Consider the following 72,089-nt stretch of genomic DNA (forward strand, 5'->3'; position numbering starts at 1 on the left):
ATATAGTACTGTTTTTAAAGGCAATTCCATATTTTTAAAATTGTGTTTGTAACGATATGCACTGATTTTGTCCAATCAGCCCTGCACCAAAAGTTTCTTTTTCATTGACGCGCGTTAGGGGAGATGGAAGGCCTACGACGATATAAAACACTATATACCACAAGGAAGAATCGAGTTACGCTACAGTACTCATCTAGTAGGAACTTCCTTGGGCCTCTGGGTGTTGACTGGAGGCCAATCGTCCGGGACTTCCATCAGAGTATTGACTAACGGCCAACCGCTTCTGCTAGTGTGTTGATCTAGTGGAAAATCCGTACCCGGTCTTGAAGTATATATCTGAGACAGACCTATTCTTTCCCGTGACTAAGTATTGATTAGTCGTTGTCCGCTCCTCGTTGGACCGAGTGTTGATCGGCCCATTCCATCTCTATTCCATTAGCCCGTCCTTTCCGGTCTTCACCGTGTGTGTATTAACACACTGTAATCACCGTTTAGGTAATTTTATGGCAATAAGTATATTTTATATATTTTTATTCAAACTAAATCTAAGATTAACCTGAGCAAAAATAGATATGCCGCTTCGTACAGCAATAACAGACACAGGCTCAGTAACGGATACCACCACAGGTATGTCGTGGATATACCGCCTGTCTAAAGAGGTATTATAACACCAAACCGAAAAGTTCAGCTTGGAATCTGAAAAGAAACTAACCCGAACAAAACCCGAATAGGAATCGACTCCGAAGAGAACCGAAAAAGATCCTAATCCGTATATAAACCGAGTAAGACCCGCATAGAAACCAAACCGAAAAGAAACGGCATAGCAGCAGGCCATTTAAGAATTGTGACAACCGTTTGTAGAATAGCGCAAAAATTAAGGTCTGGGTATATTTAAGTGTCACGCTATGTTAGAAACTATAAATAAATGTCTTACGTGTAAACCGTCGCAGATACAGCCAGCAAGAAGATGTGACTATTTACTAAAGAAAAGCCTTGGAACAATGTCTCAATTGAGTTGGTGGGACCACGCCCAAGCATATTTTTAACAGTACTCCAAGACCAATTTACGAAGTAGGTTATCGCCTAACCGACAAAGGACTTACAAAAAAAATGTATGCTACATTTTTTTCCCAAAGAGAAGGGAGTCTAATTATGTGCATCGCCTCCGCTACGTTAGCGCACAGTACACAGGCATTCCCACCAAAAGTTCCTCTTCCATCAACTCGCGCCAGAGGATATGGAAGACCTACGACGATATAAAACAGCTTACGCTACAAGAGACAGAAATTAACAATTTAGTCTTCGACCATAAATGGAATAACAGTGGTATTATCGGGATGATACCAGTATCTTATAATTATTCTTGGTAGAAAAGTTACGCGATAAACATAAAAACTATTTAATATTAATGAGTATTTTATTTTATTCTATGCTTTAACAACGATTTTTCCTATTCCTTCACCTTTATTCATGCTTAGAAAAGCTTGGTACAAATTTTCAAATCCTTCAAACACCGTTTCTTTATATTTTAGCTTGCCTTCCTGTATTAATTTCAAATTGTTGGGTATTCCTTCATTCCATCGGTCTAGCCATCGATGAACATGAAAACCTTGTATGGATAATTCTTTCATTACAATCAGAAGAGCAAGATCTGGAACTGAAATTGAAAAAAAAAATTAAAAGAAAACTAAACCTAGAATTAAATATAAGACAAAATAATTTAAACAATATTATCATTCAATCTTCGCTTATCCACTGCTGGACATAGATCTCCCTCATAATTTTCCATCCATTCCGATCTTGTGCCTCTTGCATCCAATTCCTATGGCAACGTTTTAGATCGTCAGTCCAACGTGTTGGTGGACGACCTCTGCTTCGGTAGGCATCATCTCTTGGTCTCCATTCCAGTATCCGCTTTGTCCCTCTATTATCTGTCATTCGAGCCACGTGACCTGCCCAGTTCCATTTCAGTGTTGCTACTTTCTCTACTGCATCAGCCACTCATGTTCTTTGTCGTAGCTGGCGATTTGGGATCTTGTCTTGTAGTGAAACGCCGAACATACCAAGCTCCATCGCCCTTTGACACACACGGATCTTTTGAACTGTTCTCCTTGTCATGGTCAACGTTTCCGCACCGTAAGTTAACACTGGCAAAACACACTGATTAAACGTTTTTCTTTTAAGGCATATTGGTATATCAGACGATTTGAAAATATGGTTCAGCTTGCCGAAGGCTGCCCAAGTCAGTCTTATACGACGGAGAAGCTCAACGGTTTGGTTAACTTTTCCTATGAAAATCTCATGACCTAGGTATTTATAGGTCATTACCTGGTCTATGGATCTTGTTCCTACGCATATATCTTCGCTAACTACAAGATTTGTCATCATCTGGGTTTTAGATATATTTATTTTCAATCCTTCTTCTAGCGAGGAAAGGTAAAGCTGATTTAAAAGTTCTTTGGCCTCATCTATCCTTATCTATTATACAATATAAAGTTTATAAATTAAAAATCACCAATACGTTCTTTAGATATAGAAGACATAAAGATATTTATAATTTTACATGAAGTGCTCATCGATGGAAATGTAATGGCATGTCCTGCAAAAAAACAGGAAAACAAAAAACAAAATGGGTATATCGATGGAAGGCAACCTTATATACGTATTTCTAACAATTTGGTCATCATCAGTACGGTGCAGCCAAGTTTGAAAAGGAGCATGTTAATATGTTCCCAAGATAACATGCTCGTTTTTCAACTCAGCTTCAACCATGGTTGAGCCTATATGCATGTATATTGATAATTTGGTTTCCAGTTTAATTTTTGTCGACGCTGTTATTAAGTTTACTCTTCGAGTTACCGCTTTACATTTTGATATTCTTCTCTGTACCTATATCTATCAGACGTTCCTTCATGCTCCTTATATATGTATATTCCTGACATGTTCTGATTTTATAGTCTTCATGGCAACATACGTTAAAAATAAAATTACAAAACACATAACAGCTAAAAGTTATTTTTAAAACTTACTTTGGGGGTCTGTCTCATTGTATCCCGAAATTCCTCCGCATACAGCTGTATGTCCATAGTGGTTCATATGCTTTAGAACTGAGAATGTTATTTCACCTCCAACCTACAAATGTATTTATACTAAAATCATCCTAGTTCATCAAAATAGTGTCAAAATTGTCACAGATTAGTTATTGATAGCATTACGCCATTTTAAAAGTTATTAGAGGTACCACAAAAAAAAGTCTTTTGATTGAGGAAAATATAGTACAACCAATATCAGTTTTTATGTATTCAAAGTTATTTCATCGTTTTTAAAAATTTAAGTAATTTGAGATACCCAAAACCGATTGTTTCCAATCGCATTATTTTTTTGTAAGTGTACCCGAGTGCAGAGAAATAGAGAAACTCATATAGCTTTAATAGATTTGAAAAAAGCATATGACAGTGTACCGATCTCCCAACTATGGATAGCAATGGGTAACTTGAAAATAAACCCAATTCTTATTAACGCCACTCAAAAATATTACGAACAAAACTTTGCAAGAATTAAAATGGGACAAGAAATCACCTCTCCTTTTCAAACAACAAAGGGACTAAGACAAGGCTGCTGTCTGTCACCCACCTTATTTAAAATCTATTTGGACAGATCCTTAGTGAATATGACAAAATGTGAATATCTCTCAGTGGGAACAGATGAAGTATGTGACCTAGTCTTCGAAGACGACAAAATCAAAGGTGCAATACTGCAAACATTTGGGGGTCATTTTTCACAAGAAGGGAAATAGCGCAGAAAAAATCAGGGAAAGAATAAACAAGGGCAGAGCAGCGACCCGTGCGTTAAACTCTCTTCTCTGGCAAAAAACACTTCGACGAGAAACCAAAAAACACATTTACGGTAGTATAGTCCAAAGTATTACACTTTACGCTTCGGAAGTATATGACGTTACCAAAGCTAATAGAAACAAACTTATGACGATATAAATGGATTATCTAAGACAAAGCTGAGGTAGATCGAAACTGGAGAGAGTTAGAAACGAACAAATACGAAACGAAATGAAAATGGAGCGAAATATCAATGATGACATAAAAAGAAAACAATTAATCTGGTTCGGACATGTTAAAAGAATGCCAGAGTACAGATGGCCTAGAAGAGTACTGGAATGGATCCCTCCTAAAAGAAAAAATAAAGGACGACCACAGAGAAGTGGGCGCAACGATATTGATGAAGCAATGGCGGCAAGAGACTTGGAAGAGGCAACTGAATATGACAGAAAAAGATGAAAATTGGGTGAGTATTGTCTTTTGGATTTTTGTTCAAACGTATCAGCTAGTAAATTGGCGGAAGGAGTGTGTTTTTAGTGATGAAGTATATTCTCTCTATGAAATTTTCTTGTTTTCTTTTAGCACGTATTTTGCTCTGGCCTTTAGTTTTTTAAATTGCACAAAATCTTCGTTATTTCGAGTTCTTCGATATCTGTTTAATGCTTTTTTGCATGGACGAACTGCATATTCACAGTCCTTATTCCACCATGGTACTTTCTTCCGTGTATAGGCTGTAAAAGTTTTGCCAATATGTAAATCAGCTGCAGAGATAATGCAGTGGATAAGAAGGTTCAGAGATTCGTCTACGTCATCAGAAAGAGACAGAAGTGGAAGTTTTTTTTCGAGAAACGAGCAGAAGCCAATCCAATCTGCATTGGCGATTCGCCATTTGGGTACATTATAATTGCTAGATTTATTCTCGCTATTTGAAATCAGAACTGGAAAGTGATTGCTATCAAAGAGACTGTCGAGGATACGCCAGTTTAATAGAGATCGTGACTTTGGGTCAGAAAAGCTCAAATCAATTGCTGAAAATGTGCCAGAAGATATATTGCAGTATGTGCTTGATCCGGTATTTAATAGACAAGTGCTAGAACAATTTAATACATTTTCAATGACTTTTCCCCTTCCAAATGTTTTATCAGAGCCCCACATAATATTATGTGCATTGAAATCACCCACAAGAAGATAAGGAGTGGGGAGTTGATGGATTAAATCATACAGTTCCTCTTCTGAAAGTTTGTAATTAGGTGGTATGTAAATGCTACATACTGTAATTTTGCTGGGGCACCAGATGGAGACTGCGACTGCTTCAATGCCGGTAGTGAGTATGTGATGTGTAGAAAACAGATCTCTGGAAACAAATATTGAGGTGCCGCCACTGGCTCTCAGGAAGTCCTTTCGTAGACAATGGTAACCTTCGTAATTTTTAAGTTGTCCAATTTTGGTATCTTTAAAGTTTGTCTCTTGTAAACATATAAAATCTGCTTCTGTTTCTGCGATCAATTGTTGGATTCTTTCGTATCTCGGATAGAATCCGTCACAATTCGATTGAATTAATTTGAAAAGTAACTAAGTAATTAAAAGGTAGATTTTTGGGACTTTTGTGATGTATTTGAGAGATAATCGTCGTCAGTTAATGATTGTGATACTTCAGCATTGCTATTATGTGTGGTTAAATATTTATTTAATTTTTTCGTTGTTCTAGTAACTCTACCCTTAACGGATCTTTCTGTTAAAGAAGGATATATCTTATACATATCGTCCAACAGGACCTGTATTTCTGTAGTAATTTGCAGAGCTTCGATAATTGGGTTGCCGTTGCCAAATGAGTTCTTAAGGAATGCAATAATCTGATCAGCTGTTAACGAATAGTCATTCGGATTTGTGTTACAGAGATTTTATATAATTGTCTTTGTGTTGTCTGATAGAATAGCTTCGTTTGTGGACTGCATCCTAGGTTTCTTCTTAACTAATTTTGGTTTATCAGTGCTGGAGGAGTGCTCAGGAGGGGGCATTACATCAACGTCGGATGTCTGGTCTTCAAGAGAATTTGAGTCATTAGTTGATGAATGCAGTCGTTTGACACCTGGTGCTGGTAATACTGTAGTTGCTTGAAGATTTGTATCAACTATTGTAGTTGTTGACAATGTTGATGATAAATTATTTGATTGCGGCAATGAGGTTGTTTGTGTATTTGTGTTAGGACATTTGTTTGCTGTATGTCCAGGCTGTTTACAAAGAAAACACTCCATACGATCTGTAGACAAGAATATTCTATATGCGATATTCTCATGCGGTATTAAAAGTGACGTTTGAAGCTCGTAGTTCTCAGTAGCTGGAATAACGTAGACTTGACGTCTGAAACTATAATATGCGAGTACTAATCTCCTGGGATAACTGCCTTTAATAATGATATAGGCGACACCATTTGAAGTCCGAAATGTTTGAGTGCCCGTTCTATGACCTCGTTAGGTATGGATGGACAGACATTTGATATTAATATTCTCTTAGGTGCAGAAATTAGTCTTCTTATACTCAGCTCAACGGAATTTACAGTTACAGTGGAATGCTCTAATATAAGCTGGTCTACAAGTTCGGTTCTTGATAAGTAGATACACACTCGGTTGTTTGACATTTTCGATGCAAAACAAACATTTTTGGGATTAACGATGTTTCCAACTGCTTTAACGTAGTCCAATAACACAAGATTGGGATGAGAATGTATGATAATTGCTTGTTCTTTTTTTGGAAAAATAGGTTTAGGTCTTGTTTTGGGTGCAGCAACGTATGAAGTTGTAGGTGTATTGTTTTCTCCGTCATTCGTTAACATTATTGATTTAGTTACGTTTGAAGTAGTTTGTTCAATTTTGTTGCCCTTGTAGTCAAAAGCATTAGGTTTAGGATTATCCATAGTGGTTGTAATTATTGGTCAGTATCTAGATAACAACAACACACCAGTTCGTATTACTGGTTGCCTATAAAATTAATGTAAAGCGAAAGGCGATTTGAAATATATTGGTGTTTCACTAATGAGCACAAAAAAGTTCAAAGATAAACAAAATAAACAGTTCAATGCAACAATTATAGTCAGATATTAAATAATACCTTAACGCTTACTCGTAGGCAAGAGTTAACAGCAGTTTCCAATACACTACACCTTTATGTTTATATCTCCAAAATTTAGTAAATTTACAATCCAAATATTCACTTTAAAAACTTAAATAACGATTCTCAACATGAAATCGTCGATGTTATTATTGTCCAAGAAGTAACTATAGAAAAGGTTGTCATATTTGTGTTTATTGTGAAAAAAATATGTGTGCAGAACACTAATTTAGTATTTGTGGAGATTGTAAATAATATAAGAATAAACTATTCAATTCCTAACTTGTTTTTTAATCTACTTTTGACATCTTAAAAAGTATTTGTCAAATTATGTGCTTTTATATTTTGACTCACTCTCTATATTAGTTTTGCTTATTGTTATTTAACAATACATTTTCTGATTAGAAATCAAATCATTTAGAAAATTTTTTGACAAATAACTTTAAAAAACATTTAAATGTCTTTTATTTTGACAAATATTTTCGGGTCGCCTTTGACCCCACCTTGTGAAAATCGTTCCACTAATTTCCCCTTGCGATTCTAGGGTTAATTTTAATTAATAAACCAATCTTCCACTAAGAGACTTAAGCGAAGATGCCATTTAGATTTTTCTGAGGCTTTTTTCTTGTGGTACCTTAATACAGTTTTCTATTTTTATTGGGAATAAGCCACAATTTTACTTTAAAATAAGTTTATTTTGACGTTTATATAGCATCAATAAAATTTTTGTTAATGCCTTGTATGAGCGATGACAGCCTAGTATTATGTAAAATAAGAATCATTAAAAAATACTTCACACCTAAGAGAGCGACGTCAACACAAACAAAAATCAGAGTCGAAGGAGTAAATACGGAATCTTACTTCTACGGAACAGAAAAAAAAATATGTAGAATGATTAGAGGACAAAGAAAAGAGATGAACGAACTAATAAAAACGAAACACAACGAAAAACTTTCAGAAGTAAACATGGACAGACTTCTTTCGATCCCTATTTGCTACAGGTGACGATAATGAACCACCAACACCAGAGTTAACGGCAAACGAAAAAATAAATATTTAAGAGGAAGAGGTAAAGGAAGCATTAATGAAATTAAAAAACAAAAAATCACCAGAAGAAGGAGGACTAAATCTGTCGAACGAATTTCAAAGTACGGAGGACTAAATCTGACCAAACAACTACTAAAACTAATCTAAAAAATAATAGAACAAAACAGAATTTTTCAAGAATGAAGATTAAACATCCTAATACCTCTTTTCAAATTAAGAGACAAATCGGACCTGAAAAATTACAAAGAAATTAATTTATTAAACACAACAATACAATTAACAACCAAAGTGATAACAAATAAACTAAACGAAATTATAGCACTAGCAGAACAACAAGGTTTGAGGTAGGGAAGATCATGCACCGACGCTATATTTATAATGAATCAAGTGCAAAAGAAATCATTAGAATACAAAAAACCGGCATATCTCTGTTTCGTGGACCTTAAGACTGCAATTGACCGGGTTAAATTGAAGGACGGTATCCATTTATTGACGCAAAAGAGATACCTTTAGAAATAATCAAAACCATCGACTAAAATAACGCAATCAAAGTAAAAATAGAAAAAGAACTAACTGACAATATTAAAGCTGACAATGGGATAATATAGGGAGATTCCCTAAGCCTTCTATTGTTCAACCTGATTATGGATGAAATAAGGAAAAAAGTAAGAATTAAAAAAGGATACCAAATAGGAGAAAAACAACTGAAAATAGTCTGCTATGCAGACGTCGCAATACTACTTTCTCAAAGTGATGTTGATTTACAATGTAAGCTGTACCAATTTAATATAACTGCCAGAGAATTTAACATGTTAATTTCCCAAAAAAGACAATAGCAAATTTACTAAGATGTAAATTGGAGCTGGAAGGTCAGATAATAGAACAAGTGATGGAGTTTAAATATCTAGACATCACATTATCTAGCTACGGAAAGCTCGAAACAGAAGTGGAAGGTCAAGTGAACAGAGCCGCAGGATGCCTGAATGAAAGAATATAGAGAAATAAAAATATTGGGAAAGAAATGAAAGGCAGAGTTTAGAAAATAGTCATGACATACGCGGCAAAAACACGACTTTACATAGAGAGCACAAAAAAGATGTTACAAATAGCAGAGATGAAAACCCTTAAAAAAATTGATAATAAAAAACTATGAGAAATAGTCCAGTCAAGTCAAGTCAAATTTATTGATCACATGCGACATTATACAAAGTACATGTATGAGACAAGTCAAAGTTACAGAAATACATCTTAAAAGTATATAAATTAATTAACACGATAAAACATACTTAAACGTTATTTTTAGAATATGGCTCTAGCTCACAAATGTATTGATGTACACACCTCCGAAAGTTTGGCTGATGTAAATTCATTCGTATATCTATTGGTAATTTGTTAAAGAAACGGTAATCTGTTAAAGAAAATTTGTTAAAAAAATAGCTAGAAGTACATATATACGACGAAATGCAAGATGAAGAACATCAAGGACTAGGTAAGAAATAAAAGAGTATAATGGAACGACCATATAAGCCGAATGACAACAAATAGAGTAGTAAAGATGACAAGAGACGGTTTTTCAATAAAAATAAAATCAGTAGGGAGACCACAAAAACGATGAAACGACAGCTTATTGAAGGCACATTGAAAAACAGACAGTCATGTCTACATAAAAATCAAGAAGAAAAATAAATTTTTTTATAAATTTTTTGTATTTTGAATCTTAATTCCGAAGGACAAATCAAAACTTTAATATAAACTTATTTTAAAGTGAAATTGTGGCTTATTCTCAATAAAAATAGTAAGCTACCATCTAAATCAATTCGCCCAAATGTGATTGTCTTAGCACATTTCTCAAATGCTAAAATGACGACAGTTCAAATAAAAACATGATTGTTGATTTTCTGAATATATGGTTCTAGTTTTTCATAATTTCGTCGTAAACGTCACTGTCACCATATGGGACCAGTAGGCGTACTACGGACAATATGTATTAGCCTATAGTTTTATACGATAATTTTAGTTTTAGAGGAATAACTCTTGAAGAAGCGTTAGATATCACCTACGAATCTGATAACGAAGTCACTGATATACATACAGCCACCTGACTGTCAGGATCTGACCGATGAGGATTCAGGGGATGAAGATGAGGGAGGAACTGTTGAAAAGTTGAGTAGTCGTCAACTGTTAGCTCCAGCTGAAGTTGTATTTTCAAATGGTACGAGAGTGGAGGACACATCTGAAGATTTAGCAAATGAGCAATTACCTACTGTGGTACAAAATGACGTTAAAGCAAATTCAAGACTGATGGTATTCCATGGTATTCTTTATGTGAGGTTGATGGACAATAATGTGGTAGCAGTGGCCAGTACGTGTTTTGGGGTTACTCCAGTGAAATCTGTAGAGAGATTTTCAAGGAAAGATAAAAGAAACGTACCTATACCACGTCCGGATGTAATTTACAAATACAATAAAAACATGGGAGGCACCGATCTGATGGATGCAAATGTATCTTGTTATGTAAAGTATATTGATTATAATAATATAATAACATACATTGTTTTAGTTATCGTATTGGTGTAAGATCAAAAAAGTGGTACTGGTCGATATTCACATATCTTATTGATGTATCTATACAAAATGCTTGGATTTTCTACCGCAAAAGTGGCAGAAATATAAGCCAGTTGGAGTTTAGGCGAAGTATTGCTCAGGTAATGTTATAATTTACTACATATTTACGTAGTCTTACATGTTACTGTGATTTTTAGACATATTTGGCAAATTACAAAATGACAGCTAAAGGTCCAGGTCGAATGCCTAAAGCTGCTGGAAGTAACAGCCGTGTTGGAGACGATGTCAGATTTGATGGGCTAAACCATTACGTAGTAGTAGTGCCAGAAGGAAAAAGAAGAAGATGTGCCGGGTTCAATTGTATAAGCAAAGGGGGTACAATGTGTATCAAGTGCGATGTTGGTTTATGTTTAGAATGTTTTATGAAATTTCACACAAACTAGTATTTCACAGCATGTTTTTTGTATATTTTGAAATATAAATTTATTTTTTTCCAAACGTAGGTTAATTTTACACCTTTCTTTATGAAAGTTCAAAAAAAAATCGTAAATTCAAAAAAAACATTTTCTCGGCGTTAATGGGTTAAATTCTTTCGGGTACTGTTTACAGACGGATTTACATTCTGTTGTTTACTTATTACGAGTATTTTGGTTTTCTGTACGTTTATATCAAGACCTGCTTCTTTACAGTTTTTAACTAAACTGTCAACAAGTGTTTGGAGATTTGCTTGTCTAGAAGCTAGGAGTACTGTGTCGTCCACATATTGCAAATTATTGATGACTTCTCCGTTCCCAATTATTCCTTCTTGTTTATTATTTCGGAGTAAATGTTGATGGGTCGACGAAGTAAACATGGTCGACAAGAGGCATCGCTGCCTTACTACTCTTTTAGTATTAAATAATACTAAATACTAAAGTAATACTAAAGTAATTAGTATTAAGTGCCTGTGATTCCATTTCGTCTACTAGAACTGATGCTGTTTGATTCCAATACTTTGTAATTATGCGAACGTCTCTGCTATCCAAATCAATGCCTCTTAGAATTTCTATTAATATAGAGTGCTTAACATGATCAAATGCCTTTTAAAAGTCAACAAAAGAGTGCGCGACTACAAATATATCAAGACAGCTTTAAGAAAGTATGGTCATCAACAACAATGCCTCTCTAGTTCCAAACTCGGTATGAAAACCAAACTGTGTATCATTTAGGTATTTGTCGCAGTTGTTATATGGACGGCAATGTATTACCTTTAGAAAAAATTTTAGTAAATGCCTAAGCCAACTGACGCTTCTCTAAGTAGGTAGGTTTTTGCTGTTGTCTTTTTAATAAGAGCTATGAACCTGAATTGGACCAATCATTAGGTAGTTGTAAGATTGAATAAATTGTAATTAAAAATAAAATTATATCCTCTAAAACAATACTATCATTTAAAAGCTTATATATTTCATTCTTGAGATAAATATTTCTTTATAACTATGAAGTGGTCACCTCAAAGCCCTGAACTTAAAACTTAAGTTATAGCTTCTAAAACATTGCTATCATTTATTGGATAGTTGAAACTAAATATAAAGTATTTGAAATATGCTTAAAAAACTTTCACACAACAAACATCATTCTATTTAAGTTGATCTAAAACATTTAAAACTTATTTTTTAGTTACACTAGTACGTTTTTAATAATAATAGTCTCACGTTTTTCAAAAGAACAAAACTTCTGCACTAAACTACACCCTAAACAGTCTTCTTAAATTAATTTCCTGTCACGTGTGATCGTTTGTAATATAAACATTAAATTCTGCGTTTTTTATTCATATTTCAAATGCCTTATATTTGTTAAAATTGAAATATCATGTCATAGGTTTCAAAGATTGATCTTTAAAAATGGAAATTTAATACAACTGGTCAATTTTCAAAGTGATTAATTTTATTGATCTCACAAGAATCGTAAAAAATGGCAAATATCGCGCCACGTTAATTTATTTAACACCTCTATAAAAACTGAGTCTATGCAAAATACAAAACGGCAAAATACAAAAACTGCATACAAAAGCCTTGAAAGAGCATCTTGATTTTTGTCGATAGGACATTTAGATCAAAAGATATCGAATTTTTACCGTCCCGCTGATACAAATTTTATTGTGCATTGATTTCGCGCGCGTAACTCTTATGGAAAATCGACGGTCGCTTTAAGCGTTCTTTCTAAGAGAACGGTTCATGCTACACAACAAATGCTTATAAATATTTTTGTTTAACATTAACTCAGTTACATTTTTTAATTGAAACATTTTTTTCTACGGTGTGCAAATTCTTGGTAAATCGATTTTTTGCGTTTTTACCCCCCCCCTGTGAGGAGGGCTGTAGGGGAAGCCCAGGGGTAAATGTGGTAAACGTTTTTGCATCTTTTTTGGGATCTCAAAATTAAAATTTTATGCAAATTGGTCCAATTCACAGTTCATAGCTCTTATTAAAAGCACATCAAAAACCTGACCTAATTAGACAAGCGTCAGTTTGTTTAACCATGTATTGAAAATGTTTCTAAAGATAATACATGTTGTCCAGTCGTCAGAGAGTTGACCCCTTAAAATCATACGCAAGTTTGTTCGTTGTTTGCGAAAAAACACACATTGCGACATTACTAAGAGGGCATTACATCATATCTCTTTTGTTATTGGTCTGATTGAAACATGTGATACATTAAATGAAAGGGGAGGATATCACAAATATCTTAAGATAGAAAAAAAAACACACAATGAAGGTACAGATAAACATAGTTTAACTAAAAGACAAGTTTTGTTTTATTAACTTAAAGAAGGCCTCTGGCTGAATACGAAATAAACAACTGATCGGATACTAACAAGCGATAGAGCAAATTAAAGGGGAGGATATACCGAATATATTCATATAGAAAAAACATACAAAGAGACTACCGAAAGAGCACTACATATCGTCTTCGTTATAATTGAACTATAGATTAATGAATTATATACGACTTATCGCATGACACTATTGAGACATATTTGCTATATATATAAAGCCTAAAGTAAATTTGCTTTATTGGCCTGAAAAAGGCGTCTGACTGATTATAAAATAAACAACTAGTCTAATACTACCATATGACACATCAAATCAAACGAGAGAGAAGGGTATTACATATAATGTATATAGCGTGCCATTAATATAATAATATATACAGGGTATAGTAAAAAACATGTCAGATCAGAAGTACACCATATCATTATTGGAGATTTTTTAAAATAATATACTTTTTGCATATTACTTGAATTATACGCAAAACGTTTATTATTATTTAAAAAATTATTGACTGGCTGTAGATGACAATTGATGACAATTGATTGGATTTAACTTCGCATGCGACGGGTAAAGTTACTAATATAATATAATTTAATACAATATTATATCTTAAAGCTCAACTTCATTTTATTTTGTAAGACCTAAATCTAATTTTATATTAATTACAATCACCGTAAGTAAAATACATTTCAACTACTCACATTGTCAAAGTAGCGATCGATTCCTTCCGGTGCAACTTCTTTGAGAGCTTCATCCAAGTTACGCGATTTATAGTTTATATAAGTATCAAAACCTAAATCCTCAACTAACCATTTACCCTTCTCTTTTGATCCCGTAATCCCAACTACTTTACAACCCATTAACTTGCACAGCTGACCTGCGATGCTACCCACAGCACCAGCTGCTCCAGATATTACTACAGTGTCACCTTGTTTGGGTTTCAGTATTTCTGTTACACCAAAGTAAGCAGTATTTCTGTAAACAATAAAAATAAAATACCTTTAATACACCTAATAACAAAATAAATTTTTATAAAAATAGAAATCTTTGCTATTCAATATTGGTTGAAGTAGTCTAATGGGCCTTCTATCAGAGGTTTCTGGGCTTTTGAAAGGATGATCAGGATTTAAGATAGCCTAGGCTTTACTTAACCGTAAGATATGTCCCTTAAAATCGTAGTATAGCCATCGGCTAATTAAGACCTAGATATCTACTCGGAGTAATCAATTTAAACGATGTCGTGTATGTGATGAGTAGATCAAAAGCATCTCAAATGAACTCCCGTTAGTGTTTAACCTCACATGATCTTCTGCTAATGTCTATCCGGGTTTATATACAGTTCCTTTATGAAAATTTTTGATTTTAGGTATATGGGCCTATATCTTGGTCTTTATTTCTACTCCTATTAAACAAACTGGAGATTGGTGGAGATCGGTACTCTAATGCGTCGAAGACTAGGCTATCATCATAATATCGAATTTTTAGGAATAAAGCAGTAGATCCCCTAGGGGGTCTGAATATAGTAAGGACCCTGTTTTATAAGATATAATGTGTCTTAGGGATTTCATGTTTAGAGTCCAAGACACAAATGGTTTTGTCAATAGGAATGTTGGTGAATAAAGAAACAATGTCAAAATGAAATGAAAAGAATTTTCGACAAAGGACGATGCGTTTTCGGCTAATGGTTGTAAGTATAAGCCGAGATGTTCTGCCAAAGTGGAACAGTTGTATGCACTGACGATGGGTCTTAGAGGGACATTAAGCTTTTAGATTTTTGGCAGGCCGTACATTCTTGGAATTTGGGATGATTTTTCTCTGGATATAAGAGAATTTTTGACATCTGGAGGCTGAGTAGACTTATTTATATGGATTTGGTTGTTTTTTCTACATAGGTGGTGGAATCGTTTGGGACGTGCTTGTATTCTGTGGAATTGAGAAGTTCGAATATTTTGGCGATAGAGTGGCCCTTTCCTGAAGTAAACGGGAGTATTAAACTCTTAACCGTACATAATATTTCAATAACAAATACAAGTTTATCTTTGAAATCCGCAGAATAGTAACAAGATAAAGTGTTATCAAAACAGAAAATAATTAAAAACTTTTATTAATTATAATAATAAAAATAAGTATATATGAGTTATCTATAATCAAACGCTATATGTCATCCAATAGATGGCGCCAGGCTTCTACTGAGATAGTATTATGAGGTTTTTTCCTGGATTTTTCCTCAATATTTACTATGTGTAGTGTTTTTCATGTTAATCATCTCATTAGTATTGTAATAACGTAATGTAATAATGTAAAAATGTTTTATTTCTGAAAAATATACAAACGTGACCTTTTTATGAATCCTCTTCTCTTGACCATGATTTACAAAAGATAACTAAAAGTTAAGTGCTTAAAAATTCAATCTCGTAACAGGTTTTCTTACTCTAGTGGAACGCCTTAAAACGGGTTCTTCAGTTTCAGTTTGAGCTCTAGGTACAATATTAGAACTTTTCATATTATTTGAAATTGCCGATTCCTCGGTAGTCACTTCGATAGGTGGTAGTGAGACACTGTGCTCTGGAATAGATGCCTCCCTTGCAACCAAATTGTGAGTAATGGTATCCGGAATGTAACACGTTTGATTATTTTGAGATGGTGTATATTTCCCATTTTGCCGTATTTGGTCTACGTGACGTTTTCAGGTTCTACCATCATCTAACTGAATTAAATAATGTAATAACCCCAATCTGAGTACAATTTTGCCAAATTACCATTTAAACTGAAAATAACCTCTCACTGAAACCCTAGTTCTATATCAAAATTTCTTAGATTTTTGTCAGTATAGGTAAATCTATTACTACACTTAAGTAAATCTAATTTTTCCCTTATTTGTCTTCCTAATATAAGTTCTGAGGGACTTTTGCCTGCAACTGTATGTGGACTTCTGCGGTACTGCATAAGAAGCTTACATATTTCGAACTCCCTGTCATTTCCCTCACTTCTCATGGTCCTTAAACATTTTTTTAGTATTTGGACATATCTCTTCCAATGTCCATTAGTTGCTGGATGACAGTGTGCAGTAAATTTTTGTGTAATTCCATTATCTTTCATGAAACTTCTAAATGCATGAGAGTCGAATTGTCTACCATTGTCAGTAACAAAAGCTGTAGAAATACCAATAGTGGCAAAAATTTTTCGGCAAATTTCAGTAGTAGTATATTTTGTTAAATGAATTTCAGGCCATTTGCTGAAGGAATCTACTAATATAAAATAATAACCTTTATTGAAAGGTCCAGCGTAATCAGCATGCACTCTTTCAAAGTAAAATTTTGGTGGCTCCCATATATATGAAAGTTATCTTTAGTTGGGTTGTTCTTGTGCCTATTGCATTCAAACCAATTTTTACAAAGTGACTCAATATCCTGGTCTATGTGAGGCCACCAGCAATAACTACGAACTAAAGATTTCATTTTGACTATGCCAAAACGTGCAGTATTTAATTCTGTCAAAATTTTATTTCTCAATTTAGTAGGTATAACAATTACTCTTTGTCCTTTCATAATAACAATAGATTGTAATGAAATCATTTTGTATGATTTATCATGTATATTTGTTCATCTTCTCATGGCGCTGTCTCTTTTCGAAGATTGGCGATCCAAATGGCAATTGTAGTTATGGAAACTGCTGCGCGAAAGATTTCTGCGAATGAGCGGTCGAACCATCTCCTCAGGTCTCTCAGCCACGAGTTCTGGCATCTTCCTACTGATCTTTTGCCCTGTACTTTTCCTTCCAGTATAACTTGAAGTTCATATCGTTCGCCTCTCAACACATGAGCCAAATATTGCATTTTCCTCTCTTTGATTATTCTTAGTAATTCTTTTGATTTACACATGCGACGAAGTACCTCAACATTAGTAACTCTTTGTACCCATGGAATACTCAGCATTCGTCTTATATATACATCTCAAAGGCATCTATTCTTTTTTCTATTTCAGAGTCCATTGTCCAACTTTCAGAGCCATACAGTAAGACAGAAAAAACGTATTCGATAATCATCGCATTGTGAGGAATTCGATTTTTTTGGTAATGCTACGAATGTTGATTTTAGCCTGTCTGTTGGTATTTTACCTGTGTCATATATCTTTTTTAGTATTTCGACATTGATATTGTCTGGACCGGTGGCTTTTCCATCTTTCTAATATTTTACTGCATGAATCACTTCTTCTTTGGTTATTTTTGGGCCTTTTTCATTAATTCGATTATCTGTGGATGGTGGAGAACAAGGTCTATCGTCGTCAAAAAGAGTTTGTACGTATTCTTTCCATCTCTCTAGTTTGTCTGCTGTACCCATAATTATTTCGTTATTATCATTTTTTAATGTTGTTGCTTGTCTCTTTTTGTGTCTACCTGTCATTTCTTTTACTTTTTTATGAATATTAAAGGTGTCGTATTTTTCCTAAAGTTGTTCAATTTCTAGGCATTTTGTTGACATCCAGTTTTCTTTCGCCTCCCTGCACTTTTTTCAAATGATTTTGTTGATTCGCTTGTATTCTATTAGGCTTGTTTTATGTTTTCGCCTTACGTCCATAAGGTCCATGATCTCTTGCGTTATCCATTCTTGTTTCTTGTTGTGTTTTATGAACCTATTGTCTTCTTCCTGTATCTTTGTTATTTTTGTTTTTAGAGCAGTCCATGTTACTTCAATGTCTGTCTGTACCAAGTTTTCGATCGCTTTTATTTCTTCCTCAAACTTGATACCTATTTCTTTTTTCTGTTCAGGGTTCTTCAGTTGTGAGATGTCTATTTTTCTTGACACTGTTTTCTTATTGACTTTGAAAATCTTTTTAATCTAAAATCCATTATAACTGAATTGTGATCGCTATGTATATCAGCTCCAAGGTATGTCTTCGTAGATTGTAGGTATTTCTAAAAGGTGTTTTTGAGCAAAATGAAGTCAATTTGATTTCTAACAACTCTGTTTTTTTCTGTCTGCAGGTGATTTCCATGTGTATAGCCTTCTAGGATGTTGTTTGAAGAAGGTGTTGGCTATTAACAGATTGTTTTCTACGCAGAACTGTACAAGTCTATCTCCTCTACTATTTCTGGTAGCTAGACCGTATGCTCCTATGTGGTCTCCTTCAGCACCACGACCAATTTTAGCGTTAAAGTCACCCATGATCATCGTTATCTTACCTCTTTTTGTCAGTCTCATTATTTCATCTATGTTGTTATAAAATTTTTCGATTTCTTCGTCTAACTTGTCACTTGTTGGAGCATAGACCTGAATAATATTTAGTTTTCTGTGAGTTATTTGTAATTTCAACACTAATACTCTATCATTTAGAGGGATGAAGTCTATGACTGATTAAGAAATGTTCTTCGACACTAATATAGCAGTTCCATATTGATGTTCTGGGTCGGTTCCACCTGAATAGTATATGTATCCATGTTTTGTTTTTTGTACTCCTGATTCAGGCCATCTTACTTCACTCATCCCCAAGATGTCTATTTCCAGTCTTACCATCTCGGCTTCAGTGTTTGCCAGTTTCCCGGACATAAATAAGCTGCGTACATTCCAGGTGGCAATGCGTACTATTCGGTCGTATATTTGTATTCTTGTATGATCATTTTTTGTATGAAAAGCTGGATCTCTAATATTTATAGGCAAATTTTCAATTTGATTTAATTCGAAAATATCTGGTTCATCATGTGTGAAATTTGGTTCTGACTTTATATGTAGACGTGAAAGTGCATCAACATTGAAATGAGAATCTGTATTTTTGTAATCAATGTCATAATTCAAAGAAAATTGCATAATGTTGCGTTCTTGTTGCAATTAAAACTGGTAGGCTTTTATCAGGTGCAAAGATTTGAACTAAAGGTTTATGGTCAGTGAGCAAAATAAATTTACTAGCACATAAAAAATTGTAAAATTTTTTTACTCCAAAGATTATGCTGTATGCTTTTTTGTCTATTTGTGAGTATTTTTACTTTGCAGCAATAAGAGTTTTAGTAGCAAACTGTAAAGGTATCTGTACCGTCTGGAAAAATATGTAAAAGTACTGCACCTACACCATAGGGTGATGCATCAGTTGCTAGGACCAATGGTAAGTTTGGGTCATAGTGACAAAACATTTCTAGAACAAATGAGTTTTTTTGCTTTGTTAAACGCAGTTTGACAAGTATTTTACCATTTAAAATTGGCATTGTTTTTAAGTAAATTATTAAATGGTTGTAATATTGTAGAAGTGCCTTTAAGAAAACGCCTGTAATAATTAATTAGACCACAGAAACTCCGAATTTGAGTTCTATTTGTGGGTATTTGGGTATTTGCAATTGCAGTTACTTTATCTGCACTAGTAGATCCCCCCGCTTTATTCATTTTATACCCACAGTAGTCAATCTCGTCTTTGAAAAATTCACTTTTATCTAAATTTATATGTAAATTATGTTCAGATAATTTCTTTAAAACTTGTTCAAGTCTTTGTAAATGTAAGGTATTGTTTGGAGCTGTAATTATTATATCATCCTGAAATATCGAAATGCCATCTATTCCTTGTAGCATTTGCTCCATTAAATGTAGCCATTTGGCAGGAGCACTAGCAATTACAAACATTATTTAAGTTGGTTGAAATAAACCTTTATAGATGTTTAATGAATAGAATAGAATAGAATAGAATAGAAAAAAGCTTCATTCTCAGGATTCACAAGTTACACACAAATATAAATTGTCAATAGAGAGAATGGTGTCAATTATAATTTGTAATGGTTGCTGTAACAACCTACACTTAACATAAAAGTATTATTAAAATATAAGGATAATAACAGTGACATTTAGATTCAGATAAGAGCCCTCAGTATCCCTTCAGGTCAGCTTAAAGGTATTCCTCCACTTTGTACGGTTCAAGGTGTATGAGCAACTGTTGAACAGACTTTCTATATTTATTTATGTCAGTTTCTATTTTGATGCTATAAGGCAGTTTATTAAAGAATTTAATACGGGCATATTCTGTGGTTTTCTCAGATGCTGTTAGTCTGTGTATTGGTATATTATAGTTTATGAGATTGTTTCGTGTATTGGTATTATGGTTTGTTATGTGTTCCAAGAATTTATGTCTATTTTTAAAAATGAAAAGTAAGCATTCATATATGTATGTTCCAGCCATTGTTAGTATGTTTAGTTTTTTGAAATTACCTCTACATGAATCCCTGTATTTCAAGTTAAGTAGAGTTCTGATTGCTCTTTTTTGTAATATAAAAACCTGTTCAGTGTTACCACTTCCCCCCCAGAAAACTATTCCAAATCGCATTACAGAATGAAAATTTGAAAAATATACAACTCCTTTACATTTTTCGTCCAAATAATATGCTGTTGTTCTGAAAGAGTAGCAGATAGATGCTAACCTGTTACATATCTCATTTATATGCACCCCAAAATCTAAATTTTGGTCAATATGTACCCCCAGAAATTTTGTGCTTTGGTTTAGAGTAACCATTTCCGATTGAATTGAGACAGTTTCTGGTAAGGTACTATTATTTGTTTTAGTGACGAAACAGATATAATTTGTTTTTTCTCTGTTCAGTATGAGTTTATTCATATTGAGCCATCTCTGTGCTTTATCTAATCTATTATTAGCGATATTCAATAAATTATTCAAGGATGACCCTATAGTTAAAATGTTAGCGTCATCTGCAAATTTCACAATAAGAGTATTCTGATTGTTGTCTGTAATGTCGAAAGATAAATCATTTACATAAAAAACAAAGAGAAGAGGGCCCATAATACTTCCCTGAGGAATTCCCACCGAAATGAGTCCTTCATCAGAGAAGCAATTTCTTCCCTCGTACTCAAATTTTACTTTCTGTTTTCTGTTTGACAGGTATGATTTTATCCAATTATAACCTGGCCCTCTAATGCCATATCTGTAAAGCTTTTCCATTAGTATTTTGTGATTTAAAGTATCAAATGCCTTTGATAAATCTAAAAATATGCCCATATCTTTGTTTTCATAACCCTCATTTATCTTTGTTATAAAATCATTAATGGCAGTCTCTATAGATTTTCCCTTAAGGTACCCATGTTGTGCATGGCATAACAGTCCCTCACTATAGAAAAAACTGAGAAGCCTGACACACATGACTGTTTCAAAAACCTTAGAGAATGATGGTAAGAGGCTTATCGGACGATAATTTTCTAGTAAAGTGGCATCACCTTTTTTATACACTGGTTTTACTACAGCTATTTTTAAGTTGTCTGGAAATATCCCATTTATGAAGGTATTGTTTATTATATGACATAATGGTATAGCTAGCTCATATGCACACAGTTTTATTATATTTGTAGGTATTCCATCATATCCTGAAGTGAATTTATTTTTCAATTTTCTAATTAATTCAATTACTTCATTTATAGTTACTGGCGTTAGAAAAAATGAGTTTTTGTTAAACTCTATTTTGGTGCTGAATTCTATTTTTGGTATATTTTCTAAAAAATGTGTAGCAGAATTTAAAAAATATTCATTAAAATTATTACTTACCATGACTGGATCTCCTAGTATAGCTACATTATTATCAATACAATTTACCTGTGTGATTTCTTTAACGATTTTCCATAGACTTTTTGACTTATTTTGACTATTGTATATTTCTTGCCCATACTGAATTTTTCGTGAATCCACAAGCATTTTATTATACTGACGTTTTGTTTGTTTGTACTCATCTTTGTAATGGTCATCTACTCTACTTAACATTAGCAAAAGGTCTAAGCGACTTTTATATTGATTTATTTCATTTGTATTATGGTATTTGATATATTTTTTATGTTTATTTATATTTTTTTCTGGAAAGCATTGGTCAAATAACAAAGAAATGATTTTCATAAATACAACCCATTGCTTTTCTATATCCCAATTTGGTACTGAAAAAAGCTCCTCCCAGTCTTCATCTTGAAGCATTTGCCTAAAATTTTCTTTACTGTGGGAATCAAAAATTCTTTTCCTAATTTTTATATTTTCTTTTTTGTTTACATTAATACTGAAAGTTATTTTTTGACCAAGATGATCAGAAATATGAGTATCTAATACTTCTGCTACATAGAGTTCACAGTTTGTAAAAATGTTATCAATGCACGTCTGTGTAGCTCTACATATGCGAGTATATTCAGAAACTGATGGCAATATATTAAATGTTTGTAATAAATAGAGAAGGTCTGTTTTATCTTTAGTTTGACTCCTCAAATCTATATTAAAATCACCTGCAATAAAAACTAGAGAGCTCTCACCTGAAATATACATTAAAACATTTTCTAGAATATCTAAAAATTCCTGCACACAAGACTTTGGAGTACGATATATACAAAGAATTAAAATTTTGCAATTTAAAAAACACACTTCTACACATGAACATTCAAAAACATATGTTTTTGCCTTAGCATTTACATCTTTTCTTATCCTCCATGATAAGCTTTCTTTTATATAGATTGCTGTGCCCCCATGTTTGCCTTCATCTCTACAGAAGGCAGAGACTAATTTGAAACCCATAAAATTGTGATTTTGTAATTGGGTATTTGATTTCCAATGTTCACTTAAACAAACTGCGATGCACTCTTTATGTTGTAATATTTCTTTTTGGATTGTATCCATACAATTTCCCACTGATTGAACATTTTGATGGATGATACTGCTCTTTATAACTGAGGATCCTCCTATTTTGGTGGCATCCTCTTTTTCATGAAAAACCTCGAGACTACTGCTCCATTTGGCCAAGCCTCTCGTTTCCATGCTTCTCTACAATCGTCTTGTCTGATGGTAACTTTCATTGAGGTATAATGTTCCGGGTGGGATGATGAATGCTCTTCACACTTTACGCCTGGGAAATTTGGCTCCAAAAAGGCCTTTAGTTGCTCAGGTTTAGTTCCTGGAGTAAGCCTAGTGACATGAAATGATATAAATTTTGGAACTGCTTGAACCTGGGAAGTATTTTCATTTCGGCCCACCACAAAGCGACGGGTTCTGCGTTTGGTTACTTGCCACTCATTATTTTTATTAGGTGTGCGTACCTGATTCCCTAATTGTTGGATATCTTGCAAGTTATTTGTAATCTGTGCCTGTAAAACTGCACTGTTTACTTCTTGCTGAGTGAACAATTTATTTTGAGTGTTATGTTTATGCACTTTATGAGAAGAGGAAGACGAGGATGGTAAGGTTTTAGGTTGTTGTACTAACTTAGCTTTGTAACTATCATTTGCATCTATATTATCTGTAGCATTTACAACAATTAAAGACTCTTTTGAGTTTGCACTTACGATTCCGGCCATCGTGGCAGTATTCACTCCTTTGTTTACACTGTCATTTTTTTCCATAGTTTTAATCTTGTCTAGCAATAATTGATTATTTATGTGTAACACATTGTTTTTGTCTCTTACTTCACCTAACAATTCCTTTAAATACTTGTTTTCCAATTCTAGTGATTCAATTTTTTGATCGGCATTTCGTGGTAAACTAACCTCACTTTTACAGCAAATAATTTTATTTCCATTTTCTACGATAATTTTGCCTTTTGCCCGTTCAGCACAACTTTTATGATAAATAGAAAAACATATTTTACAGACATATACTGCACACGATTTTTTACAGCATTTCATTACTACATTTTCTTCATTTTCTTTCGGTAAAGATGACGAACCGTCATGATCGGCCGCCATATTTCAAAGAACAAGTAATGTAAGTAGATGTTTTATTTCATCTTTTATTGGCAAGTGTGATTAAGCTTCCGTAATATCTATTTTCGTACATTTATCCCCACCTGCTAATTGAGAAAGTAGATTATCTGTTGTAGGTAAAGGGTATTCATTAACTTCAATGTAAGGATTTATTGTGATTTAAAAATCACCACAAATGCGTATGGCCCCATTTGGCTTAACCACAGGAATATCCAGCTAATAATTCCTATGTATAAATTCACATGTACCGATAAACCTTCACCTCAAGGTCGAAAGAATTATTATGCTAAATTATTAAGAAACTTAAATATTAGAAAAGAATAGTATACCGGAAAGCAATCTACTATTTCATGCTAATTGCAAGGGAATGCCAATGCCATAAGTGTCTGAAACGTGTCTTTTTAGGGCCTGGTTCTGGCTCTTCTGAACAAATATATTTATTAAACGGATAATAGACGATTTTAAAAGTATAGATGTGTTCAATTAGATAGTTATCGAGATTAACTACCAGACCCAACGATACCTTTGAGATTTTAAACCAAAATTTAGTTGTTTTTTTATCACACCGCTTTTAAAAGATACTTTTACTACGTAAAGTATTTTAAAAAATTATGGATTCTGAAAGATAATTGATAATGTTGATATTCGGGATAATATTGGCGATGAAAATATTAGCGATATAATAATATGATTCTACAACGTAAATTATAACTTAATTGACATATAGATATTATATTCTAAGCACTTTTTATCATAAAATTTAAAGATAAAAAAGTTATATTTTCTGAAAATTTTACCCTGGCATTCCTAATACTCCAAGTCCTGTAGATACACGTATATTTCCTATATCTGGTAAAAGGTATGGATCCTGTGTAAAGACATGACCTTCAGGAGCTTTTCCATCTGATACTGTGTAAGTTTTCCAATCAAAGTTAGCAACCACATATTTTCCGACGGGAAAGTCTGGATTCTTGCTTTCGATTATTCTACAACAAAGTTCTATTAATAATATTGGATATTATAACAACAGTCTGTGGATTGATTAAACTCAAATTGGAATAATTAACACTGATAGTTGGTCGGAATTATACGAACCAGAGGGGAAATACATTGTAGTCAAAAGATAATCCTCTTAGTTGCCATTATCAAATCCATGCAATAAGCATAGTATTTTAAAATAATCGTTTAAATGCAAAAATTCTCCTTAAAAGTTGTCTCGTAAAATATCTAACGACATCAAAAATCTAAGGAACACAATTTTTTTTTCTTATATATACATCAATTTTGATAGGATTTTAAACAGTGACATACCGTTATATGACCGTTGACCTGATTAGTCAGCAATGAACTTATCTTAATTATTGTAGTGCAATATGAATGAAATAATCAAATAAAAGTTAAAAAGTGCAGTAGTTTAATGAACATTTGTAACATAAAAGTCTAAATAAAAAAATAATAAGGATGATTGGAGGCTTTTTATAGACTTTTTAAAAACAAGTATAAAAGCTGTACTTTTACACAATGGGAACACTTATGCACTTCCTATTGCTCATTAAGTCCATATGAAAGAGACATCTGACAATCTTTCAGGTCACAATTGAATAATCTGTGGAGATTTAAAAGTTGTTTGCATGCTAGTTGGTCAACAAAATGGATTTACAAAGTTTCCATGTTTTATTTGTTTCTAGACAGTAGAGCAAGAGATAAATACTTGTCAACAAAACAATGGCCAGTAAGAAATGGTGTAACACGTGGCGAGAAGAACATTTTGTACAAAACTTTAGTAGATTCAAAAAAGAACCTTTACACATCAAGTTAGTCTTAATGAAACAGTTTGTCAAGGCCCTACCTAAAGATGGAGAATGTTTTAAGTACTTGAGTGAAAGGTTTCCCCCTCTATCAGAAGCCAAATTGAAATAAGGTGTTCGACTCCACATTTGAAACCAAGATGACTACCAAGGAAAAAGAAGCTTGTATTTAATTTAAAAAAAATTTAACCAAGTTTTTAGGTAATGTGAGAGACTCTAAATACGAGCTTTTAGTAGCTAATTTATTAGATAAGTTTAAATATTTGAAATGTCTAATGAGCCTAAAAATCCACTTTTTGTATAATCATCTTGAGGTTTTCCCTGAAAATCTAGGTGATGTCAGTGAAGAACAAGACCAACGATTCCACCAGGATATCAAGGTGAAAGAGAAACGATACCAGGGACGTTGAAACACGTACATAATAGGTGATTACTGTTGATCACTTCATCGGGAATAACATAGTGCTTCGCATGAGAGAAAAAACTACTTGAGAAGTTTTACAGAAAAAAGAGAAAGAAAATACAAAAGCATTGACTCATGAAATGATTGTACAGACCTATAATATTACAAGATAACAATTAGATAAATTGTATTATTCTAATAATGTATCATTTTAATGTATTTCGGTATTATGTCTTTTTTAAATTATTATAATGTACAATAAACCAGTATCATATTGTGGAACAACTGTAGATAATATGTAAAATAAGGTTGTATATAAAGTTGTAAGAAAAGTTTTAAGAACCTGTTTTCTTTTACCTGTGTAATCTGTGTTTCCTCAGGCCGCCTTTTCATATAATCAATTTAGTTTTGAGGCAATAGGATCCATTCCTATGCAAGAATATCTTCAAGATCTTGTATAGTTTGAACATTGTGCAGATGAGGAGCAATCCGTTTCTGAAGCATATCCCATACATGGAATTAAAATCTTTAAATTTTGCTGGCCACGGTAAAAGTGTAATATTCTCATTATGAAACCAATCTCTTATTGTTGCTGCAGTATGTAGCCTTACATTGTTCTGCATGTAACCCAAATCAGGCCTGTAGCAGTGGCAAATGGAAAAAGAACATGTTCCAAGATGCGATCAATATAATGATATTTATTCAAAGTGTCTTCCACAAACACGGGAACAGTTCGATGATGATAAATTATTCCAGCCGACATCATAACTTGTAGACCACTATATGGACGAACACCCTGTACATGTCTGAGTCGCTCTTGTTCACTAGGTCCTTTTCAAACTCTCACTTTTCTTGTATCACTTTTCTTTTATCAGGGTAGAGACAAAACCTAGCTTCATCTGTGAATAACACAAAACTTAAAACCAAGGGTTTGTTCACGTACAGTAATATAGTAAGTATTTCTTAAGGCTCCACAGAGTTCACGTACAGTTATATGCACAGTTAGACGAGCTAATCCTACCACATACCGATCCTGTCGAGGAGTAGTTGCACGTCGACGACCTCCATATCTTTTAGCGACAAAATGACGTGCAACATCAGCTTGTGAAAGACCAGCCTCAATCATATTGACAGCACTCACCATTTAAACATGTGTTAAATGCCTACGCTCTATGAATATTGTTGCGTTTAATAATCTTATTTTAATAAAATTTTAAATAAAGACCATGTTTAAAATTTTAAGCACTGATTGCATCCTGTACGAATTAGATTCTTTGGTCTTCATCAAGTGTTAGGTTTGACTTGCTCGAACATCCCCAGAGTTGGACTCCATACGTCCAGATAGGTTTTATGATGGTTTTGTATACAAGGATTTTGTTTTCAAGGCTCAGTTCCGATTTCCTGCCTACTAACCAGTTTAGATCTTTCATTCTTAAGTCAATTTGTTTCCGCTTTTTAAGAATATGTTCTTTCCAGGTGAGTTTTGTGTCAAGATGTATTCCTAGGTATTTAGTGCTAGAGGATTGGGGAAGTTGGATATTGTTAAGTGAAACTGGGGGACACGGGTCTCTTCTCAAGGTAAAAGTCACTTGGACTGATTTTGTTTCATTCATTTTAATTCTCCACTTATAATACTATGTCTCGATTTCATTTAGTTATACCTGTAGAATGTTAGATGCTATAATTGGATTTTCTTCGGCTGCAAGGATGACAGCATCATCTGCAAATGTGCCAGTGATGGTTTCATTAGTGGAGGGTAGATCTGCTGTGTATAGCACATATAATATTGGTCCAAGAACGCTGCCCTGTGGAACACCAGATTTTATAGGACAATAAAATTATTGGAATTACTTTCATTCACTCTTGTTCGGAATTATCTCTCACTTAGATAGGATTTTAACAGTTTCAGGTACTTGATGGGTAAAAATTTCTTGATTTTTAAAATCAGGCCTGTGTGCCAACTGCCAAACCTTATCAAAGGCTTGACTAACATTTAGAAAAGCAGCTGTGCAGTAGTGTTTTCTTTCCATTGCAGAATTTATGGTGTGTACTATTCTATGAACCTGCTGTACTGTCAAGTATTTTTTTGAAAGTCAAGTTGGTTGTTGGGTATCCATTGCTTCGTATTGAGGTCTGAGTTAATTTTTTGTAACAGTAACATTTCAAGTATTTTGGATACGACTGGTAGTAGGTTTATTGGCCTATATGATAAAACCTCGTTTAGATTTTTTCCTGCTTTTGGGATTAGTATTATTTTAGCGGTTTTAAAGAACTTTGGCCAGTAGTTTAATCGTAGAATAGCATTGAAGATGAGAGTAATCAGTATGATTCCTTTATCTGGTAGTTCCTTCATCATCTTGGGTATTATTTTGTCCAGCCCAGGAGCTTTTCTGATGTTTAAATATTAGATTTATTGTTGAACTTTATTTTTCATTAGTGGTCTGATTACTGGTATGTTCTCTGAAATGTTATTTATGTCTCTTTCAATTTCAATATCTGGAGCGTCATTGTTGAGAGTAAATACTTGAGCTAGGTGCTCGGCAAATAGCTTTGTTTTTTCTTCATCACTTCTGGCCCACTGTAGTGTTGGTCCCTGTTCGTTTCTAATTGGAGGTACCGGAGTCTTGGGTTTTTTGGAGTTTTTGATCGGTTTCCATATTGAGTTATCGTACCGGTTTAGATTTGTTATGTAGTTTGTAAATGACAGTTCTTGTGCCTCTTAAAGTTTTGATTTTAGTTAATTGCTTAGCCTGTTTAATGTAGTCTTGTCTTCTGGGGCATGGGTTTGGTGCCATTTGGTCCTAGCTTTCCTTTTTGGAACTACCAACTTTTTAATTTCAGCTGGGATGTATTGGGCTTTGCTAACTGTATTGTTTGGAGGTGTAGCATTTTGTACAGCCTCTATAAGACTGTTGTTTAAAGCCGTTAATGTTTCGTCTATCTCTCCTGTTGTTTTGAGGCTTACTTGTAAACTAATATCTTCTTCTAATTTGCTGCGGTATTTTTCCCAGTTAGTTCTCCCAGTGTGTAGCCTTGGTGTGGCCGTTTTGTAGACTATAAAGCTGCTGATGGTTGCTATAATTGGGGAGTGGTCAGATAAGAGATCATAGTTCGGCATGACCTCCATGTAACCAGGAGAGATGCCGTGAGTGATACATAGATCCAGCAGATTTACAATTTAAAGCAGTTATTCGCACGAATTTAAGGTCCTATCACTTTTGCCTTAATAAAACAGTGTAATTGACAGATTAATTTTCATGGCATACCTTAATTTGTAGAGAAACAGTTTTCAACTCCAATGGTATACATTACCAAAAAGGTGTTTAAGTTTTTATTAAACACTCTTTATCACTCGAAGAAATATGTGTTGTGATTGCACATAAGACATGAATGTCGTAAGCTCTTTTAGAAAGAAAATAATACGTTCGTTATTTTGTATATTATTTTTGACTATAATTTTAATAATAATAACTAGAAAGGAAGAAACGGGACTATAACATTGCTTATATTAAGGCAACAAGAAATCTATCAACATATAACTTTAAAACGGGTACTTCTGCAAGCCAACGATCTCCCTTAACATTAATATGTTCCTGATAGTAGGCTTTAGAATGAAAATTACAAAATATAATGGTATTGTACCGTGCTTAAAGAGTGATCAGTGGTATATAATAGACCGGATTTTATTTTTGTTAATAAACTATATCTAACAACAATACCTAATAACAATAATCTAGGTCGAGTACAGAGATCTAGATATACAAATAAGGAAATAAGCTTAACCGTGAGACCACTTTAGAGCAGTGTTTGACGCTATTTAAGCCTAATCCGAAGGATTTTATACATTGTTTCATACCTATTGACGAAACATGAAACCATTGGTATACACTAAGGACCAAGAAATAGTCGAAATAGTGACGGCACCCAGCGAACGTGCTTCGAAGAAGACGAAGACTGTCATATTGACCGGAAAGGTGATGACAACCATTTTCTGGGATTCACAAGGGACAATCTACGTCGATTACATGGAGAATGACAAAACGACCACAGGGCTCTACTACGGCCGAATTATTGGGCTGATTTGAAACTGAATTGCAGAAAAAATGAAAGTCCTTAGCGAAGAAAAAGTGCTCTTCCACTATGACAATGTACCCGGGCATAACTACGCCATCAACATGGTGAAATTAGTCGAATTAGGCTACTAACCGTTGCTCTATCCATTATATTCTCAAGATTTGTCCCCATGTGACTTATTTTTGTTTCCAAACTTTAAAAAAGCACTCGCCAAGCAGAAATTTGAGTTGATACAGGACAGTCATCACCGCCACGGAAGCCTATTTTGCAGACCACGAGAAAATATATTTTTCAAACGGTTTATAGTCGCATAGAGTGAGTTGGAGCATCACTGGGACAAGTGTATCGAGCTAAAAGTAGACTATGTTGAGAAATAAATTGCCACTTTTCCAAAATTTTCGTTTTTCTTTTGTAGGCTAAGTACTTATTAAACCGACCTAGTTAAGCTATAAAACTAATGACAATTTGTACTTACTTTGCCACCTGTGAGCCCACAAAAGGAATTCCTAATGGATACCTTACGGAATAGGACCTCATATAGGGATCGATACTAAAATATGCTGCTTCTGCTAAAAATTCTAAAAAAGAATACATACTAATCAGAGAAAACTTAATGATAACAAAGAAGATAACAACAAAAATAAAAATGTATTTTGTAGCACTAAGAGTTTAGAATCAAACATTTAGACGACAAATAGATTATAAATAATTTATGTAGCTCGAACTGAAATTAAATGCTCTTCATCTATATGTCTGTTTTAGTAACATAATATTGGTCGATGTTTGGAATGACCTTTTATTTCGACAACCAATCTAACGACCACTTTTAAAAAACACCATCTTTTGCACTCTATACGTAGAGAAAAGACGATGAGCTAAAAGTAGACGATTTCATTTCCTTTCAATTCGAGGTCCATCACTATTCTATATGTGTTTGTTTCATCTCTTATCAGGAAGATCGTCCAATAGTTACCAGTAAGCTTGGATTTGTAGTTCACCTAATTCGCCATCGAAGAGAAATCTCCTGACTTCTTGTAGCTTCATATAGAGGTCGCTATTAGCGTACTCAAGCATGTGTTACTATAATAGCCATATATATATATATATATATATATATATATATATATATATATATGTATATGTATATATATATACATATATATATATATATATATATATATATATATATATATATATATATATATATATATATATATATATATATATATATTGTACCCTCTTGATGATCGATTGGAGGTTACACAAAGAACGGTACTAGGCTCGGGCTTCAGTCTGGTAGAGGTATCTTGGTCGGGGTTCTTGTTACAGCTCAAATATCACGGATCAATTAAAGAAGTACTTACGACACAAAGACAAGAAGTTAGAAGAGAAGATAAGAGATAAGAGAAGAAAAGTTATTTGGGCACCACCCTATTTTTAGAGGAACAGGGAAACCTTAAGGCACATAAAAAAGGACGACGAGAAAGGTAAGGTACAGCTAGAGAACTCACGCGAGGATAAAGTAAACCGTGAAAGAGAAAAGTATCGGAATTATGCGGTACACTCCTAATATTTTGACACATATACTTAAAATATACGCTCAAACAAATAAATATAATAATATAATTCAATAAAAAATGCCTGGAAGAGAAACACAAAAATATAAATCCAAATTGTATAAAAAAATATAAAAGAAATAAAAAGCAAATAGTTCTTTAACAAAACTATATTTAGGTATATTTGTTAAAGTAAATGTACCATATTAAATTTTATTAAACAGTTGATTAAATAGCATGATTATTGCGTAACTGATTATTAATTACAAACAAAAAAATATCTCAAAAAAATAGTTATAAATAATTTAGTATCCTCAAGAATTAGAAAAAAAAAGGCAAGGAACATTATAATTATATCTACATACATAAAGTAAATGGTCCGTTAATTATACGTATATATTATCCTGTATTTTTACTATATTACTCAGTCAAACCAAAGTTCCATAAATAAGAAGGTACACTGAACTGGAGTCATAAATCAACTGCTAAAGATTTCGTTACCACAGTTTAGTCAATAAAACTTATACTCACAGGTGTATTCAAATAATGGTATGGCGCCCTCAATAAGGCACTTGACTTCGGTCCACCACAACAGGTAGTTGGGACGACACGACCACAATAAATTGCAGTCTTCCTAACGTAATCCCTTAGATTATCTGTTAGGCCGACGAAAAGAGGCAGCTACCGGTACCGGGGTACTACAGGTGGTTGAGATGACTGATGTTCAGGTGAACTAACTTTGCGGGGAATGCTTGAAAATTGTACACGTATGGACGATGTATAATAGGAATCGGTATACAATCTGAATTGGTGTAAAATAGGAACGGCAAACAGAAGTGACTTCAGTTGGAAGACGTCTGTTTGACAAAAGAGAAAATAATCAATATAAGACACACTGTGCAAAGATAAATAAGGGTGAATTGAAAATCCACTTACCGCCGATTGTCGAAGATAAGACCGCTTGCCACAGGAACCAACTTGGAAATGAATATCGGATTGTGAATTTAGAAGGGCTTAGACAAGCGAAGGTTGAAAATAGGGAGGGGATATTGGCTGAAGGATGCCACGCGAAATTGACATTAAATATCCGGGCTACTGGGGTTCATTTTCGTAGCGTTTACCAATAGAAAGTAAAGTTTCTACGAAAAACAACTCTTCTGATTTTCTGAGAAGGTAGCTCGGAGATTTCACAATAGGTCCTTTTTCCTTTGTTATTAGGAAAGATTTTTATGTACAAAAACAAGATAAAAAGAAGAAGAAACATTTGGCGAAGTTATTTCTTTGTTAAAAAAAGGCGTAACAAAACGAAGGTATGCAGGCATGGGCGGCGTGAAAATAGTTTATTAAAGGGAATAATTTAAAGAAATTATGAACATGCTTCACAGCCCTTTCCACGATGTAAACTGGGTGTACTGAGTTTGCATCGGAACTGTGAAACAAGGAAGCATGGGAGAACTATCGTAAAGACAAGTTGAGAAAAACAAGGAAAGTTTACGTTACTACGATAACACATACGTACAATATGACCAAGTAACATTATAACATAACATAAACGATACACTAAATATGATCTATCTAACACAATAGACAAAACATAAAAGTAATTCTACAAGTTTTACAAAAGTTATAAAGGTATATGCTTAATAATTATAATTTTTACAAAAGGTATGAAGGTACAAGCTTAATGAATTTATTTAACCTATATAATATTTTTATACAACTATGTTAATATATACACTTATGTGTCAAAAGGTATAAGAGGATATCCGCTCGATATTGTTACAGCAAAATATGACACGTAAGGCAAACAAGGCAATATGGAGATCGTTAAACAATGAGCGAGAGAGTGAGTTCGTCGCGAGATTGTTAACGTAAGGCACCTTGGTTTAAATAACACTGTATCAATAGATAGTCCGAGTATTTTGCTTAGATATCATCACTAGAAAGATAGACTTAACCTAGTTTCAGTGGTGTAAGAAGATAGCTAAAAATCCATATAACGGTACTTATTGAAATATAAGCGGTAATAACAGACGATTAGTATGCCAACGTTTTTCGTAACCCGGCATAAAGGTAATAAGACTAATGTTAAGTTTGGTTAGGTAGGTAGGGAGTTTGTAACTAACAAGGAGAATTGTAATGAGGATTTGCGTACTTAGTATCTCTTAATGATTATCAAAAGTCTATGCAGTATTAACAAGAGATTGAGATTTAATAGAGTTAAAAATTATATTTCAGTAATGTGGTTGCAGAAACCCGAGGTTTAGGAGCAGGGGGTACATATGGTACATAATTTTTCAGGTGCACATAGGGTATTTATTCTGGTATTGATGGGACTAACCTCTTAGGCACCAAAATTAACACTAAGAGAGTCATTTAATTGGCCTCATTCCGGTTGAAGAACGACTGAATTCTTACCACAGATGGTCAATAGAAACTAGGATCCAGATACTATTTTCGGCGAGTCAACTGGCGAACGTCCGCTAACATCAGTCCTAGCCTTCCTCAGTGCCTAGTATCTCTGGCAGATGCTGATCTCTATGACGAAAAGGGGTAGAGAAGATGTTATTTCTATGTTGGGTCTCATATCAAAAGTTAAACCAAGTAGGAAAGAGAGTACTACACGATTTGGGAATTCTAAACACGACAGAGATGTCACAGCCGGACGGTGTGTTTAGGGATTTAGGGGAAGTCTTGTTAGAAACAATGTATCAGTAAAGATAAGGTATAAGGCAATTGTACTTTTTAAAAGGTAAAGGCAAGAAAATCTTAGGTTTTCTTAAATAAGGTAGTCCTTAATTATTTCATTTGGAGTCAAGGTAGTTTTATTCAAGATACGATATGTTTCCAATTTTCTTTGGAAGGTAAGGTGTGTTTCTAACAGATAAGGTACCCTTCAATTTTCATTTGAAGGTAAGGTAAATTTTCCGTTGGAAGGTAAGGTATATTTCCAACAGGTAAGATATCCTTCCATTTTTATTTGAAGATAAGGTAAAAATTTTTAAATAAAGGTAACACACGATAAGATTTCTTCGCTTGTAAGGACTACAGCACAGCCTATATAACGATTATTTTATCAACGCAATGAGGTAAGGTGTGTTATAAGATAGGACGAAAAATTTAAGGTAAATCGCATGACGTCGAAAGTAAAAATAAAGACATAGATAGGTAGAAATCAAAGCAATTAAGACTAACCATGAATTATAGGGGTCTCAACAAACATCAATTTACATGGACAGGTAAGATACATCGGTAGAAAGACATGAGAGGTGTTTTCACGAATCTTGTTACAACAATATATGTATGAGTGTCAGATAAGAAATAGTAGGAAATAGTAAAATAACCGTTTTTACTACAGACGTATTATAACATATATAGATATTTGAGGTAAAAGTTCCTAGTCAATAAAGTTAGATGTGGGCGTTAGACGACAGTTACAAAAGGTATAATATATATATTTCTAGCATGGTAAATAGTTATTCTTGCTCATTTTCTGAGGCTTCGGAATCAAAAGAGTCATTATAACACGGCTTTAAATCTTTTATATGCCAGCGTCCAGCATTAGTACCATCTTCGTTTTTTATTTGATACACCAGACGAGAGAATTTTTTAGATATTGTACCCTTGACATACTTGGGAGCAAGCTTAGACATGAAACGTTTTGGAGCACTACTAAGAACAATATTTTTGCGCCACACGGTATCACCAACAGAAAATTGAACATCTCGTTTGCGGAGATTATAGTATTTGGCATTTCTTTCATAGGCTTTAGATAGGTGGGTTTGGACTTCCTTGAAGACAGTTGACAATCCAGTTATTTCAGAGGCATATTCGTCTCTGTTACCGGGAGAGAATTCGATATTTTGGAGCTGGTCATAGGGACGATTATAATAATCTCCTAATAAGGGAACGTTGCGGGCAAAATTCAGAAAAGCTGGGGAGTGTTGAGTAACTTCATGGCGGGCGGTATTAATAGCTTGTTGAATTTTAAAAATTTCTCTATCCCATTCGGAATGTTCGGTAATATAGCTGCGAATAGCGGTACAAATGGTACGATTACTTCTTTCTACGAAGTTGCATTGGGGGGAATAAACGGCAGTGAACCAGATTTTTTGAACTCTGTATTCATGACAAAGATTCTTAAGAATTTTGCTATTAAAATTAGAGGCATTGTCGCATATGATGTGTTGGGGAACACCGAAAGTTAAGAAAACATTATTTTCTAGGAAGTTAGCGACATTCTGGGCGGTAGCTTTGCGTAGGGGTTGTATTAACGTATATTTAGAGAACCAGTCAGTCACGACGAGTAACCAAGAGAAACCTTTTTTACTGCGCGTGAGGGGACCGATAAAATCAATAGCAATTATTTGCCACGGGAACTAGGCTTTCTTCTGATTTCCCATTAAACCCATTTGAGGAACATTTGGAGCTTTCTGTGCTCCACAGACTTGGCAAGAACGAACGTATTTGAGGACGTCTCTCCTCATCTTCGGCCAGTAAAATCTCTCTTTGACCCGGGATAAAGTTTTAAAATGGCCTAAATGGCTACAAGTAGGAGGTTCATGACAGGATTTGAGAACGTCGTGTTTCTGGGGAGAAGGTACTAAAATTTTCCAATCTATTTCGTTAGATTTAAAAGGTAGACAGGTAGGTACATACTTATAAACATATTCATTTTCTACTTTCCATTGGGGGAAGTTATCTGGATTAGCGATAATTTTTGACCGTAAGTTATCGTACCAGGGCTCGATTCTATTTAGATCAACATCGAGAGAAGCTAATTCGGGACTTACAGGAGTTTCGTCCAGAGGGACTTGTTCGTGCATTCTACTGAGTGCATCCGGTACTTTATGGCAGGATCCCTTTCGGTGAACAAGAGTAAAGTTATGTTGTTTGAGGCGCATGGCCCAACGACAAAGACGACCAGAGGGATTTTTGAGGGTAGTCAACCAGAGAAGGGAATAGTGGTCAGTGATGACGGTGAACTTGGTTCCTTCAACGTACGGACGAAATTTTTCAATGGCGAAAAGGACGGCAAGGCACTCACGTTCTGTGACAGAGAAATTTCGCTCGGCTTTAGTCAGAGATCGACTAGCGTAACATATAACTTGTTCGCTATCATCTAATTTTTGCGTCAAAACAGCTCCAACTCCAGTATCACTGGCGTCGGCTTGAACCACGAAGGGTTTCGAAAAATCTGGTTGAACCAGTACGGGGGCAGATACTAAGGCTTGCTTGATTAAGATAAAAGACTTTTCAGCTTCAGGATTCCAAGTAATGGTTTGTTTCTTTTCTTTTCCTTTACCCTTTAGGAGATCGTTTATTGGAGAGACAAGGGTAGAGAAATTTTTAATAAAACGACGGTACCAAGAGCAAAGTCCAATGAAGCGTTTAATTTCGGTAGTGTTTGTAGGTCTGGGATAGGTTATCATAGCAGATATTTTTTCGGGGTCCGACCGAAGAGAATTATCACCAACGATATAACCGAGAAACTTAAGGGAAGTTTTGAAGAACTCGCATTTATCTACGTTAATGGTAAGATTTGCGTCCTTTAGCTTTTCTTTAACTTTAGAAAGAAGAGAGATATGTTCTTCAAAGGTAGGGGAACATACTATTATATCGTCAAGATAACAAAAAATAAAGGGTTCGAATTCAGGTCCGAAAATTGCATCTACTAGACGTTGTTGTGTTTGTGCTGAATTACACAAACCGAAAGGCATAACGGTAAATTGGAATAACCCTCGACCTACTACGGCGAAAGCAGTTTTTTCACGAGATGATTTTTCCAAGGGGATTTGCCAGAAAGCTTTCTTAAGATCAATAGACGAGATAAATTTTGCACCTCGTAAAAGAGAGAGGATCCTATCGATATTTGGAAGCGGGTAGGTGTCATGTTTAGTGACATCGTTTAAAGTACGACCATCAAAACAAAAACGAAATTCGTCATTTTTCTTCCTAACCAACAAAACGGGTGAACACCAAGAACTACAACTGGGTTCTATCACACCTAGCTGGAGCATTGAATCTAGTTCTTTATTTAAGATATTTGACATATAAGGAGACATAGGGAAAGGACGTCGCTTGAATGGTTTTGAGTCGCCGGTATCTATTGTCATTTGAATTTTATTTGTGCGGCCTATACCTTCAGCGCTACTAACTTCGTTAAAGTTATTAATAATTTTGTTCGCTAAGGTACGGTCGGTTGGACTAAGAGATTCTAACGAACAAAGATGCGGGAAGATAGCTTCTGGATTGGCCATAGAAAAAGGATGATTTGGTTTGTCGGACTTAGTATTCCATTGGTTGGTATTAAAATCAATAGAGAGACAAAATTGTTCAGCAAAATTACTTCCAAGGATAAAAGAACACGGTAAAGAAGGCACTACAAGGCATTGAATTACTCTAAAGACATTATCGGCAAGAATAGGTAAATCTATGAGACCAGTTACTTTTTTATTGGAACCGTCTGCTAGAGAAACTGTCGAGTTAACGGATTTATTTATTGGAATTTTATTTTGATTAAGAAAAGCGAGACCTTGTTGTCCGGCACACGTAATGGAACAACCGGTATCCAATAGTACAGTAAAATCTTGATTGTAGATATTTACAGATATGTAGGGTCTTTTATCAGTCTTTTTAGAGATCACAAGGGGACAGACTTTATTATGAGAAGGAAGACGATAGAAGTTTCTAACTTCCGTAAGGTAATTTTTCCACTCATTTTCGGTCAAGCGGTAGGAGTTTCTATGCGAAAAGTCTCGGTTCTTATTCCATTGTTTTCGCTGACGGGAGTTAAAGGTACTTCGGTGAGATGTAGGAGAACGGTAATCTCGAGGTAAATTATTCTGAATTCTATTTGAAGAATAACTGGAGGATCGGGAGATATCGGACTTTTTGGGATGTCTGGGAATAGAATAGCCGATAGTATTTATTCCGTACGTTAGTTTTTTGGAGGATTACAATTTGTACATTGTGGGAAGGTAACTTAAGATTTTCCACATCGATAACAAAATATTTTCCTCGGACGACGACATTCACGGTGACTGTGTCCTTTTCCTTGGCAATTCCAACACGCAGTGGAAGAGTTTGGCTTAGAAGTTAAGGGAGGTACGTAATTCTTGCCTGAAGAACGGTTCGTGGGAAAGGTATTACTAGAAAAATTGTTTCTAGACTGAAAATGTCCCGGAGGGTTTCTCTGGGCATCCCTTTGGTTTTCTACGCTAGAAATAGAAGGAGAGTCACGTTTGAAAACTGAGGCAGCATTTATTTCGACGGTATTAATGAGAGAAGATAATTGGTCTACGGTATCCACCGTACTAGTGGCTATCATAGTAGAATATTCCGGTAGGAGATTTGAACGAATATAAGAGATTATGGTTTTTTCGGAGGGCTGTCTCGGTAATCTCTTTATTAAATTAAGTATGTCTGCTTGATACAGAACGAAAGGTTCATTTTTTCTTTGCTTACGGCTTTTGATCTGATCCCACAGTTCGTCTTCATAGCCATGCGGAAGGAATGTGAATTTAAGTAATTCGACCAGTTGTGGCCAAGAGGTAAGTTTAGATTTAACGCTGCTAAACCATTTAGCTGCGTTACCTGAGAAAAATTCCACGGCAGATCGGAAAAGTATCGCATCGGGAATATCACGCGATTCAGCAAGATTTTGAATTTTTTCCAAGACACTAAATAGATGCTTAGGATCACCGGAAAATTTAATATTCCAATCACCTACATTGACAGGAGTATTAACATGGACGATAGGGTTAATGGCTGGCATAGGAGCTTGTGAAGTTAAAGGTATATATGCGGGATTCGAGTCGGTAGTGATTATTTTATCATCTAGGTTTGCTTCTAACAGAAGGCAGGTAGAGATAGCTTCGTCTTTAAAATTCGATTCCACAGGTTTCTGTGGATCTGGGGTTAGACGTTGTAGTCTTAGGGAAAGATGCAATAAATGGGCCTTTGTTCTTTTGTAGACAGAATCACTAGGGTTTCCTTCAAATTCAGAAATAAGATTTTCGACTTCGGAAAAGATAGTTTCGATCTGGCTTGATTCATCTTCGAAGATAAGGGGATTTTCCGTTAGATCGATAATCGGAGTGGCTTTCTGAAGGGCTTTCTTAAGGATAGATTTTTTTTCGGAAAGAGTTCTATTTGACTTAATACCTCTGATTTTCAGTTCGTAATCGATCTGATTTACCTTAAGATAAGAGATAACAGAAGACTCCATTTTTAAACTCGTTTAGATAAAAAATAGTCGAGAGAAGAGAAGATACTTATATTTGAAGACTGCGTTGCGGTGCTATTTTTTACCATTTAGCTACCACATTGGACGATATTTTCTTGCTGTTAGCTACCACATTGGACGATATTTTCTTGCTGTTAGCTACCACATTGGGCGCCATTCATTTCTGTGTACCCTCTTGATGATCGATTGGAGGTTACACAAAGAACGGTACTAGGCTCGGGCTTCAGTCTGGTAGAGGTATCTTGGTCGGGCTTCTTGTTACAGCTCAAATATCACGGATCAATTAAAGAAGTACTTACGACACAAAGACAAGAAGTTAGAAGAGAAGATAAGAGATAAGAGAAGAAAAGTTATTTGGGCACCACCCTATTTTTAGAGGAACAGGGAAACCTTAAGGCACATAAAAAAGGACGACGAGAAAGGTAAGGTACAGCTAGAGAACTCACGCGAGGATAAAGTAAACCGTGAAAGAGAAAAGTATCGGAATTATGCGGTACACTCCTAATATTTTGACACATATACTTAAAATATACGCTCAAACAAATAAATATAATAATATAATTCAATAAAAAATGCCTGGAAGAGAAACACAAAAATATAAATCCAAATTGTATAAAAAAATATAAAAGAAATAAAAAGCAAATAGTTCTTTAACAAAACTATATTTAGGTATATTTGTTAAAGTAAATGTACCATATTAAATTTTATTAAACAGTTGATTAAATAGCATGATTATTGCGTAACTGATTATTAATTACAAACAAAAAAATATCTCAAAAAAATAGTTATAAATAATTTAGTATCCTCAAGAATTAGAAAAAAAAAGGCAAGGAACATTATAATTATATCTACATACATAAAGTAAATGGTCCGTTAATTATACGTATATATTATCCGGTATTTTTACTATATTACTCAGTCAAACCAAAGTTCCATAAATAAGAAGGTACACTGAACTGGAGTCATAAATCAACTGCTAAAGATTTCGTTACCACAGTTTAGTCAATAAAACTTATACTCACAGGTGTATTCAAATAATGGTATGGCGCCCTCAATAAGGCACTTGACTTCGGTCCACCACAACAGGTAGTTGGGACGACACGACCACAATAAATTGCAGTCTTCCTAACGTAATCCCTTAGATTATCTGTTAGACCGACGAAAAGAGGCAGCTACCGGTACCGGGGTACTACAGGTGGTTGAGATGACTGATGTTCAGGTGAACTAACTTTGCGGGGAATGCTTGAAAATTGTACACGTATGGACGATGTATAATAGGAATCGGTATACAATCTGAATTGGTGTAAAATAGGAACGGCAAACAGAAGTGACTTCAGTTGGAAGACGTCTGTTTGACAAAAGAGAAAATAATCAATATAAGACACACTGTGCAAAGATAAATAAGGGTGAATTGAAAATCCACTTACCGCCGATTGTCGAAGATAAGACCGCTTGCCACAGGAACCAACTTGGAAATGAATATCGGATTGTGAATTTAGAAGGGCTTAGACAAGCGAAGGTTGAAAATAGGGAGGGGATATTGGCTGAAGGATGCCACGCGAAATTGACATTAAATATCCGGGCTACTGGGGTTCATTTTCGTAGCGTTTACCAATAGAAAGTAAAGTTTCTACGAAAAACAACTCTTCTGATTTTCTGAGAAGGTAGCTCGGAGATTTCACAATAGGTCCTTTTTCCTTTGTTATTAGGAAAGATTTTTATGTACAAAAACAAGATAAAAAGAAGAAGAAACATTTGGCGAAGTTATTTCTTTGTTAAAAAAAGGCGTAACAAAACGAAGGTATGCAGGCATGGGCGGCGTGAAAATAGTTTATTAAAGGGAATAATTTAAAGAAATTATGAACATGCTTCAATATATATATATATATATATATATATATATATATATATATATATATATATATATATATATATATATATATATATATATATATATATATATATATATATATATATATATATATATATAATAATACTAAGCGCCATAATCCGGCCTCCTGTACTCCTCCATAGATATGCCGGAGGATTTTACGTTCAAAGCATCTTAAACGTTCTTCATCGCTCTTTGTCATCGTCCATGTTTCCGACGCGTAGGTGAGGATGGCTTAATAAAAGTTCTGTATATCACTAGTTTCGTTCTTTTTGTAACTAGGCTGTTATAAAAAGAACGTTGTTAAAAATTTTTTTAATCCATAATAGACCCTATTTGCCAGATATACCCGTATGTTAATTTCTGCACTTACTGCATTATTCTGATTAATTTGTGAGCCTAGGTATATAAACTCTCTTACTCCTTCGAAAGTATATGTTAAGATCGTTAGATCTTCGGGTTATGCTGCTTGTATATAATTTGATACTTTCATATACTTCGTCTTACTAGTGTTAACCTCTAGTCCCATTCTCTTTGTTGCTGCGTAAAGCGCCCTGAATGATTCGACCACGTCTGCCTTTCTTCTTGCAATAATGTCGATGTCATCGGCGTACGCCAGTAATTGTACGCTGCGATTAACAATAGTTCCTCTGGTTGTAATTCCAGATTCTCTTATCGCTTTCTCTAGTACGATATTGAATAGAAGGCATGATAGGTTGTCTCCTTGTCTAAGTCCTATCTGAGACTGGAACGTTCTAGTATAACGAGATTATATTATTCATATTTTGAAGTCTAACATTAACAACGAAAAAAATTACAAATAAACTAAATGAAATTATAACACTAGCAGAAGAAGGTCTGCTTCTTTTGCTAGTGTTATAATTTTAGCAAGGTTTTAGGTCGGGAAAATCATGCACCGATGCTATATTTATAATAAAGGCAAGTGCAAGAGAAACCATTAGAATACAATAAACTGGCATATCTATGTTTTGTGGACCTTTAGAAGGCATTTGACCGGGTCAAATTAAAAGACGTTATCCTCTTAGTGTACGCAAGATAGATACCTCTAGGAATAATCCAAACGATCGAAAATATCTACCAAAACAACACAATAAAAGTAAAAGTAGAAGAAGAATCAGCAGACCCTATTGAAGCTGGCAATGGGATAAGACAGGGAGATTCGCTGAGTCCTCTATTAATCAACTTGATTATGGATGAAATAATAAAAAAAGTAAAAACTAAATATACCAAATAGGAGAAAAACAACTTAAGATAATCTGCCATGCACACGACGCAATACTACTCTCTCAAAGTGAAGATGATTTACAACGTATGCTGCATCAATTTAGTATAACCGCCAGAAAATTTAACATGGTGATTTCCCCAAAATAGACAAAATGCATGGTTATAACAGCAAATTTACTAAGATATAAATCGGAGCTGGAAGGTCAGATAAGTTTAAATATCTAGGTATTACATTATCTAGATACGGAAAGCTCGAAACTGAAGTGGAAGATCAAGTGAATAGAGCAAACAGAGCCGCAGGCTGCCTAAATGAAACAATATGGAGAAATAAAAATATCGGGAAAGAAACAAAAGACAGAATTTACAAAACAGTCATCAGACCAATAATGAAATACGCGGCAGAAACAAGACCTGACACAGAGAGGACAAAATGATGTTAGAAACAGCAGAGATGAAAACACTTGTGGAAATATTTATGGTAAGACACTATGAGGCAGAGCTAGAAGTACAGATATACGACGTAGATGCAAGATGAAGAACATCAAGAACTGGGCAAGAAATAGAAGAGTAGAATGGAACTATTATATAATCCAAATGACAACAAACAGAGTGGTAAAGACGACAAGAGACGGTACTCCAATAGGAACATGATCAGTAGGTAGACCATGAAAACGATGGAACGGCAACTTACTGGAGGCACATTGAAAAACAGACAGTCATATCTATATAAAGAGAAGAAGAAGAAGAACTATTTTGAAGTCACAAAGATACAAAAATAGAGATTTTAGTTAATATTAGAAATAAACTAAATATTTACCATGTGGGGATAGTATAATATTTTTCTTGGATTTTCATTATAATTTACAATGAAAATACCAACGGGAGATTACTAGCGTGATTAGATATAGTCTTCTTTTTGAGACAAATCACACACTATAATTTTTCTAAAGGTTATTCTCAAGTTAAAGTTAAAGTCGTCTAAGCACCTCAAAGACAGAATGGGAAGAGATAAACTTGCCCGAAGAGTAAGAGGTGGAAAGCCATAAGGTAAAAGACCAGAAAGGAGACCCCCTAAAAGAGAGAAATTTACTCAAGGACAATATGCCAGAGAAACTTATACGAAACCTACTGATGTATTAGAAATGGAAGCATTGGTTGGTTTGTTGTACTTAGCTGGAGTTTAAAAAATGAACAGATTGAATTCTGATCATGTCACAACAACGTTCCCTTTGTCTCCTCCGACATCTAAGATTTAGTGAGTGTGATGCACGAGAAATCAGAGAAGCCGTAGATAAAATAATCCAATTCGAGATACGTTTCGTAGCCTTTTATGGAAACTGTCCAATTTGACAGTATATATCCTCCAAGCCTGCTAAGTACGGGATTGAGATATTTTCTTTAGCAGATGCTAAAATGTTTTATACTACTAAAATGCAGGTATATGTTGGTAAACAACCAAATGGTTCTTCATTTGAACCTAGTAACCCCGCGATTGATGTGGTTAGTAAACTTGTTTAGCCAATTAGTAAATCTGATCGAAATATAACCACTGATTATTGGTTCACTTAATGAGCAAAAACTACCATTCTTGTGCCCAATACGAATGAATAAGAAACAGCTACCTACCCAGTTTACGGAAGTTCAACGTAGACCAAGTCCATCAAATATGTTTGCATTTAGGAAAATTGTACTTTTAGCATCACATGTTCCAAAACCGAACAAAGACGTTCTCATGGTATCTTCCATGCATAACGATGACGAGATCATTGGAACTACATAAAAACTTATGATGATTATTGACTAGAGCAAAACCGAGGTAGGAGTTAACATGGTAGATCAGTTATTATCAAAATACAATGTAGCTCGCAATGCTAGAAGATGGCCGATGGTGGTCTTTTACGCCCTACTTATTGTGGCAGGTCTTAACGCATTTGTAATTTACAAATGTAATCAAAAGGAAGATAGAGCATATCGCAGTAGGAGTTTTTAGACAGGAGCTATCCATAGGTCTCGTAAAAATACATGCGATAAGAAGACAAGCAGTTCAATACATACCGAATTCCATCCAAAAAAGAATACAACAAATATGAAAGCTACCTACAGAAATGCATCAGAAAGATTAGGAGTTGCTTCAAGTTGGGCGTTGCCAAATTTGTACCTCTAAACAAAATAGGAAAACAAATTATACCTGCAAAATTTGTAGTAAATTCCTCGGTCTAGAACATGTTACCTCTGTTTGTAGTCAATGCTTTGAGGGGAGACTAAACTAGGACTTTTGTAATTTTTGTATTTTTGTGTGTTCTTAAGAATATATAAAGCAATATCTCTCTATCGGTCCAAGAGACCGAGGTCACCAGTAATCTGCAAATTTCTTACGCCACCGCTGGAGGATTAACTTGATTCTTACGAGTATGACTGAATTTCCTAAATATGTATACCTATAGAAATGTGTATTTCAGATGCTTTTTACACTTATCTACTTAAATTGGATTACAATGGAATACCTACATAAAAAACTAGACGGTACTTATACTTGCCACCTTGTTCCACTGTCAACAATTTCTCTAAAGCTCGTAAAGATTGTAATAATATTTAGGTATTGTAGGCATTGCTATTATTGACATTATATTATAATAGCTAATATAAAAATATAAACATATAAGCTAAAACTTACCATTATCTTTTATTGGTGGTAGTTCTTTTTCAACTAATTTAAAGTCAGTCTTTTTTGGATATCCATCAAAATATTTCTGGAAAAGGTATATTTTCGATTTAACCATATTTGTGTTTAATTACTATATTTTGATATTCGGTATGCAGCACTTAACCTCTAATAATGATTTGTTTACTATTAAAATATTTTATCAGTTTTTATCTCTGTTTAATAGCCGAGATATTTTAGAACTTGTACAGCGGCGACGACTAACCTTGAAAAAAGGCAATTTCTATACTAAAATAAAAAACACGTTGGTTAGTTACGTTTGTTAGTTAGTTACGAAAGTCATAGCCGAAAACGGGTTTTTAAAAAATTATTATCGTAACAAAATTTATTTATAAGGAACGTACAAGTATGATAACAACTACAAAACAAAAAGCTCTTAATCTAATTAAACACTGGTATAGTCTTTCTATATGTCGTCACACATTAGATAATCCAGGGACGTAACTCCTTCGCCCTTACAAAGAAGCATATCCTTGAGGTGTGCTTCTTCTTCTTCCTTTATTGGGTAATACAAAGTGTGCTTCTTTGCACAATAAATCTTTGGGTTTCGTCTCTTCTTCTTTCTTCTTGTTTTCTTTGACGCATAGTTTTACTATATTTAGTTAAATAATATAAAATTAAAATGAATTATTTTGTATATATATACATATACACTGCGCTCCAAAATTAACGCATAATTTTAAAATTCTTATTTTGAGTTGTAATGAAATTTTGAAGTTAAGGAAAATATTAATACCGTGTACTAGTATCGAGTATTGCCTCCTCTGGCATTTATTACTGCTTGACAACGATCTCTTATACTGAGAATAATCGTTCTGATTTCTTTATCAATTTGATCCCAAATTTCAACCAACCGCAAAAACAGTTCTAATGTGTTTGGTGCATTAGGTAGTGGTCGTAGTCATCTGCCTATGATGTCCCAAACATGTTCTATTGGGTTGAGGTCAGGACTTCTCGCAGGCCAATCCATGGCAGGAATTCCAACCTCCTGACGATACTGTTGCACAATTCTTGCCCTATGTGGCCTGGCATTATCTTGCATAAGCATGAAATTATCCCCAATAAATGGTGCAAATAGCACGACATGCTCTTCTAAAATGTCTGTTATATACCTCTGCGATGTAAGCCTACATCAAGCCACGATCTTTTCTAACTAGTTCCGTACGAGCCTCTAAATTAATCCCACCCCACACCATTACCGAGCCGCCGCCATACTGTACAGTCCCTACGGTGTTACACTGTGCGTAGCGTTTTCCAGGCCTTCTATACACTCGGTTTCTCCTGTCATCAGAAAAAAGACAGTACCTGGATTCACCGGTAAACAATATTCTTCCCCAATCGTCATTATTCCAATCAACATGTTCACGAGCAAAATGCAATCTTTGCCTTCTTAGGTCTCTGGTCAATAATGGGCCAATTGGTGCTCTTCCAGGGTGTAGGTCGTTTTCAGCAAGTCTTCTTATAATCATATTTTGGCTGATTCTAAAGTTACAACGATCCAAAAATTCATTTTGTAGAGAAGTGCTGGTAACAAAGCTTTGTCTCAGTGTACGAAGTGTCAAAAACCGGTCTTGATTAGGAGTTGTAACCCTTCTACGGCCTTGACCGGGTCTCCTCGAGTTACTTCCAGTAACAGAAAAACGTGTTAACACTCTTGAAATGGTTGACTGGGTGATGTTAAAACGTTCAGCGAGTTCTACTAGAGTGTATCCTTCTTCGCGAAGAGTAACGATTCTAAAACAGTAAATTTCTGACAAATTTCGATTTTCTTGCTGCTGGTGGTTCATTTCAAAGAAAAAATGCTTAATAAATTTTGTTAAGACTCCATCCTAACTGTATTCATTTTGTATTGATAATATTGAAATGGAGTGATTTCAAGGCAGGCGGTAATGTCGAGTATTTGGAAACGACCTTAAACAAAAATAAAAGAAAAATGAAGTTAAATAAGTATGCGAATGTAACTAATGTCAATTTTGACAAATTAATAATTTTCATTTTGTATACTGTATTTGGTTTGATAATCACTTTTGTATTAAATAAAGCTATTTGTATCTTGTTATTGATACATTATACAGTTCATTTCATGGCCATTTGGACGCATGGCATAGTAAAGAGAGGAAAAAGTTGAATCCAGACAAATAATTCCTGTTCTAGAACGCCATCGATACATAGTAGCAATAGCAGTTTGTACAGTTGAATAAACACAATAAAAAATCATTCGTGTTTAAAAATCCATGGGAAACATTCCAAACAAACCTGAAAAACCCCTTTAAATGTTCAGCACAACGTAATTTAACAAAACTACATTCGAAAAAAAATGAAGCACAATAAGCATGTTTTTAATTTGTTGAAAAAAATGGTAAAAACATCAGCGTTTTTTACAGTTCTTTAGACAAATTTTACAATATACCAGGGGTAACAATAATGTATTAGCACAAAAATCGAAACATTTAAATTACTTGATTTACCAGGGTTTTTAAAATTATGCGTTAATTTTGGAGTGCAGTATATATATATATATATATATATATATATATATATATATATATATATATATATATATATATATATATTTATAAATATGTTGGAAATATCGGGTATGTGGTCTATATTAAAAAAAAATCTTTGTTTTTTCTAAAGCTCAATATTTCGCCATTTATTTAATAGCTTCATCGGGAGTAACTGTAAAAAACAAACATTTCAAAAACAATGACGTACACTTAGATTTACAATACTTACAGAAATTAAAAGATTATACACATAAATAAAATTGAATATTAAAATAACATTATTGTTGATGAAACTGTACATTTAATAAAATGCATGTTAAAATTTAAAATATCTTTGAGCACGTTCGTTGACAATAAATAAGATGGAACAAGGAAAAATTATTTCAAAATGCAAAAAATGACAATGTAAGAAAACATTAGAGGAATAGTATTTCTTTAATTAATCATTAAGGCTAGTTAGTATGATTAATCATTAAGGTGAGTGTAGTTTTAAATTTTGTTTAATATATTGCAATATATGTTGCTTAATTGCCCCGTGTCTGTTTTATAATTTAAAGTTTGTTTATTTTTGTTAATGGGGTACATCTCCAAAAATAACCTACTTTTGTAATTTTCACTCTGTGCCAAAATACGAGCATTGTTGTAGTCTAACAGATGACCGGTGTTTTTGTAGTGCTCGACAACTGCGCAAGAATTTTTTCCCAAGCGGCAATCACTTTTATGCTGTGTGATACGTTGTTTTAGCCACTGCGATGTATGGCCAATGTAGCTTTTTTCACATCCTAGACACGGTATTTCATATACCACATTACTCCTATATAAGGTTGGTACTGGGTCTTTAATTTTAGAAAAAAGTTGTTTGCTATTTATGGTATTGTATTTAGCTATATTAATATTGGAAACATCTTTAAATATGGATACGACAGACTGAGTTAGACCGTTAATAAAGGGGAGTTTTTTGTATTTGATTGACTCATTGTTAGAGTCAAGGACAGGACCATCATAGAAATTACTGCTGTAAATGAGTTTTTTTAAAATATGTTTAGGATAGCCGTTGTTTAGAAAAATTTTGTATAATATGTCCAGATTTTTTGTAACAAATTATCATCAACAATGGACATTACCCTGTTTTTCATACCCAATACTGTATTATATTTTTGACCAGTGGTGTGGTTTGAAAAGTAATTCATATACCTTCCCGATGCTGTTGGCTTTTGGTACCAATCCAATGTCAGAATATTGTCATTTGTTCTTATTACCTTTGTGTCTAAAAATGGTATACTAAGATCTGTCTCGGTTTCAATTGTGAACTGAAGATGTTCATTAAATGAATTAAAAATGTTTAATGTGGTATTGATGTGATAATATGGAACTGCACATATGATGTCATCGACATATTTATATATAAATGGTAACTCGAAAGGTAATTGTGTGATCACATTGTCTAAGAGATGATCAGTTACAATAGTAGCAAGGATGGGACTAATCAGGGAACCCATAGGTGATCCAAAAATTTGGGAGTAAAATTTTTCATTGAAACTTAAATAAGTGTTATTAAAAATGAACCTGAGAATTAGTAAAAAATTACCTTTAGATAATGTCGTGTAGTCTTTTATAAGGTTCCAATTTGATTCTATAATGTCCGTGACCATATTTAATGGAATGTTTGTAAATAAAGAAACCACATCCAAAGAAATCAAAACATAATCTTTTGGTAACCGCATTCCCCTAACAGCATCGACAAAGGTAAATGTGTCCTTAGAATTATAAGTATTGCGATATTCAAAGGCATCATTTAATATATCAGCAAGAAATTTAGAAATGTTGTACGTAGTGGACTTTAAAGAACTTACAATAGGCCTGAGAGGAACGTCCAATTTATGGATTTTAGGCAAACAATAAAGTTTATGAGAACATGAGTCATAGATTGTTAACTTTTTTGCAACTTGTTCAGTAAGTTGATGTTGGTTTTTTAATGTTTTTATTAAGTTACTATATTTTTTCTGTATCACTGTAGTAGGGTCTTTGTCCAAACGAATATATGTCGATCTGTCGTTTAACAACGTTAATGTTTTGTCGATAAAAAAAAATCTGACTCTAACAATGAGTCAATCAAATACAAAAAACTCCCCTTTATTAACGGTCTAACTCAGTCTGTCGTATCCATATTTAAAGATGTTTCCAATATTAATATAGCTAAATACAATACCATAAATAGCAAACAACTTTTTTCTAAAATTAAAGACCCAGTACCAACCTTATATAGGAGTAATGTGGTATATGAAATACCGTGTCTAGGATGTGAAAAAATCTACATTGGCCATACATCGCAGTGGCTAAAACAACGTATCACACAGCATAAAAGTGATTGCCGCTTGGGAAAAAATTCTTGCGCAGTTGTCGAGCACTACAAAAACACCGGTCATCTGTTAGACTACAACAATGCTCGTATTTTGGCACAGAGTGAAAATTACAAAAGTAGGTTATTTTTGGAGATGTACCACATTAACAAAAATAAACAAACTTTAAATTATAAAACAGACACGGGGCAATTAAGCAACATATATTGCAATATATTAAACAAAATTTAAAACTACACTCACCTTAATGATTAATCATACTAACTAGCCTTAATGATTAATTTAAGAAATACTATTCCTCTAATGTTTTCTTACATTGTCATTTTTTGCATTTTGAAATAATTTTTACTTGTTCCATCTTATTTATTGTCAACGAACGTGCTCAAAGATATTTTAAATTTTAACATGCATTTTATTAAATGTACAGTTTCATCAACAATAATGTTATTTTAATATTCAATTTTATTTATGTGTATAATCTTTTAATTTCTGTAAGTATTGTAAATCTAAGTGTACGTCAGTGTTTTTGAAATGTTTGTTTTTTACAGTTACTCCCGATGAAGGTATTAAATAAATGGCGAAATATTGAGCTTTAGAAAAAACAAAGATTTTTTTTTAATATAGACCACATACCCGATATTTCCAACATATTTATAAATTGTTTTTTGGTCGAAATAATCACGTTATATATATATATATATATATATATATATATATATATATATATAAAATTAAATTATTATCTTATAATTTCCAACTTTTCTAAAATATCTTTAGTCTTTCTAAGGTTAATTGTGTTAAGCTTTATTGGTGAAAAAAATGGAACTTTCATTTTGAAAAATATTAATAGAATTAATAACTTTTGAAAGATTTATATGATCAAAGTGACTTTTATTAATTTTTTCTGTGTGGTAGATTCATTCTTGATTTTTACGGTACATTCGGGAACTGATCGTAGAACGTAGCTTCTATTTATTGGTACTTAATTTTTTTTTAAGTTTGGGCTCTATACATTTGCTAATTCTTCTTCTGGAACTGTAACTATCCATTTTCCGTCGCTGATTCTTGTAGATTCTATCTTCTTTTTCTTTACTTCGAAATATTCACATGACAATCTCTTTTTATTGCAATTTATTAATTGGATTACATAAGGACCTTCTTCGGCTATCGTTAGTTTATTACTTCCTTTACATATGTACTCTTCTGAGTTGCATATAGTTGTATTTCTGTGCATATATCTTCCATGTATATATAGCTAAATTCATTAAGGGCAAGGAAAAATTTGTAAGGTAAATGAATAAGATTATTCATAGAAATAGGAATAGGAAATAGTTGGTAATGATCATATATTTCCAATAGCTCTTAATATTTATTATTTTCTCGGTATTTTGTATGAATTATTTTTCCCAGTGTAGTATCAAAAGGCATTAATTTTGACTTTGTCTACGAGTTTGCTTCCTTTATTTCATTTAAAAGTTCAACTGGATTTACCACAGAATTGTGCAAGGTATTTATTTTGGCAAATGAGATTGCAGTTTCTACCTTTTCAAAAATATCTAAAATTGTTAGATAAAGTAAAGTAAATTGATTAATAACTATAAATGGCTGAATATGTGTATACATACTTTTTTCAAATAAAGCAAATTTATTCTCTATAGCTTCAATTTTTGATTTTAAAATTAATTGATTATGTGAAATGATATTTATAGCATTATTAAAAGTATTTATAGAACCTTGAATTAAAGATATTAGTCTTAGGGAGTTGACTTTTATGAAGTTATTTTGATTAAATATTATTTGTTTTATTTCGTTTTATATTCTTTGTGCGTCTTTTTGGTCCATATTTACTGTAATACATTTTATTATTGTTCCTAGAGGATTTATAAGTCCTCTTTTTATTCTCGTTTTTTCCTTATACAAAGGTGGATTAATTTGATATATCTGTTTTTCTATTTTCCAATTTTTTAATATTTGCGTAAGTATATGGTCCGGTATATTTTCTACTTAATTTTCCTCCGCGAGTTGCTGTTTTTCTATAAACTTGTGATCCTAAACGAGGATCTTTTGAGTTTCTATCTTTATTTCTTTTTCAAATTATGTTTTCTTTAAGTTTTTGATTTTCTTCTTGTATACTTGTATATAGAGCTTGATTATTATTTTGATGTGCATTAACATACTGAGTGTAAGCTTGTGCTGGAATAAGTCCCATGGGATATTTACTGTCTGTATGTCCCGATACTAATTCGAAAGATATATGGCCAGGTACTGTGTGTATACATAGTACTATTATAGGCAATAAAGGCATAAGGCATAATGGAAATATTATCTGCATCTTTATCTTTTTCTTATTTTATGCGTTTTCGTTTCTTTCTGGTTTCATTGAAATTATATCTTGTATTAAACAACCAATTGATCTCTGGTCAAAAAATGTTACTATAAGAGAATCTTTAACTTTTGCCCGAGAATCAAGTTCTGTTCTTGATGCAATAAGATCTGCTGCTCTGTAAGTTAACTTACTTAAAACAGTATCAAAAAGACAAACATTTATAGGATTATTTGCATCTCGATTGCTATGATTATTCAAAAAAATTTCACGTGATTTAATAAATCCATTTAATTGTTTCGGATTGCCATCAAAAGTAGGAATATTATGTGCTTGATATTTAGTTAATTGAAAATTAGGTTGAGTCATCTCGTTAAATGTTAAATTTACTAAATGATCTAAAATGTCCATCACAGTGAATCAAAAAATATATAACATATAGGTAAAAATATGGATTTTGGTAAAATAGGAAACACTTACAAGAATATTTTCATTTCCTATAGAGTTCAGACTATTTTTGTTCTTCCGTCTGCACCAATAGGATACTGGACGATGCTGGTTCCTTCTCCCTGGTCTTGGCTTCTCCAATGTGTTGTGGACAATGTTTGTTCCTAGCCCTGGACGTTTGGCTGTAACCGTATCCGAAATGTGGATTTTTTTCGTTAATCTTTAAAAATAAAAATTGCACACGAAATTTGGCAAGGTTAACACGAACACTGTCAAATTTTGAAAAATATCCTACTCTTTGCGCCAGTTACGAAATTCAAAGCCGAAAACGGGTTTTTAAAGAATTATTTTCGTAACAAAATTTATTTATTAGGAACGTACAAGTATGGTAAAAACTACAAAACTAAAAGCTCTTAATCTAATTAAACACTGGTATATTCATATAGTCTTTCTATATGTTGTCACATATTAGATAATCCAGGGACGTAACTGTTTGTCGTGAGACATAAATGTTGTGTCTCATGTTGTTTTTGATTACAGCTGCGTGACACACCTTAGTTGTCTTGTTAGTAATTCTGCATTATAGCTGCGTAAAACTCAGTTGTTGTCTCAGATTTGGTCATCCCGACCAAATGGTTAATTATTGTGTTACTAAGTACTTCTAAAAATCAAATTAATGAAGAGAATCCGAATCACGAACTATCCACAGAAGTGCTTAAAAATGTATCTAACATTTCTCCTCTTCTTGATACTGAAAGTAGTAATAGAAACAGCTCGAATTTGTTTATATAGCGCTAAAACTATTTTTTTTTAGAAAATGTAACTTTGTCATGAAAGCACGATAGGGCAATGGTAACTGATGAGGATAGTGCAATAGTTTATAATGCAGAAAGATTTACAGCAGGGAACAAACTAAAATGTATAGGTATATAGTCATATAATACATTTTTGCAATTTTATTTTACATACTTTTGAATTTCTATTGAAGATCAATATTTTTATGTTGTAGAGAATCGACGGTATCATAAGATAAAGATAATATTAGTACATTTATAAGCCCTAAAGTCATTTTGTTACAAGATCTTATATCACAAAATTTTTGTATTCAAAAGGGTTACAACTATTATTTTTTCTAAAACTAGTATTTTGTGGAATATTGTACAGTCCAAGGTTTGAAGTGAAGGATAAAAGCTGTATATATATATATATATATATATATATATATATATATATATATATATATATATATATATATATATATATATGCAATAAAACCAATTTTAGATTTTAAAGGACGTCAAAAGTATCAAACATTTTGTTACAAAAAATGTTTAAATACCTCTACTGGAGAATTACGTTTTTTGAGTTGTAAACCTCTTCTTTCGCATGGTCGATATAATATCTTTTTCTTAAAATATTGTAGAGAATAGTAGATGTACGTTATATTTGTGTGAATTGTACGCGGTACAGTTACTCGTCGGCCATAAAATTATCACAATCTGTTTAACTCTCCTAAATTCCACCTTGTCGGTTCCTTAAAGAGTTATTTTTTTCTACTAGCACCGCTAATTAACATTTGATATTTCGGTTCATTTTTTACAGAAATCACTAGGAATTATTTAAAACATTTCTCTCAAACATTTCGACTACCTACCACAAACGTCTCACCATAAATCATCCAAGCTTACTGACTAATTAATTTGTACTCTTGATTTTATTCCTCGAAACCATTTAACAAACATAATAAGCCAGTTCGAGACAAGTCAATTAATCCCTTGTTCTCGCAGTGGTGTGGAGGAATTATTGAGAAGCTGGGAACGGACGTTATATATATTTTAAAAGAAATATTTTATTCCTGAAATAACATTAAAAAAACACATTTGTTAATACAGGGTATGGGTAATAGAATAAAACAGCGAGATCACATAGTTAAAGGTCTATGTACATATTGACAATAAACGTATTTTGGAGAAAAATTATAAAAAAACTTTAATAAAAGATGGAAATTGATCTGAAATAAATAAAACACTTTTTCGTATATTTAAACACTTGTGTAGGGCATCAGAAGAACAACATCATATTCAACTTTTTCTTGTTTAATAATGACATCTATTATAAAGTACAGTTTGATACGGTTAATTGGGATTGAAAAAAAAACCATCCATTGATTTTTGTTATCTAGAATACCAATAAAGAAAATATTGGATTTATTTCTTTCTTAGAACTTACAATTTTTTGTTATGATTTGAGACACAAAATTGTATGAAAAAACTTTAAACTAATTTATAAAAACAAAAAACAACTTAACAAACACAGAGAAATAAATAAACAAGAACAAAAATATCCGATTAAATGGGAATTACCGTTACAAGCGACAAATTACTGCTAGTGGAGCTACAAACGCGCTACAAATTACTGCTAAAAAATAGGTCCGGATCTATTCGAACGCGACACGACCTTGACGACGCGTCTCGGTCTCGAAACGAAGCGACAATCTACAGCGCGTGGACCCACTCAGTATCACTGCTGTTGTTTTCATTTATCAAGCCACATTTTACTGCTACTGCTAGCGACAATCTGTCGCTCGTGGAGCCATAGCCTTATAGTTACTTTCCGCAAAAGATTCCGGGTTTGGAATAATACAAAATTAAATTCCAAGTGCAAAAAAATAACTTTCGTATTAAAATACATAAGTGTGGCTTTAAAGTTTTATTCCAATACAGTTTTCTTTGGTGGTACAAATTCGACTAACTATATCTACGCAACAATAATATTAATATTATGATACTCTCTAGATTCCCAGACGAAAAAATCGTAAAATTTAATTACTTCACACCAGCCCTCGGCTGAAGAGACGATGGCTTATTAGGGATTTTTTTTAAGTCCACATATTAACTAGTTATTAACTCGACATTCTCCTACCTTGAGAAATTTGACATAATTTCTGAAAAAATTACAGGGAATCACGAAAAATTATAAGTCAAGAAAACATCACTTAAATTTTAAAGGAGTTTTCACTACCCGGCCACTTCGCGTATAAATTTTATTTATTTCGGGTGCTCTGCTTTTTATCACTCCCGCACTCTTTTTACTTGGTTCTTTCCCAACATGGAGTCGACAAACGTTCTCTTAAGGTTACCTCTCTGAAACCATTTCACTTCCATAGGGTAAAGTATTTTACCTTGGACATTCTCGCCAGTAATAACTGCCTTGACGACTTCTACCGGGTAAAGCCTCTGTAATGGTCTCAGAAGTTGGCCTTGTGCATGCGCAAGACGAACAAACCGCTACCAGGTATAAGTTCAATATCTTTTCCTACAGGACACTGGAAACGATTGATGTTATCATTGCCGACTAAAATAACATCTCTGATAGACACTTTAGATACCTTAGTCTTCTTCGTTCCTGATTTGAGTTAAGCCACATATTCAACACGAAATCATTTTCGTAACTGACGTGTTCATGTAAAACATACTTAGGGTTAACGCGGTTAACTCAGTACGATCATTCGAAAGATACTTCAACGGATGTGAGTTCACTATACTCTTACAATCACACAACAATGTCAATAAGTCTTATTATTGAGATACCTATTGAATACCTATTATTCGCTTCCAAAATCTACCCCACCATGGACCATGCAGCTGTATTGAGGTTGAAACTCCACTTAATTCGATGTGTCGTATTATATTCCTTGATAGTTTACCAGTTTAATTTCTAAAACGCAGTCTCAAATCCCGTAAAACTTGTTCCATTATCATTTTAAACCATTCTTGGGCGTCCTTGCCTTGCAACAACGGGACAAGAAGCTTGAATAAAAGCATTTTGTTGACAACGAGGTGACAAGTTTCAGATGAACTGCACAATAAATGGTACAAGTGAACAAACAAACTCATGCTTTCTCAGCAAAGCTAAAGAGATCCAGCTAAGTCCACTTCGGAAATTTTAAAATCTGTAGCAAAAGACCTAATTCTACAAGCTGTCATGCAGGATAAATTAAAAAGAAGCAAAGGGCCAAGTAAATGACGAATCTCTTAGCTGAAAAATCAGTGGATGGGTAAAATATCTTTGGAGCTATTTAGAACCGCTGTAAATAAACTTGTGTGGGCCATAATGATCACCAATGTCCAATGAGGATATAACACGGGAAGAAGAAAATTAAAATTTCTTTAAAAGTTGATCTAAAAATTAATAAACGAGAACAGAACTTGCTTGTATTTATTTAATTGTACATACTTTTAATGTTAACAATTAACAAAATGATTCAGTCATTAATTTTGTCTATCCAAGGGTACTTAATTGGTTCATGCTCTTCAGATAAGACATAAATTCCGGTCCGAATTAACTTGTATTTTTGAATATTTGTTTACTTTGGATGGAATTGATATGTACCCTTTATTTGCTTTCTTCTCCGCTACTGCCAATTTAGTAGTGTAAAACAACTTAATGTATTCCCTTAGATGCAAATGAGATACTGTCCATATTTCAACAAGAGAACCTAATGATTAAGCACCAATTAAAACATAAAGAATATACCTTGGAAATTTTATCAGGTTACATACAGAATCTCTGTAGGCCATTTTCGCTTTTCTGATAAACAATAAAGGTAAAGACCGCGTTTTTACAATTGAATTTAAGAAAGTCTAGACAGATTTTATTAAAGTACCTTCAAGGAGACAATAATTTTTGATTTTTTGTGTATTTAAGTATATATTTTGTAGTCCTCTTCAATATTTCAACTTCGTTTTCTGATGACCTGTATATTTTATCCAGATAAAGTAATTCTATAAATAGTTACAGTTTTCACCATTAAAAAGATGTATTTAGTACAGGGTATTGTGTACAGCTTGAAAAACTTGCCGCTGATATTGAACAAGTTGACTGCCCATATATAAACGAAAAAAAAAATGGCCCAAACGCCAAGCACATATTAATTACAAACATGCCTCTCTAAAATAATTACTCTATATTTGAATAAAAAATATTTCAGAATAGTGAAAATTTTCCAAAAAAACCGTTAGCGAGCGTATGCTCCCGCCCGGGCACATGCAGCATATTTATTCCCGTGGTGCCAGCTGTCGTCGTACTAGCGGTCGCTTTATTTGAGTCTGCACTACTTGTCGAGCAGAGAAGTGCTAGTCTAGTCAGTCTAGCTTTGACTGTTTAATGTGCGTGTTTGTTGTGCAACAATGAGTAATCGAAGCAGAAAAATTGTCAAACTTGCTTTTAAAGATGCTGAAATGTCAGGTAATAACGATATTCATTTTTGAATTAGATATATGAATCTATTGGAAAAGGTCAAAGAAATAATAAATTAGACTTACTCACAATCAATTTAATTTAACTATCCAGACGACCGGTTTCGCTTTCTATAATATGCAAAGCATCTTCAGGTCTCGATACAAAGTTAAATAAATGCTGAAATAATAAACCCCTATTAGGGTGTTGTCTAATAAAGATAAACAAAAATAGATGATATAAATTATATAAATTACAGTAATTATGCCAATATTACATGTCTGTGGTTTATCAAAATAAATAAAATGTTTAAGCATTGCTTAACATGAGAATCTGAAGGTAGACAACCATACCTACAAATATGCCTCCACTTTTCCCTACCTAGGCTCAATAATAAATGAGAACAACAACATCAGTCAAGAAATACAAGCACGGATTCTTAGCGGTAATAAGTGCTTTTATGCATACAAAGACTTAATGAAAAGTAAGTTACTGAATCGTGAGTCTAAGCTGAGAATCTACAAAACAGTAATTAGACCAGTGGTCACATATGGATGTGAAACGTGGACCCTCTCAACCACTGATGAAAATCAACTGAGAATATTTGAGCGCAAAATACTAAGGAAGATATTTGGACCAACCCAATGCAGCGATAGTTCGTGGAGAATTAAAATGAACCACGAGCTGGATGAACTAATGCAGAGCGCAGATATTGTCAGATTTGTAAAGTCACAAATACTAAACTGGCTTGGTCACCTAGAAAGAATGCCAGATAATCGAGCTGTAAAAGTAGTCCAGAGATGGAAGCCCCAAGGAAACAGAACAAGAGGAAGGCCCCGTAAAAGATGGATAGACGACGTAGAGAGGGATCTTAAAACCATGAACATCAGGCAGTGGCAAAGGAAAGTATCCGACAGGGCAGAATGGAAGAACATTGTTAAGCAGGCCAAGACTCACAAAGGGTTGTAGCGCCATTAGAAGAAGAAGAAGAAGCATCTTCAGACATGTTTTCTCAGAAAATAGCATTGCCCAAATCCAAAGCAAATATTAAACGAAAATGGCAACCGACTAAAATAATTTTAAAGAAATTGTATACCAAGAATGTTTTGGATCAAACAAGCTGTTCTACATCACTCTTGCCCGATGATATCTCATAGGAAGAAATAGGAGATGCTGACGCTACAGCCAGCAGTCCATTTGATTCTGTAGCAACAAACGACGATAGATTATTGAAAGATTTGGAATGGGAACGGAACAGTATTTCACCTGAACAATTGGAAGAATTCTTTAATATTGAAACCTTAGCTCAAACTCAATTGAGCAGATACTGACGATATCCAGGAAAATAAGGTTGGAGCTAATCAAAATGTTCTAGAACATACGTGGACGCTGCCAATTGGAAATCATCACGAATTTGAATACTCTGCGGAAGACGGATTATGTGGCAATTACGCTGCAATAATTTATCGTCTTATAAGTGTTTTTGTACTTTTGTACTTTGAAATTATTGACGAGATTGTAAATAAAAAAAACTTGTATGCAACTCAAATATTGTGTGATTCCAACAATATATCCAATGATTCAAAACTACAGAGATGGGTTCCAACCGACAAAAAAGAAATGATTATATTTATTGATATAGTAGCTTACATGGGTCTGGTAAAAATGCCTTCTTTGGAAAGGTAGTGGAGCAAAGACGACCTATATAAAAATGTTATTATACTAAAAACCATGTCCCAAATAGATTTCAGCTGCTTCTTAGAATGTGGTACTTCTCAGTTAATGAAAGTTATCCGTTAGTAAGATCGTTTATTTAAGGTGCAGCCATTAGCAGAATAACTTATCAAAAGGTTTATACTCCAGGTCGAACATTTTGTATAGATGAGTCTATCGTTCCATTTCAAGGACGATTGATATTCAAACAATATATTCCCCAGAAAACGCACAAATACGAAGTAAAACTTTTTAAATTATGCGGTGGCATTGGGTACACATAAAATCTACGAATATGTGCCAGACAGGAAAAAAGGAGGGCAATGCTTCTGTACCAACTGCATTGTCATTAAACTCTCAAAGGACCTACTAAATTTATGACGAACTATTATTGCTGTCCACAAGGAATCTACGTTCCTGTATTTGGCTGTATACCATATATTAAAAAATTAATTAAAATCCTTTGTAAAAGGTATATATTTAAAAACCCAAACGGGCTGTGTTAGACAGAACGTTTTTGGAATACATCATTCCATCATCGGTGTCCTAGAAAATATGTAACCACTTAATTAAAAAGAAAATGAAGTTTAAATTTTGACCAAGGTTAAAGAAAAGTGTGGTTAATACTTACTAGGAGTACATGAATGTAGCCACTAAATAAGGTTAATAAGGTTAATCAACGGGTTTTTACCCATATATTTAGTGGCTACATTCATGTACTCCTAGTAAGTATTAACCACAATTTTCTTTAACCTTGGTCAAAATTTAAACTTTATGTTCTTTTTAATTAAGTGGTTACATATTTTCTAGGACACCGATGATGGAATGATGTATTCCGAAAACATTCTGTCTAACACAGCCCGTTTGGGTTTTTAAATATATACCTTTTACAAAGGATTTTAATTAATTTTTTATTATTGCTGTGTATGCAATATGTGTATGCAAAAAGTGTATGCAAAAAGTGTATGCGTTCTAAAGTGGAAAGATAAGAGGCATGTTATTCTTCTCACCGCTACGCACACTACAGAAACCGTAGCCATGCAGCGACGCAGTGGTATGGTTCATAAACCGAAGGCAATAATTGAATATAACAAAGGAAAGTCATCTATTGATCAATCTGATCAGATGACCTCTTATAATTTATCGTTACAAAAATCACTAGTGGTATCGAAAACTAGCTATAGAATTCATTCTAGGGACAGAGGTTGTAAATTCTCACACAGTATACAACCAGCTTGCTGATAAAAAAGTAAAAATAACAGCGTTTCGGGAAGAATTAGTGAGATCCCTGCGAAATTATGATGAGAAAAATAATGAAAATGAAATATCACAAACGACATCAAAGAAATCAGCACAAATTCATAAGTTGCTTAAAAAAGAGCCTTTTAACAAAGTCAGAAAATATTGTAAAGGCTGTTATGCAAAAAAACTTCGTGAAGAGATATCCAAAAATCATGTAAAAAAAGTTGTGACCTATTGCAATATCTGCGATGACAAGCCTTATTTTTGTTTAGATTGTTATAATATGCATTCAAAGTAGTTATATTTATTTGTTTATAGTATACTGTAGCCTTCCTCTGGTTGTGTGTAATAGAAGTACTTTAATTTTTTATTAAAAAATAAAAAAAATGCAGTTTTCTTCAATATTTGTCTAGCAATTATATAACTCGCAATTATATGCGAGCCTTGTATGCCACAGAGGTCGTATACTCTACTTAAAACCATACAAATTACGACCATTGCATGGTGGGCGTATACGCCCGGCAGGGCACATTGGGAAAATTACAAAGCGGTCGTATACGCCCGCCATGACATTCAACTTGTTTAAGTATCGAATTTCTGCGTATTTATACAGTCGAATAAATTGTTATAATACTCGAATAACTTCGGTGTATTTATCAGTTATTTAAGTGATCGCATTGAAATATTGGATATTCTTCAGTTCTACCTAGGTAAGTTAAAAATATTTTTTAAATTTTGTAATTGTACAGATTTGTATACGCATCTGCATTAGCTTTTGCTATTTCTACTTTTGCTTCCTTTTTGGTGATCATATAGTTTTGAAGATTTGTGTGAGACCAATTTTCTGGACATTGCTTATATAATTTTCTCTTTTCTTTATTTTTTCTTGAACCTTGTTTGACCATCATCAGGTACCTTTTTCCCAATCTTCTTTTCTTAGGCTTTTTAAAGTATTTTAATAGCAGTATCAATAATAATCCCGGTAAAATTTCTCCAAATTTCATGTTCCAGCTCATTTTTTCTATTTTTGCCTTAAATAGACCTTGTTTACCATCTTTCAACATTCACTACCCGATTGTTTGTGGCCCTCTTCGCTATTTTGGTTTAGTTTCACTTTTTTACTTCGATCTCCAGCACAAACAACTTATGTTCTTAAGGCTCAAAATCTAACTAACTGTTACTTCGCAGTCCTTATATTCTCGTATATTTACTTTTCGTGTCATGAAATAATCTATTTGGAATTGATTTTGTCCACTTTTGTATGTAATAAGTTAAATGCCTTTTTTTAAGAATGTGTAACCAATCGCAATATCTAATGTTGTGACTTATTCCAGCTTATCATCTCCAGCTTCATTTTCAGTTCCAGTTCGTTCCATGTATTGCTTCATATCCTCTTGAATTCTACATGAAAAGATTAGTTTATTTTTTCTTGGGGCAGTTTCTTGTTATTCTTGCCATAAAAACTTAATTGTCTGCGTATCTATCGTGTCGTCGTAGCTAGAGTGGACCTATGAACTTATCCACTCTGCTATACGCTCTGCTTAGGGGCTTCGTAAATTAAATGAGCGAAACACCCTAGGCACTTATCCCTTATTCTAGTTGGGACGTTGAATTGTTTCTTATTTTTGAAGGATAAAATAAAACTCAATTGTAAGAGGCGAAGACCAAGCCTCAGAGTCTGAGGTAGGAGCAGAGCCCCGCTAGTCGGCCCCCTAGAGTTTAGGGCTCTAGGAGAGACCGAGGTAAACTGTTCCGTTGGTAGCAAGCAAGCAATTTGATTAAACCCAGCCTATGAGAAATGTTCACCCCTAAGAATTACGTTCGGGTGTAATAATTCATTGGAGCGAGGTGTGTTAACTCGTGTAAATACAGGAGTCACCCCACCGCGCTCCAATGCTCTAGACCATCCCTTTCCCCTCTATAGCACTCTGATGCGCGATAGGGGCACAACTATCAGCCAAATGCTCTTCATGTGGAGGTCCAGGGTAATAGAACCCAACATGGTTTCCTAACCGATTGCAAAACTCAGGACAGCGCATTGTCGCTATGATCCTGTTATCTTGTTCCTTTGGTTTGGAAATCAATTAATATTTATACATAATATTTTACAAGATTCCAAACCAAAAGACTAATGAAAAATTGGAAAAGGAAGGAAGGTGGGGCGATGCGCGCCAAGAGTGCTCATTGGTCATTCTTGACCGAGCACTTGGCGACAATCGTAGATATTTTTTAAATGTATAGACTGTCTTCAGATTTCCTTTTGTATTCCGATACTGCTATTATGTGTGTTTTTGTAAATATAATAAACTTTCTTATTACATATTTTAAATCCAATAGTTTATTTCAACTAAAATTCGAATAATGCATTTATTTTAAATATCAAGTCATTTCCTCATTATTTTAGAAAAAAATGTTTAATGAGCATTTGCAAGGTATAGCAAAATAGTTATGATAAGATTGATAAGTTATGACAGTTATTATGACAAAATGAGCGATTGTATAAAATTTTACCCCATTAATATGAAAAAATGTTTTTGAAGGTATTTAAAAAGATTTTTTTTTTGTTTTTTTCTTACATGACGCATCAACCACGCAGGGTTATTAGCGTGTATGGATTGTGATATAAAGTTAAAACTTAACAATAGAATATTAACCATAGCAATATATAATTAGAAATAAACCTAAATCTATACAAAGTAAAAAATTAGATTTTTGATAACAGGTTGCAGTCTTTGAGAAAGGCGAAAATATTTTTAGTATCACTGTCTTTTCCAAGAGCACTATTTAATGTTGATGGTATGTTTTAAATTTTGCGTTGCACATCATACTTGGGGCACTGCAATAAACAATGTTTTACCGTTAAGACACTTTTACACATGTCACACACAGGTTTATCAGCACGTTTTAGTAGGTAGTCTGGTGTTAACCGACTGACCAATCCGGAGGCGAGTGAAGGTTACTTGTTCTCTTCTATTGTTAAATTTTGGGAATTTTTTATGATATTAACTTAGTACAGCTTGGTTGGGAAGTTCTTTCATGTATCCTGCCATATTGAATTAATCTTTTCTTTAAAGAATGCTTTCAGGTCGATGTGTTTCATATTCACTTCTGCGTTTGGGTTAGTAGGTGCATTTTTTTGCTATTTTGTCTATAACCTTGTTTCCTTCGATTCCAGTATGTGACGTTACCCATATAAAATTAACTTTAATTTTCATATTTTCTGCATGTTTTAGTTCCTTTTTAATAAGAAAGAGTACTGGATGATTACAGTAAAGTTGGTTTACTGCCATTATTGAGCTGAGAGAATCTGTAATAATAATATTTCTCTTTTTATTTTTGTTAACTATCAGAACTAGTGCTTTTAGTATCGCATACGGTTCAGCAGAGAACGTTGTTGTATATGAAGGTAATTTGTAAACTTCTGTATAATCTGATGAGTAGATTGCTGCCCCAGTTTTGTTTTGGTTTTTAGAGGCATCGGTGTAAACTTTGAAACAGCTACTACAGTAAAACCTCCGTTAACCGAAATATTTGGGGGGGAGGCCGTTTCGGATAACAAGAATTTCGGTTAAAAATAATATTGTTTTTTATAATATCCTTGATCAAAGTATTGGTATTAAAAAATACTATGAGTTGATTTCGTAATGTTTTCTAATAAGTAAATCCAAAATAAAGTAATAAAATTAAGGAAAATGAACAAGTTTAACATGCTTTTTTTAAAGAAATCTGCTATTTTTTTGCGTTTTCGTTTGACAACGATTTTTCTCTCTTCCTCCATCGTTAATTTGCAGAACGTCATGAGTTTGCCTCATTCGATTGTTCGACGAAACGTAAAGCAATTTGAAAAGGACAAAACTTTATGTAATGACAACAAAAATTAAGAATCTAGTCGTGTCCCTAACTAATTAGGCCTACTGTATAAAATTCTTTCCTTTAAAGCATTGAAAATCTCGTCGACGGTCTTGTGCTGCCTGTTGCCTCTGGGGTCGTCATCTTCGTCATCTGATATGCTCAGGTTGTCTTGATAAAGAACCATATCAATGATGTCCTGGTCGATGAATTCACGTTCTGACTCATCAGCTGCTAACCAGTCACGTATCTCTTGTTTCATCTTCTTGTTGGATTAATTCGTCTCCTGTAATAACAGATGTCTTAAGAATGCTTCTCTATAATGTCTCTTGAATGTCTCTATGACTCCCTGGTCTAACGGCTGGATTAAGCTTGTGATATTCGGTGGCAAAAATCTGACAATTGTCACTATTTTGTAGATTTTGAGGGTGAGGGCGCATTGTCAACAAGCAACAATGCTTTGATGAGAAGGTTTTTTGATTTTAAAAAGGATTTTACACTTGAGACGAATTCATTTTCAAACCATTCTAAAAATAAACTGGTCGACATCCATGAACTTTTGTGGCTTCTATACCTTAAAATGCCTTTTCGGAAATATCTTTTAGAGCTCTTGGTTTTTGTGATTTCCCAACACACATAGACATCAATTGGTGAGTGAAATTACCGGAATTTCCGTTTACGTTTTGCGACAAACATTTACTTTTTATTGACGAAATTATTGAAACTGTCAGCGGTTTCGGTTAAACGATGTTTCGGTTAAAAAGGTTTCGGTTAAGGCAGGTTTTACTGTATATTTGCTTAATATTTTAAGAAATTCTTAATTAATTTGACTTGTTGACTGATTTGTTTAGGCACAATAAGCTGGTGTCAGTAGAGGGAAGTCGAATTGTACAAGGGAGAGGAGTTTGAATTGAGAAGATATCGTAGGTGTCTGGAAAATGGATACCTATTGTTAACAAGTAGGTATGTAGGCGGTAATAGAAAGGGTGATCAGTTCGATTTGTAGTTTGGAAACAACTTTTGAAACGGTCAGCGAATACGTTGTGTATAACTGGATTATCTTGATTAGACAATACTGCCGCGGTATAAGAAAGACTTATACACACTTTACACTACATGATTTATCATGTGATGTGTCATATGATTTGGTCATAAAGTGAAATTTACATGTTTACACTGTATGATTTGTCATATGATTTTGTCATAAGCACTGTCATGCGGCTCGTCATAGCTTGTCACAGGAGAATAGGACGGTACCTATTCCGCATGATAAAATAATGATTTTCGGTAATAATACGGGTAACACCAACATATTTGAATATCGCGCCTTATTCTTATGTCAATTCAGCGACATTCCCTTACCAAGAGACAACATTCTTTATTTATTTTTTGTTTGTTGCATTGATATTAAACCTATTATCTAATGTGTGCTATTGTATCGTATTTTTCTTTTATTATTTATTTAGTTTATTTTATTCTTAGTTTAGTGTTTTATAGTCTTCTTAGTCATACTTTTAGTTTAGTTTCTTTATTAATTATTTTTAATTTGGTATAATATCAACAATAAATTTGATATACCCTGTCCACGATTTCTTCGTAAGAGCCACCTGCAAGCCCAAAGGTGTCTGATCTTTTTCTTCTTACTGCTGTAATCTGTACGCAGTTGTTGCCGGCGTGTTATTATTAAAAGTCGGGAAGCCAATGCAATCAACGATTTATTTTCCGTTATAATGGTTTCAAAATCTAATAGTTGATACCTATACTGTGTCTAATATCTCTATGACCATAAACAAAAAGAAAAATCAAGAAAACCTCACTCATTGTCACTCATATCATAAGTCATAACTTATCATGCAGTGTAAACACGATTTTTTAAAACATCTTAGAAACGAGAAATCATAACAAATCTCATATGATATTGTCATATGATAAAATCATGTAATGTAAAGTCTACTTTAGATATTTTCTTCTAAACGCGAGTGGAATCTCTCCAGTTTCTGAGTGTAGGGTTTGTATTGGACTTGTGTGGTGTGCTCCTAAGGAAATTCGAAGACCTGTATTTTGAATAACATCTATTGTTTTTAAATACGTTGTTTTGGAGGAATTGTAAACAATTGAGCTGTAGTCCAGTTTGGAACGTACTAGGGCCTTGTAGATATGTAGTAATGTAGAGAAGTCGGCGCCCCATTTTTTCTTTGCCAGTGATCGTAACAAATTTATTCCAGGCTGACATGTCTTTTTTAAATATTCTAAATGTATCTCCTAAGTTAGTTTTTGGTCAAAGATCATACCAAGGAATCTAACTTCGTCTCCATATTTAAGCTGTCCTCCATTTAAATATAAGTTTTTCGGATGTATTTGGTGACTTTTCGTAAAACATACGGCTTTGGTTTTGAGGGTATTGTACTGAAGACCGCTTGTGAATGACCATTCGTCAATATGATTTATGGCTTTTTGGATATGGTTATGGATGGTTGTTAGGTTTTTTCTTCTACAAAGTATAACTAAATCATCTGCATGCTAGCTTTTACAGGATGTTTAATTTTTGCGGTAATAGAATTCACAGCTACAAGAAACAGAGTAGTGCTAACGTTCGAGCCCTGTGGTATACCATTTTCTTGATTTTTTGTTGAGGTATATACGCCGTCTACTCTGACTTGAAATTGACTATTTTTTAATAAGTTGATATGCGTTTAAGTATATTACCTCTTATTTTCCATTCGCTGAGCGTTTTTAAAATTGAATATTTCCATACTGAATCGTAGGCTTTACTAATGTCGAAAAATATTTCAATACCTGATTGTTTAATTGCGAAAACCTCATGTATTTCCGATTCTACATCAATGTTGTCTACGGTAGAACGACGCTTTCGGAAGCCACTTTGTTCTGATATAATTAGTTTCTTTGATTCCAGATATCACATGAGTCTGTTATTTATTAATTATTTCTCTAGCATTTTGCCCATACTACAAGTAAGAGATATTGGCCTATGTTTCGGGATCTGATTTTGATTTACTTTGTTTAGGAATAGGAATTATTATTGAATTTCTCCAGGATTCTGGAAATATATTTTTTAAGAAAATTAGGTTATACATGCTGAGTAAGTATTCTTTAGATGGGTAGGTGAGGTTTTTTAGAAAAATAATTGGTATATTATCTGGCCCAGGGCACGAGTTCTTACAGTTTTTCATTACCGTTTCTAATTCATCCATCGATATTGGAAAGTTTATTTCGCTTTTATTTTGATCTTCATAGTCTATAGTTATGTCTATGGTATATGTTTATTCGTTTCTTTTGTTTTTTAAGAAATTTGGTGAATAGTTTACATCGCTTGAGTTTTTTTTATAACCTAATGCCAGTATATTTTATATTTCCTTTTGAGATTTATATATTACATTATTTTGTTCTAACAAATTTATCGACCTGTGTGATTTTGTACCAGATATTTTTTTTTTACTTTTTTCCATACAGTTGTCATTGGAGTAGAACTGTTAATTGTTGAGACGTATGTTATCCAAGATTCGCGCTATGCGTTTTTGATAGTAAATCTGGCTATAGAACGTAGTCGTCTGAATTCTAAAGAGTTTTGTTCATTTTTCTGTCGTTTGAATTTATTAAACGCTTGTTTGGATTGTTGTATTGCTTGTTTGCATTCATGGTTCCACCAAGGAACTGGATGAAATTTACTAGCGAAGTTAATTTTCCCAAGATTTTTATCTGCTGAATCTATTGTCAAATTTGTAATAAAATACTTCTTCATTCACATTATTGTTTTGATTTATGACATGCAAGTTGTGTTGGACATGGTTTTGAAATTTCTTCCAATCCGCATTTTTTTAGTTCCATTTTACTTCTGGTATAGCTGTAGATGATTCTTCGTTATGAATTATTATAGGATAGTGATCACTATCGTATGGCTTCAGTAATATATCCCATGAAAGTATATGCGTTATTGATGGTTCGTATATAGATAAGTCAATAGCAGAACCTTCACCCGTTCTTATGTTGAAACGGGTGTATTTTCCATCACTAAGTAGATTTAGGTTGAATTTTTCCAGAAGGGATTCTATTTTTCTATCGAGACTCGTTAATTTTTTTGAACTTCATAAAGGGTTATGTGCGTTGAAGTCTTCGACAATTAGTCGTGGAGTAGGTATTCGATCTAAGAGGTCCGATATTTCGTTATGGTTAAGTTCTTGGTTGGGGGGAATGTATATGTAGCATACGGTAAAGGTAGTTATGTCTTTGATTCTGACTGAAATTGACTCGAGGTTTGTTTCTAATGGTATCTCTATATTATTAATGTCGTTGTTTATGTATATCGCTACTCCCCCGCTGGCTATTTTAGCATGTTGTCGATTTTTAAAGAAACAATTAAAGTTTTTTAGTTTATGTACAGTGTTGCTTTTAAAATTAGTTTCTTGTAAACATAGAATCATTGGTCTGTGTTTTGAGATTAGTATTTGCCACATTTCTAAATAGGTGTAATGCCCATTTAGATTCTATGAATTAAACTGCTGAATGTTATTATTATGTTAGTATGTGTCTATAGAGGTATCGCTGTCTGCCTCGATATGGAAGTTTGGATCAATTTTTCGAAGAATTTTATTTCTTATTCGGGTGCATCTACTTTTAATTTTTGTGCTATTAAGTTTAGAGTATATTTTTGTGAGTAAATCAGTGACTTCAGAAATTTAATTGGTATATATTCTTGCAATACTTAGTGGGTCCGAAGATACTGTGCAGTTATCGAAGAAATCTATTAGTTGTTCATAGTTTAAGGGATAATTGAAATTTTGGTCGCTAAATAATTCTTCTGTTGGTTTCAGTAGTTCCTCTAGCGTCTTTTTTGGTTTCTTTTCTTGGTTTAATTTAGTCTTTTTTTCTTTGTTTTTTGGTATTTCAAAGATGAAATCTTTGAAATACCAAATCTTTCAGGACTTGAAGTCCCTATCCGTAGAAACGATAGGGGTGACAAAAGTTTGACACCAAGTGCTTGCAGTTCAGATTCAATATTAAGTGTGGAATGGACCGTAATACGTTAAAAAGTACTAGTCTTTGGCTGAGGGTGATTAGTCGACGTGCTTGTAAGAGTTGTTGATAAATGTTGATTTTTCCGTGGTTCCAGCCTCAGGTACGTCTCTGAAATTAGGCTTGTAACATTTTGAGTGGTGGGAAGACGATATTTTCGACATTAAAACCAGAAATCAACTTTTAAGATGGTACGAAGAAGTAGAAGCAGAACCGATATCAGAATATTCTGACTCAAAAAATGACGCTTCTTCTGCAAATAGCATTCATGAGACGGACACGAAGCAGTCAGAAAACGATGAGAATTTTGAATTATGTGACGCAATTGACGAACTACAGTTCACTCAAAATTTCCTCAATTTATTGGCAAAGATGGAACAGTTTGGTTAAACCATAAAATGACAAAACCTTTATCAAAAACAGACAAAATATTGTTATTCAACTTCCAGGTGTAAAAGCAGTAGCATCAAAGTGTTGTATTGTTCTGGACTTTTGGAAACTTTTTTCCTGATAGTACTCTAGAAAATATCGTACAATATATTTTCATGATATATGTGTGTTTATTGGACGTCTATATTCTTCTTCTTAAGGTGCCATGCATTTCTGCGTAGGCGTCCACCGTACATCGTCTTGTCAGGTGAGATGTTAAATATTCTGGATTAAATAATTCTGTTTTTAGCAGCATTGCGAAGCATTTCATAGCTGTGGATTCCTGTCCATTGTCGAATATTGCGCAGCCATGACATTTTTTTACGTCCGAGACCTCTCCTACCCTCTATTTTCCCTTCGAGTATCAGTTGCTGAAAAGTGTATCGTTCTCCTCGTATAATGTGCCCCAAGTATGCAGTCTTCTTACTTTTTACATAATTAAAAAGTTCCCTATCCTGTAAGCCCGATCTTCTGAGTACTTCCTCATTTCTGACCCTGTCCGTCCATGATATTCTGAGCATTCGACGCAGGCACCACATTTCGAACACTTCAAGTTTGTTAATGGAACTGGCCTTTAACGTCCATGCTTCCATTCCGTACAGGAGAACAGGCCACACGTAACACTTAAGCATCTTGTATCGGAGGTTGAAGTCCAATTTGCGATCAGTCAGAAACTTACGAAGCCTCAAAAAAGCATTTCTGGCTTGTTCAACTCTGCTCTTTATTTCATTCTCGGGGTCCCAACCCTCATTCAGCAAACATCCCAAGTATTTGAATTGCCTGACTTGTTCGATTTCTTCTCCAGAGACATATATCTTTGCGTTGGGAATCATTGATTTTGTCTTCTTGATATTTATTTTCAAACCCCGAGCTTCACTTGCAAGAGTTAGATCATTCAAAAGGCATTGAAGATCTTCGATGTTATCTGC

At 33.8% G+C, this 72,089-nt stretch overlaps 1 protein-coding gene across 1 annotated transcript; it reads right to left on the minus strand.

The window, feature by feature from the left end:
• Positions 1-1,398: 1,398 nt before the first annotated feature.
• LOC140450302 (prostaglandin reductase 1-like) lies at positions 1,399-46,209 on the minus strand. Its single transcript, XM_072543854.1, has 6 exons — positions 45,971-46,209; positions 30,832-30,934; positions 24,869-25,057; positions 14,065-14,338; positions 3,030-3,132; positions 1,399-1,657 (listed from the first exon to the last, which is right to left on the minus strand). The coding sequence occupies exons 1-6, from the start codon at positions 46,074-46,076 to the stop codon at positions 1,428-1,430; spliced, it is 1,005 nt and encodes a 334-aa protein (XP_072399955.1). The 5' UTR covers positions 46,077-46,209; the 3' UTR covers positions 1,399-1,427.
• Positions 46,210-72,089: the final 25,880 nt, after the last annotated feature.

Source organism: Diabrotica undecimpunctata, chromosome 9 (genome assembly GCF_040954645.1).
Source record: "Diabrotica undecimpunctata isolate CICGRU chromosome 9, icDiaUnde3, whole genome shotgun sequence".
NCBI lineage: Eukaryota > Metazoa > Arthropoda > Insecta > Coleoptera > Chrysomelidae > Diabrotica > Diabrotica undecimpunctata.

What these genes read in the sequence shown, in the direction of transcription:
- LOC140450302 (XM_072543854.1), bottom strand. Translation starts at nt 46,076, where the DNA reads ATGGTTAAATCGAAAATATACCTTTTCCAGAAATATTTTGATGGATAT. An exon ending in TCGATCGCTACTTTGACAAT is followed by an intron (nt 3,133 to 14,064) that starts GTGAGTAGTTGA and finishes ATACATTTGTAG; the next exon opens with GTTGGAGGTGAAATAACATT. An exon ending in CAATGAGACAGACCCCCAAA is followed by an intron (nt 1,658 to 3,029) that starts GTAAGTTTTAAA and finishes TTTCAATTTCAG; the next exon opens with TTCCAGATCTTGCTCTTCTG.